A 71,332-nucleotide genomic window follows, 5' to 3' on the forward strand; every position below is an offset into this window, starting at 1 on the left:
GCAAGGAGAATAAACTGTGACTTTTGTAAAGAGTTTTCACAAGCTCAATACCATCTCACGATGTCAGACGCAACAATACGAAATTTCTGCTCCTACAAATGCGTGATGAACTTTCAAAGCCAGTACACGAAATCTCCGATCACCATTCCATCCAGCGACGATCCGGTACCAACTGGAAATCCTAAAAGATCAATCGCCCAGCAGCGATCGGTTGTACAACCTAGTCAAAAGCAGCCACCTGACCTTCAGACCAAAAGCTTGCCAATTATTTCCTCTGTTACAAGTCTTGCTTCAATTGCAAACGGGCAAACTTGCAGCCCGACTACACAGCAGAACCAGACCAACAATATAAACACAAATGTCTCTGTCCAGAGTCAGCCACCTCAAGTCCTTTACACGCAACAAATCATAAGTAGACCTGCTAGTCCAACAAAGGTCCACAACAAAGTAACCCAATGCAAGCCGCTGATGCACACAAAGGGCGTTTCTGTCCGACCTCACCCCTGCACAAAGTCAACGCAAACCGATGACACACCACAGATTTTGATACCAATCCCTGTTCCTATTTACGTTCCGTTTCCGATGCACATGTACAGCATGCCATTTCCCGTACCTTTTCCATTTCCTCTACCCATTCCAGTTCCAATATTTATTCCCACTACTAGAAATAGCGCCAAAGGCATATTCAAGGAGATAAAGAGAATACAGGAGAAGATACCCGCAGATCCGTTTGAGGCAGAGCTACTGATGATGGCGGAAATGGTTGCAACTGAGAAAAAACGCAACGAGAGTGATTCAGATTCCGAGGACGATAATAGGTGCGTTTTTCTGATGTGCGCATTGCATGATTGTTGAAGTTATGAAACAAAAAATTCTGCAACTTGGTTTCTACGTTCGTTTTATTTTAATATGAAAATCTTTATCCCCACAGAGACGACGTAGCCGATGTACCTGCCAACTCGACTAGCGATGGTTTCAGTCCTGACGGTGTAGATTCGAGCCATGCTTTTGGAGATGACATGCTTCAAATGGCATTAAAAATGGCTACTGGAGAGCTGGACGAGCCTGCAGTTGATCTTGAAGCTGCGTTGACCCCAAATACGATAACTGCTACACAGGCTCCTCCCCAGCAAGATTCTACAATAGACGGAGATGGTAAATAAGCAAAAATTATGCGCTAAATCAATACGAGAAATGTCTTATTCAACCTTTATTTCTCCGTCCTGTAACAGTTCAACCTGAGAGACTGATAACTTCAACTCGCGGCCGGAAACGCATGGTTCCCTATAAACCACGCTCTACGCCAAGTAAACGTGGTAGAAGAGTGTCTGGGACAAATGATATACCCCTAATGCCTCCTCCGGAGCCGCAGCTGCCCCCGCAACCGAGAATCATGGAACCCATAGAAAAACCAGATGCCAACATGGCTCTAAAATATACTTTTGGAGTCAATGCTTGGAGGCAATGGGTAAGAGAACGAAGAATAAACATATATCTGGCAAAGGAATAAGAATTTGAAAATTTTCGAGAAGATTGTATTAGTTTTTTTAGTGTGAATTAGGGACCTTTGAAGTGTCTCTGACAGTAATTCGACAGTAAATAAGATTCTAAACTTTTTAAAGAAGTTTTTGCCACGTTGTTCTTAGAGAACTTTAACTTTGGTATTTTGTCAGATATTACTGACCAAGTTCTGCTCTTGCCTGTGCTGACTAGTCGTTTAAATAGATATTTTTGGGATTTTCAGGTGGTAGGCAAGAACGCTGAATTAGAGAAGCAAAGTACGCCTGCAAGGAGAGTGAAATTATTTAAAACTGATCTATTACAATTGACAGCTGATGAGTTAAATTACTCGTTATGTTTGTTTGTAAAAGAAGTGAGAAAACCGAACGGCGCGGAATACGCACCTGATACTATATACTATTTATGCCTAGGTAAAAAATTTACTCATTTTAAACATAGCTTGCTTACAGTTCCCTTTCTTTACTTTTGATACCCTGTCTTTGTAGTTTTATTTACAATTTCCAATATGACTAAGGTTTGATGAATTTTCAGGTATACAACAATATCTATTTGAAAATAATCGAATAGACAACATATTTACCGATTCTTACTACGAAAAGTTCACAGAATGCTTGAACGACGTTGCTAAGAAATTCTCTGTGTTATACAATGACGCTCGTAAGTAATAATTTGGATTTGATGTATGAAATATTTGAAGAACTTATAAACCGAGTGGTCGATTAAATATTCCGAGAATAATCGACCTTTTATTTATAGGTAATTATCCCTTAGGTTTTTTCATTTTATTTACACTTCTTAATCTGTCTTATAGAATACATTGTAACTAGAGTCGAGGAGGAACATCTATGGGAAAGTAAACAGTTGGGAGCTCATTCCCCTCACGTACTACTTAGCACACTAATGTTCTTTAATACGAAGCACTTCAATCTGGTGGTAAGAAAGAGTTTTAAATTTATTCAGATCTCTTCGTTTAAACGGTTAACCGTTGAACGCGTTGCTGTAATGTGAGACTTTAAGAATTTGGTTTCCTCTCTTTTTCTCAAGTACGTCATATCTCTACTTCCAGACCGTAGATGAGCACATGCAGCTATCGTTTTCACACATAATGAAACACTGGAAGCGGAATCCTGCTGCTCAGCCTGCGGCAGTTGCCGGAAAAGCTCCCGGCTCGCGTAACGTCTTGTTACGTTTTTATCCCCCACAATCTGCCTTGGGTAAGATACATGTTTTGTCCCATCTAGAAAAATGCATTTATTTGTTTAGCACGTTGGTATTTATCATCCTTGTTTAAAAAATTTGTTTCACAGAAGCGAATTCAAGGAAGAAAAAGGTTTACGAGCAACAAGAAAACGAAGAAAATCCATTAAGATGTCCTGTCAAACTTTACGAGTTCTACTTATCAAAATGGTAAGATTTACTTTTTTTTCTACGATCGTTAGTTTTCGAATGTGGGAAGCAGAACAATCATATTGATATCACAAATTTAGTAGGATATTTGGAGACTATTGACATATAAGTAAAAGTCACACATTAATAGAAAATTCATAAACTTTTAGGGAGCAATTGTTCTATTAATTTTTTTTTTTCATTATTTGTTTTTCTGTTGTTTTTTTTTTTAGCCCAGAGAGCGTAAAAACCCGGAACGACGTGTTTTACTTGCTGCCAGAGAGAAGCTGCGTACCAGACAGTCCAGTGTGGTATTCAACGTCTGCTCTAGCAAAGGAGCACTTAATCAAGATGCTTTACCGGGTAAAGATGGTAAAAGAAATCAACGTGGCTTTGTTGACCAGTTAACTCTTCCAATTAAACATATTTTATTTTTATTAAAAAGCCAATAAAAAAATATTTGTTTTCCATCGATATTAGTTCGAACTAGCTGCTGAAGACTTTTTGCATGTAGGATTTGTGTTTGTCCTCATCCACATCTTAACAATTGATAAGAGCAGTACGCCTAGGGATGCCGATTGAAAGATGTTATTAAAGATTATTAGAACCCAAAAACGAGATTCTTAATGTGTAAATTGTCGGACGCTAAAATTTTTGAAAGACAACAAATAGATTTGGAAAAAATTACGTTGCATCAAATTTTACTCGATAAAAAAATGGTTTCACAGATATTACAAATTTCAAAAATTGTACAATGATCGTAGCGAAATTTTTTGACAAAATGACGCTAGATTCATAAAATTTTGTACAAAATAGAGTCATTAGTAAATAATTTGAAGTATATCAAATTTATCATCAGTTGGGTGCGATTAGATAGAAAAAAAGAAATGGAAATGAGAGGTCGTTTGTGACAAAACATAACGTGCAGATATGTATTTATTGTTATGAATTTTCACATCACTGTTGTTGTCCGCATTGTTCAGACCAGACATGCCAAGGATGACTTTGCATAATGCCTGTTGTAGTTTACTATTCGTACAACTTATTTACCCATTCACTATTATTCACCATCATTTTTTACCGTTTATGGTTTTAAGTCAAACTTAGTCTTTATAAAATAGAAGATATTATGTTACGAAATCTGCTATATTTTCACGACAGAATGCCATTCTGTTTTTGAAAGAAGTGAAACGAAGCAGAGTAGAGCGAAGTGAAAAAAAGAATATCGACCTTTGATCCATTGACTATTATTATTATTCGACATAAACAAAAATAAGAAAAAAAAAACGTATTGTTAGCTACTACTCCTCGGTGATGACGATAGTGATTACAGTAGTTCTAACAATAAACCTAATATACTGTAAGTCTACTTCACAGTATAATTTACTTGTAAAACTTAAATTTAAATATAGCATTATAACAATTTTGTATATAAAAAAAATGAGAGAGTCTTGGCTTTATTTTCATACGTAACGAACAGTAGTAATTTTACACTCTGTAAGGTAATCACGATTGTTCAAACGGAGCCGTCACTACAATTGTATCCGCATATAATTGGCTTGGGAATCTTTTTTTTTTTGGTTTTGTAAAAAAGAATAGCAAGTTTTTTCAAAAACTGTGAGAACAAAAAAATTTTCTGTGACGTTAAATCACCTCCGTGCGCGCGAAGGTTTATGAAACTTATATCATCCTCGAAAAAAACAGATATTTGACACATATTCAATCACGTTTTTATTTTTCATTTCTGTAATCATAGAAATGATAGTTTGTATTTATTTCATCTACATGTTAACATAATTGTGTATTTTAGTGAAATTATTCGTATTTTAGTGAAATTATTCTACGTCGGCTTATCGGGGCGATTGAATTTGCGCTTGCGGGCCATTTTGCGTCTTGTTATCTCAAGCTTGTGAAGATCTGAATATACTTCAGCGAATATGTCCTTCTGATCTTCCATTGGTATGGTTTGACTGAAATATTGATAATGAATTTTAATCAAGATTTTAATTAGCCAAAGTAGTCGCGTAGTTGATATTTCTTTGCTTTTGCAAAAAAAAAAAACCTTACCGGTAAATTTTCATTAGATCAAATTCCTCCCAAGGTGTCTTATGCTTCTCTGCTTTCCTCCTACGTTTTTCGTTAACTTCAAATTCTTGGACTCCTTTCAAATCCTGTCTCTCCCATCTCTCAAGCCATGGCGGTGGCTTTAAGGGTACCTTGAGTGTGTTAATACGGACAGGAGCTGTTTCGTCAATGAGCTCTGGTTCCATATCAAATGGAAAAGTGCTGTACTCAATAGGACAATCACGTAGGTAAAGTAATTTGTCATCGAGTCTTTTCTCCAACCTGTAAATGTGATATATAAACATTACCTTCGGTTTAGGCTTGAAATGATTTGGTGTTTTCCTTCTGTTAAACTTACCATGAGTTTCACTTTAAAGCAAAGAAAATTGATAAATCAACCAACAACATACCTGAGGCATTCTACTTTTTGAATTGTCGGATCGTACATGTTGTATACGACTTCCATTCCCTGTTTGTCAATGGCGTTCCTTAGTCTAAAACTAGCTCTCAAGCCACAGCCCTTTCTTTCTATACAAATGCCAACAAATCTGTTTGTCTTTCCAACGGCGTGTGAATCGGAAAGTGTAACAGCAAGGATAGAGCCAACGTAGAATGTTGGAATGTCTATGTGAGCCCTCCGTGCCATCATATCCATACGCTCCAATCTTTCTCTTGTTGAATTCCTATAGGCAGCATTTGGATCGGGGAGAAATTCGGGGTACTTGAATCTGAATTCAAGTGGGGCAGTGTTTTCTCTGTCATCAACCTTTCGTTTATCATCGGCATTTTCCTTTGAGGATTTTGCTTGGGTCTCGATAGCCTGGGACGACAACCAGCGACAATCTTTTCCAACTAAATAAAAAGCGATGTAACAGTTTAATGGTTTTCTCCGGTATTTTTTGGAGTGTAGACATTGAGGTTAGAAAACACAAGTCAATGAATCATAACTGCCAAGAAGTATTTTCGGAGAACGTCGTTACGATTGGTGACTAAGGGGGTTTATTAATGTGTGTCAAACTTACATAGCGATTTGAAATTTTGTATATTCTGTCTTATATCGTGGGACAAAATCCTGCCGACAGACGCCATGTTTTCAGGCGACCATCTACACACTCAAATCAGGTTTCTCTCTGCTCAAATCACTGATCGCTGTACTATAGAGATAAGAGATTGAAATATAATAATACTGGAACGCTCACTGCGGTTTTTTAACGTACCAGATGGAGTATAAATAATTTATGAATGATCAGGATACTGATATATCTGCAATTAATCGACAACAATTATACTCGAATCCATCTCCTTAGGAATAATATTTGTTTTTGTGGTGAGAGGCATGCAAATTATTCGCGAATATAACACGTGTCGAGTTACGTTCATAATTATACGGTGCGTGGTACTATATTTAGTCAGTATATTACCCAAATAACATCTCGCGGAGATGGGATTCACTTTTTACGGTATGAGACGGACCTAAATTTGAGTAAAAATTGAACTCGATATAATACGGTTTTTTCTGTTAAAAATTCATTTATGAACTGTATTCGCCGGGTCCTTAGAGCATCGGGTCGTACGAACGCCTGAGGCGATGTGTAACGGCAACCCGACGCACACGTTCAGGAAAATCAGTCTGAACTTGTCAGCGCATCGTGTCATTCGTGTTTGGTCGTCGAACGGAGAGCCACGCAGCCGAGCGTCGCGGCGTTTAAATCGGAATATTCGGAGTGTATCGTGAGTAGTATTATACAATACGATGAGTGCAGTTCCATCGAGTGAAAGAAGTTACATTCGTAAAGTGTAAAGTGATTCGTGAAGTGAGTTCGGTGTAGGAAGAAGTGGTTAAGGGGGTGCTGTACTCGATTTCAACATTGTTGATGAAATAAAGAAATAGCATAAATTCCACGAATTCACCATCATGATTTCGTAGAATCCGTGCTGTTTCTTTATTTCTGCGTCAAATGCAAATGCATTGGAGTGTTATTGTTTATTATGATCTTGATATCACGGAAGCGGGAGCTGCAGATGACAGTCGTACGTATTACTCGAGTACGGTGATCGTCGGCGAGGCTGTATTATGCGTAAGTTATTACTTGGCGTTTAAATTGCTATTTAGCCATTTCTTTGCCTTATTTGTCCACACACACACACACATTTATGCAACGAGGACTTCAGGATGTGTGATGGATGCACGGTTATGGGGATGGTGCTAAGAGGTCGACTGTCTGCCGACCTCACAATGAGGACGATCAAAGAATCGTTAACCTCCATATCACGAATATTACGATCTATCTGTTGTAAATGTATGTTGTGTCATTGCCGTGCCTTGTATGCATTTACAGGCTCGTATTTTTTCATCAGTACATCTCATATCGATTTTATATCGTTCGCCAACATATCTCCGCCCCTACAATTCTTCGCATATTATCGTTGGGTATTGTTTCTTTGAATCTGTTTACATTTGTGTCTTTCGACGATTTCTTGATGCCAGCTCATTTATCGTAAATCAAGTGATGTTTACAAATATGGGCAGCTCAAAGCGCCCGGATCGTTGGCTTTGTTATCGGATATTCACTGCCTTTTGTTTCGATTGTCAACATTTGTTTGGAAAGTGACTATCGAAAACATTTGAATGTCAATCGAAGTGCCATCTACGTTCACACAGCTCGATGTTTTCCACCGCGTTGTTCGCGTTCCATGCGAATCAGCCGTGCGGCGTTGCTCGTAGGCGTGACTATGGGATTGCTTGTTGCACGGGTCCCGCCGACAAAGAAGCTACCGGATTCATAAGACGATTTCTAATGGCCCCGGCCCACTTACCCGCCGAGTATCAGTTGCAACAATTTGCCCAGGGGTAACCGTCTCTAAATTCTTCCGTCAATGTCGTAATGACGTCAGCGTCGCGTCATCCCAATGCCACCTGTTATCGAGTGCGTTATTTGCGTACACACGTATGGATACCGTTGAACCTGTTTGTTAGTGTCAAGCGCCCGTAGTATTATTTTGATAATCTTAACGACAATAACAAAGCGGTACTCGCAACGTGATCGAATAGCCGGAAACAGCTGAAGTATACCAACTATATTGTCGGGGACAAATAATTTCGCGTGATTGTTGCGTCGATTTGAAGAATGAACAGATGACTAGTACCAGCGAATCGTCAGCCGGCTGCTTTAACTTTAGTGTAAATTTTTAAAATACCTGACCATAACGATAGTAACTATAATTATGGTAAAGAGCAATCGCGGTTGTAATATTCACTGTAACATTATGACAATCCTTGTAGATCAGCTGCAGTGACACGTGTTTTTTCTACTTTTTTTTTTTTATTTTATTGTAGTTACACAGTTTTATATCTGTCATTGGCTATACTTGTCAATAAATTATTAGTTACCTAGTGTAAACGTCTGCATTCTACATCTGCCAAAGTCTTTCATCAAATAGAAACAGTTCTGTCATTTTATTCTCGTCATGACTTTTTGTCAACGTTATCTCAACCCTTCTTGTCTGGCCTCGTTGACTCTTGCGGTTCTAGTCAATCTGTCTTCTCAAACTTCAGTGCTGCAAAATTCTCAGGTGAGGAAAAGCTTACGAGCATCCTGTAACAATATCGTGTGAGCTGCATCAGTTATGCTCGATAAAATTATCTTGGGAAATTTTACCGGTTTCGATTGATTTTGCAGATCCAGACGCCCTATTTGTCTGAAAATAAATTTCATTTTAACGATTATACCGATTATACTGACAACGACAATGGCAACAGAAACAGAGAAAAGGACAAGGAAAGAGGACCACAAGCACCGCCGTGGTCTCCGTTACTTAGTAGAGACGTTTCATCGAGTCAAATCTCACCTGGCTCAAATTCATTTTCGGAAAAATTGGATCCGAGTGCGTTTGTAACAGTATAATTCAAGCTTTATACAAATTTAGAGAACATTAATTTATCAGAATCTGCGAGGTCGTGAGTCTTTTGCAGTTGTGTCTAAGAATACTGTGAATTTATCCGAGCCACAAAACAGCTAAATTTAATTAGACGTATTGACGGGAAATTTTGTAAATGTAAAACGTACGTATTTCTTCTATACACAGGTATAGTTTGGGACGATAAATGGGCTTCAGATATAACATTTGGCCAGTTATCCGCAGTGTCTATTGACCCAGAGGGTAACGTCGCGGTGTTTCATAGAGGAAGTCGAGTGTGGAACATCGGTAGTTTTGGAAATGACAATAAGTTTGACAGAGAAGCAGGGCCGGTAAGGGAAAACACTATTGTGCTTATAAACAGCGACAGTGGACAAAAGATTTCGGAATGGGGTAACAGCATGTTTTACATGCCGCATGGACTTACCGTAGACCACTTGGGAAATTATTGGATTACGGACGTAGCCATGCACCAGGTTTTTAAGTTCGATGCCAATGATCTGGCTTTTGACAAATTGCAAAAAGTGAAAACCGGTAGAGAATTTGACGTCGAATTGAAACTCGCGGACAGTCATATGCTCGAGGAAAAGATTGGCCGATACGAAATCAAACCGTCTTTGATTTTGGGCGAAGCTTTCGAACCGGGCAACAGTAATACAAGGTTTTGCAAACCTACGGCAGTTGCCGTACAAAAAAATGGTGACTTTTATGTCAGCGATGGATACTGCAATTCAAGGATAATAAAATTCAATGGAAAGGGAGAGAGAATATTGACGTGGGGTCGTCATTGGGAAGGGACAGGTAAAACCTCTTTATGCTCTGATTTCTTGCAAAAGAAACTTTTTGATCCATTCGGAGATGTTCGGCTTCTCTCGCAGCTACATAGTTTTTACATGAACATCTGTGACAGTTTTTGCTCGTAATTTAAATCTGGCATAAGAATTTGTTGGGATGTAAATAAAACGAGCTTCTTACGCGTATCACTGTATATAATCAACAACGGGCGATAATAATTTTGTCTACAGAGAGCCGTTACTTCTTGCCCCCATCGAACGCATTTTTAGTACCTCACGCGTTGGCACTGGCGGAAGATTTGGATTACATATTTGTGGCAGACAGAGAAAACGGGAGAATATCGTGCTTTCATGCTAATAATGGAAGTTTCCACAAGGAATACAAACACCCTTCGATCGGTGACAAAATATACAGTGTCGCTTATGCTAACGAGAAAATTTACCTCGTTAATAACGGCGCACTAAAATTTCAAGAAAGTAGGGGCTTCGTCATTGACATAAACAATGGCAGCATTCTATCACAGTTTGGTCCCCATCCAAGCTTGCAAACTCCACACGACATAGCTGTTTCTAGTAACGAAGCACATATTTACGTTGTTGAGTTAAATCCGCACAAAATTTACAAATTTTCTCAAGGTAATTGCGGTTTACTCTTACAAATATTGAATGTAGAATTTTAAACGCTCTCTATCAAAATGCGCTAGTGTCAAATTCTGCAAAACACGAAATCCATCCATCGCTTGCAGTTTGTTTCATTCGTTAGTTTTGTGAACGCTTTCATTTTTTTCCATAATAATCCAGAAAGAGGTTAACAACTGAATTCACGTTCACTTTCGACAAACAGCAATTATTACTGTTTTGCTTTTTAGTAAATTTATTGGGGACGGTGATCGTTTAACAAGTTATTATCAGATTCCAAGCTATTTTCTGAAGATTTTGAGTTCGAAAGAAAGTCTCTGCTTCGTATGTTTAAATTTCACTTGGAGATCCGTTTCACCCATTTCTAGAAGCCTGATTAGGTAAATCTTCTGTACTGATTTATCGTTATTTCCAAACCTTTTCCACAGTGCCAAATTCACCAATTCATCAGCAGCAGCAACGTCGCAAAGGAGAATTGTCGTCTTCTGTTATTCGCTCAACTGTGACGCCTCCGCGTCTCGACAGTGTTCCTTTGACTGGCATCGACCGACCTGTTACTGTGAGTCACAGAGGAGTGACGGCGACGACAATCGTCTTATCTCTCGTCACCGCGGCTGTAGTACTCGTGGCACTCTGCTTTGCGATAGCGGCTATTATTGCCCGATGCAGGAAAAGAGGTAGAGTTGACAGATACGACGACACTGATGTCGAGTTCACTAAATTAGTTCAGGAAGATTGATGTCTAGAGAGACTGTATGTTCTCTGCTTCGTTATTATTGATTTTTCTGTATTTCGTACGACATTTAACTGACTGAAACTGAACCTCTCGATTATTTCATTCGCTTTTCTTTTAATTGTGGATTTGTTTATTAAGGAACATGTTATTAAGGCAGCTCAGATTCACTCCGTGTATTCACCGCTGTATTTCACCAGTATCGACAATTGATTTCACGAATTGCGATTAATTTCTACGCCTTACGGTTGTTTTATTTTATTCATCTAAATGCCTTTCTCAAGGTGGCACAGTCTTTTTTAATGTATTTTAAACTGACTGATGTTGAGTACTTACTAATTTTACATTGATTGTAGAATCACTGATATTCATTAGTCCGAGTAGCGTCTTGTCCAATATTATATGTTTATAAATTTTTCAGGACGTAATTTAGTATTAACCAGTACACACATGTACTTAATTAATTTTTCGCACAGGTATACTCTGTTCTTTTAACATTTAGTTTGTTTAATTATAATTCTTATACCGAATACGGTTGATGTTTTGTCGATCTGTTAAAATCTAGATTTATTTTTTGTATATAATAACTTGATGGGTTGTTTTTCTTCTTTTGTGCTACTCAAAGTTTCACAGACAAGTATTCGTCAGTGACCGTGATCAACTACACTGTTTTCAGTAATATCGTTTAATTTGCGTTGAAGATAAATTTGGTTCCTAATTTTAAAATCGATGCTGCTAAAAATGTGATGGACTATTTCAAACGTTTGTTCCGCTGTTTATTTATTTTTCATTTTTAATACAAGTATTCGAAAATTTTCACATCGTTTGAAGAAAATTCCTAAATCAAACAGTTGATTGTAACTGCTGGTGAGGAGCACATTATTTCATCCGTCCATAGTTTAAACTTTGCGATATTTAATTAGTTTACTGTACAGTATTTTAATTATGTTACATATATTATACATTCATGTTTATTATTTATCGTGGACAATTATCGTTTATGTATCCGCGTATTACGTAAATCAAGTAAAAATAAATTATACTATTTTTATTTCATTCGGTTTGGGTTCCTTTTTGTTGCATCATTTACATTCCGAATTCGCACTTTGATGACATATTTTTAGGCGGATTTTTTTTTCTTATACGTAATTATTGTTTTGTACTTTCTTACCGATCGAAATGATCGTCTCGCATCATACGGTAAAAATCTTGTCTCACCGTCTGTCGACGCTTTCTCTTCCGTACTTCTCTCAAATTCTTATCCTTTGCATGGTTCCAGGAGCGGCCAATTGCATTATCCGCTGGAAATCCGTTTTCTCTATACCCTTTACCATTTTTACAGGCTGCTTGCTGACCGTTCGCCGAGATATGCGTGGTTGGGAATCCGAGAGGAGAGAAAATTTCAAACTTTCGAATTTTTCGGAAAACCGGAAGAGCAAAGGCAGGAAGTTTTTTGACAAACGGCCAAATACTCGAGACTTTAGCAAATTAAATACCGAACCCGAAACATCCGACGATGAAAATAATCTCACTAAAGTAATATGAATATTTACCGAAAAAAATTTGCCCCGTTCTGTTATTCATTCCGGAACAAAGTTCCATATAAAATGATACGGTATCCTTGATAGTAGTTAAAGAAAAACAAAGTATGTCCCGGAAAAAACAGGTGAAGAGTTTGAAAGAAACGCGTAATGAAAATTTGTTTTGAGACTTCGTAATTTCCGCGTGTATATTTTTTTTTTTTTTAACTTTTTTTTTCTATCCCCCGATAATATACATATTCTTTCGCGTGCCTAACGTTACACATATATTAATCGGATGAGTAAAATTAAATGGCGACCAAAAGAAGTGCGTGTTTTATATTGTATAAGATTAGTATATAATGGATATATGAAATTAACTGTAACGTAAGCAAAAATTGCTAAAGTGCATATAGCAAGTACATTTCAGGTTTGTTTATCGATCGTGCGAATCATTTATTTAACACTGAAGATTGACTATAAAATACCATGCTGATTAATCATTGTTACAGTGATCGTGATCGTCAAAGCGCTTTCGGCTCATCGTTGCTTTTAATGTGACACCGAAGGGTTCGAGATCCCCGTGTTTGTTTTTTTTTTATTTTCATCGCATGAAATTTCGAGACATTGGTTTTTTGATATTATCCACTATTCGACTTATTGTGAGGTTTGATTCAGCGACACCAATTTTTCGATATGCATCGAGGTGTTTTCATACTTTACGAAGTAATAAATCGAATCGTCAAGTCATTAGGATTGTACTTCATTTGCCGAATGAGTCGAATATCTAATCGCAGGGATGAAATAATGATCGAGAAAAATCTTCACCGCACTTCTACGTGACACTTTGAATAGATATTCTCTCCGTGATTTATTTCGTCCGAACTCTCTCTGCACTTGATCCGAATTCTTCTACCGATTGCTGCTAACGGGAACTGATAGTATTATATACGACAAATACTTGTATCTTATACATATGTGTGTATTAGAGTGTTTAAAAAAAACCAATTATTTTTTTTTTTTCGAAGAACATTGAAATATCTTCCGAGTGTCCCTCAAAAATGACCTCGGTAAAATATGAGCTCTTAATATTGATATTTAGAGGTGGCGATTCTCAATTTTCTGTTTCCCGTTTAAATAACATGGGAAAATTTTTTTTTTAAATTTAGAATTTTATTGCTCGAAAACGAATCGGTGTGAAGATATAAACAAAACATATTCTTGTAGGAAATTTTACGCTCTACAAAAAAGATTTGAATAAAGATTTGCGCAAGGTAAGTCGTTTCGGAGTTATCAGGCCTCAAACATCGAACCGTTTGAAATAATGATGTTATTAATTTATAAATGCTACAAAACTGACTCATATCGTTGATTAATGAAATTTATTAATTAACATTTCATTGGAAGTCTATAGTTTTAATTTTAAAATCAATAATATCATGTATTTAAGTGATATGAGTCAGTTTTGTAGCATTTATAAATTAATAACATCATTATTTGAAACGGTTCGATGTTTGAGGCCTGATAACTCCGAAACGCCTCACCTTGCGCAAATCTTTATTCAGACCTTTTTTGTAGAGCGTAAAATTTCCTACAAGAATATTTTTTGTTTATATCTTCACACCGATTCGTTTTCGAGCAATAAAATTCTAAATTTAAAAAAAAAATTTTCCCATGTTATTTAAATGGGAAACAGAAAATTGAGAATCGCCACCTCTAAATATAAATATTAAGAGCTCATATTTTACCGAGGTCATTTTTGAGGGACACTCGGAAGATTTTTCAATGTTCTTCGAAAATAAAAAAAAATAGTCGGTTTTTTTGAAACCCTCTAGTGTGTATATATATCGGAAGATTTTCGCGTCCATTGAAACCCTTCAATTTTCTTCCACCACGTGATCCTCGTATTTTGTAAAGCCAAATAGCGAGGATTTGGGATTCATGTTGAATTCGAATCGTTCGTACCTAAGTAAGTTTCATGAAATGAAATATCTTCGACCGTGAGGTATGAGGAAGACCAGAACTAAAAGTTGGAAGAAAAAATGAAAATAAAAGACATTCACGTGAAAAATCTTTATACGCGTAACACATACCTATACGTACCTATAACAACAAACATGTCTTACTATGCAAATTGTATATTTTCAATAAAATTTGGGTGTTTGTATACCGTATTGGACGCAGTTACAATTTCGACGTATCCTTTCTTATTTCACTCAGAATTACATTTTGTAATCGCTGTTGATTACACCTACAGCTCGAAACGCGAAAAATTCGCGATGAATGCCACGATCGTTATTTAGAATTGTTGTAAAGATTTGAGAAATTAGTCGGGACGTAGTTAAAATGCGTCGGTAATCTAGAGCTCTATACTAGGTAGTTTTTCTGCGTCGGTAAGGCAAACCAGTGACCGTACCGACCATTTCATTACCGACAAACGGTAACGGGCTTGTAAACTCAGAATGACAATTGACTGCGGAGAATGTGTAACATTACGTGAATGAAACGTGAGGGAATGCGCGGGACAAGAGACGGGTCGGTTTAACGTAGTTTAAACGGCGCGAATTAACGCGTTAATTATTTTATTAACTGGAAATATACGATGCTAAAGAACCACAAATATGCTCTAATCATTTACCCCGTGCGGTATTTATAGTGCGAATACAGCGAGGTTCGTAACACGCGGATGAATCCCGTTATTACGTGCGTACAAATCCATCGAAACGTGTAAAATGAATCGCTCGCGAAGCTGTATGCGGATACGTATACCCTCGTACGTGTGAATTTCGTTTTCTTCGTATCTTTTTTTTTCCTCCTTTTCACGTACGACTTTTGACTCGACTAACGAGCTTATTTTACGACGTTGGACAACGCATAATATACAAGTGTACATTGGCTCGTTGCGCGCCAAGCCCAGTTTTGTAACGATGCCGTTTTTCTGGACTAAATACATAGCAACTACCGAATAACTCACCTGCACTGTTTGCCTCGGCAATTATCACCTCCCTCGACTAAACCGTTCGCGACTCAATTCTCGTAACGCGTTCGAAAGTTTCTCGATCAGATTTAAAAATAAATCAATCCCTCGGGGACGTGACGCGGCGCGGTACCAGAGAGGTGAGCAACTATTTGCCAATTTGTTCCACAATATGCGATGTATCTATCACTGCGTAGTTAGGATTTTGTCTATTGATGTATTCTCAAACTCTCGCCTACATCGTTTTCATTATCTTTTCGTCAAATTAACCGCTTTGTCGGTACGTTGAATGTGTTACCACGAAAATTGCTTGGTAAAATAAATATAGATGAATGAACTTGAGGAAGAATATATAATAATAACAATCAATAGACTCGGCGTATTTTGATAATCATTTATTTTATACACACTCAGTTGACTATACACAACTATACAACGATATAAACTTAAAATTTCTCTGTCTGCCCATTGCTGTTGATTTATTTTTTCCCCACGGTTCTTTTTTTTTTTTTTCTTTTTTCATTTCTTTCTTTCCTAACAGTTTTTAGTCGTTTCTCAGTTTTGTTTTTTCCTATTTCTTCTCTCGTTTCTTGTTATCTTACTCCTAATATTTTTTCACGTCCCCCTTTTTTTTTTTTTTTTACCTTTTCTTTACTTCTTCACATGTTTTTTGAAACGTTTCTTTCTTTTTTTTTTTTTCTTCCCTGTACAGCATAGACGTGGTATCGAAGTTACTTCACAGCAGTAAACCCACGTCTTGATATGCGTACAACGCAAAGCTAACGAACGATTAACAATCTTGTTTATTATTATTATTCATGTTTTTTTTAATCCTGCAGCAGGCTGAGATATGCCATCTTTTCCAAGTAATATTTGAAAAAAATCAGGCTTACCTCCAACTTTACGCATTCAATACAACGTATCGCGACAAATCAAACACGCGAGAATTAATTTAAAAAGAGCGACGAATAATAAATTCGAGTGATGAAAAAAAATAGAATCCTTCTCTTTTCTGTATGGAATAAGATATTTCCGTTTAGTGATTGGTATACGTGATATGGTTTCGTGTTTTTATTTTTAAATTCGGTAATCGAAGGGTGCCTAATTTTTAGAATTTGTATTCATTTGACGAAAATCCTTTGCCTTTTACCCTTCTCTCGATCTTTCTCTCCTCCGTATCTTTTTCTTTCGCACACGTGCGTTGTATACATAGGTACGTTTTTTTTTTTTTTTTCGAATCGCGGAATACTAGCGATTACAGCCATTTCCTTTTTAGCGCCGTGACATTTCCTCCCTTGAGTTATTCGACGTTTCATTCATAGGTGCAGGGCGAGCAACGGTGTCTAAATTTCGCCTCGATTTATGGCCAGAAATTTTTCATATTTTTGCAAAGAATTTTTTCGCAAAAAAAAAAACAAAAAAAAAAAAATCAGAAAAATATTTGAACACGGTTTTGCTATTTACGACTATCGCTTTCTTCTAACTGAGAAATTGTACATAACCCAATTTCGAATGAAACGGAAGTTTCAATCCTGCACCTACAGGAACGTAATTACGCGTCTGTGTGTATAATGTATTTAATATACTTATAATATATATGTAACATATGGTTGTAAGTATAATATATAATATTTTGTACATTAAAAATCGTATACGTTGTAGCTTATTACATCGACATAACTAATACCTGTGGCCTAATATTAATTAATGCTATATCATTATTCAACTTTATCTATGATAGTTTCTTTCTTGTCTGCGCGTACGCGTGTTTGTTTGTGTGTGAGTGTGACTGTGTGTGTGTGTGTGTGTGTGTGTGGGAGACGTATGTGTGTCAGTGTTTGTCTTTCTCGTTTTAATCATATTTTTCAAATTTTTATTACAACTTTTATTAATATTATTATTGTTATTTTTAATATCTATGATAAATTCGTAACTAGAATAATAATAATTATTATTATTATATTGAATTCACATCCCCGTTACAAACGTGCGATTTCGTTGCCCGCGGGTTTTTTTCCTACATGTGGAGTATGTTTGTTTTTTTTTTTTTTTTTTTGTTTTTGTTTTTGCTGTCATCGTTTTTAATACCATTACGCATGGATTTTTATTGAAGGGTGGGGAGGGAAAGGAGAAAATGTGAGGAGAAACAAGGAAAAAAAAAAAAAATCAACGACAAACCGAATACATTAGATGTGCCCGCGAAAATATCACAATTTAAAAGCATACTCTTGTCTTTTACTCTGCTTGCACTTCGTCATACGTTATACATACATACCTATTTTCCGTGCTTATATACGCACGTATTTACGTACAATAACAATAATAATAATAATAGTAATAACAATAATAACGATAATAACAGTTCGTCGATACGCTGCTCTTTATTTGACGATTTTATTATGTTAACGACTCCGCCATGGTTTTTACGTATGTTTATGATGTGACAATAATACGGTAGAGATAATTATCCTTGATCTTATCCCTGTGATAATTAATTGCTAGATGAAATTTTACATACCATACAATAATAATAGTAATAACGATTATTATTATTGTTATTATTATTATTATCGTCATTTTTGCTGTCCGTATCGATTACCAATTTAACATGAGTGGATACAACTTACCCCTGGAATTATCGTGACGTGATTGACGTAGGTTATAGGTACATAATTTATTTACAAAAGTTCCATCTCATATATATATGTGTGTGTGTATTTTAATATATCGAGACAACGATAAAACATTTTATTATTCGTCAATTCATAACGCGCTATAACATAATATAATCGTATATAATTACAGTTAACCAATTTCTCAGACATTTCTCCTTTCTCGTCTGTTGAAGTGATAATAAGTAGGGTATCGAATAATGAAAATTGAATGTGTTATCGGTAAAATTATTACGAATTGAAATTCTTATGCCAATTGAACAATGAGATCCGTTTACGAGAAAAATCGTGCAACAATTATGGACCTCATGTCTGAAAATTTGCTTAAACATTTTTTCGTCTCGATTCGGGATTTTTTTACTATTTTTTTTTTTTCTGACTTGAAAATTATACCCACAAGTTGTATGCAATTACCAGCTGATACAATATGATTGATATTGTGTGTTTTATAACGTCATATTTCTTGACTCTATTTACAATGCCTCGTTTCTTGCACTAGGTATCATACATCTACATATCACTACATATTGTTATACTATAGATAAAATATCGTACCCGCAGTGATGATTTTCTTTTATCGTTATCGTTATTGTTATTATTATTATTATTATTATTATTATATCGTATACCTCAACTTCGGAAAATTGCAGTTCATTTAAATATGCTGTATAATTAAATTACATTATTCACGTCCATTTCGTTTCTATTCTCTTTTAATTCTTCTTGTTTTATTTTCTTTCCTTTGTTTGTTTTCCAAGTTCGATTTAGCGAAATAAAAAAAAAATACAACCAACTCAACGGCACCTCGTTGAACATAATTGTAAAATAAAAAAAACATACGAGAACAACGTATCCTCGCGAAACGACAAAGAAGCTTGAGAGTGAGAGAAGAGAAGAATATCGTTAAAAGTATGTATACGCATTAACGCATACATGCATTGGTGATAAAAGTACCGTATCATTCATAATCAGACAAGGTACAAATCACACAACGATATTATTCAATTTTCATTACAAACTCGTGTTACTCTGTTTCTTTATTTTTCCGACATATGTGCCTCAGCCAAAACACGATCGTCAGGGCTGTCGCGCGGTAGGTAAAAAAAAAAATTCACGAGAATCGAGGGAATAGAAGAAAATGAAGAGAGAAAAAGGAAAAACAAACAAAAAACAGAGTAACAATAAAATAGAAAAAAATCCTATGAAACAAAGTCAAAAACGAAACTGAAGAGGGTAAAAACAATCTGAGGAAGTAAACGAGAGCAGCAAGCGAGTAAAAAATGTTGGGCGATATGGGGGCGGATAATTCGCCCTAGTATACCGAACTGTACTCGAGATCGTGGCCGGTGTACTGAGGGGGTCCCGGGGGTGGAGGCTGGGGGCTGTACTGCTGCTGGGAGGCGTCCGACGCCCGGCGTCGCAACGCCGCGATGCTATGGGCGCCCCGCCAGTCGGTTGCCTCGCCGCTTCCGTCCGTACCGACGCAGGATACTCCACCGCCGGAAGCTGCCCCCGGGGAACCCTGACCGCAGTTTAAACCGGGACCCAAGCTGCCCGGTTGACCACCGCCGACCGACGAACTCCCGGGTGGGGAACCTCGAGACGCCGAGACGTGAACACCCCCTGTAATCAATGCGAGTGATCCGAGGGTTAGTGGATGGGTGCCGGTTCCGTTTGAGAGGATTCCTGTAACGGGGAAATCTCTTGACAGTTGAAAATCAACCACGCATGCGCCGAATAATTCGATCTCATTGGTCGGCGAAATCTTATTCTTGTATGCGACGCAGGCCGGCCAATCTACGCAAAATTTCTACGTTTGAAGTTTCAAAGAGCGTAAGCGTTGAGTTACGATCGCTCTTTGAGGAATCAACTTTCCGACCCGATAACAAATGCTTTCCAAACATCTCCGAGTCGCTGCCTAAATTATTTGAGATTCTAACCTCGAAAATTCGTATCGAAACGGAATTTGACAGCTGAAAACTCGAGATGGCCAGCCTGCACGAACAGCCGATAAAAGACGCGCATGCGCGGTTGATTTTCAAGTTTCGAGTGATTGTCCAGGTATGTAAAGTACAGTCAGTCTTTACAGGCAGAGTAAGATATCACTTATTTTGACTGTTACCTACGCTTGCGCATCGCTTACGCGAGGAAGCTAACCGGTAGCGCCGTTCTACGTAAAGTAATATTCATTAATGCCTTCCCTTTCCGGTTAACTTTTTCTCGGTCCGAAACAAAATGCGAATTAGATTCTATACGAATTATGTGAAAATGACTAACGATGAAGACGACGTGAGATAATGGGAGTCATTGTCACGTAATTCGTAGAGAATTATGGAGGGGAGAGGTTAGAAAATAGGAGGACTATCGCCGTGTATAGAAAGTGTCCGTAAAGTAGAGGAAAATTAAGATGGCGTTGCTTCAGCAAAAGTTCTTTGATTCCTGAGCGCCAATCGGATTGTTTCCCTTATTGCTATGAGCGACATTGCGACGACCTGTTGAACCACTATTTCCTACTTTTGGCGGACACTTTTCCAGTTCCAAATTTGTTCTCCGTATACAAAATCGAAGTTGCATTTTGTTGACTAGCCGGAACGGGAAGGTATTAATGAATATTACTGTACAACGCAGGATGCGAATATCTAAGAGAAAGTTTTATTTATGCGACAATAATGCCAGGAAATGTATTACCGTAATTCAATTACTACTTATCGTAGGAATACATTTTCTGGCGTTATTGTAGCTTGAAACAAAAAAGTTTTCGGACGTCTTTGACCGGCATTGCACACAGAATAATGCTATAAGTAGGGTTTTTGCGTTAGTGATGCGTGATCGTAGGCAATTGTCAAAGTAAGTGAAATTTCACTCAGTCGGTAAAGACTGACTGTAGCATCCTCTTAAGACAACCGAATTCGGGCCGTGCGTTGCTTCGCCCTAAATCGATCGGAACATTTTCATTCGGTTTGTTACGATACGGTGGAAAATTCGGTATTCGCCAAATTGTTATGCACACACCGAGAGAATAGAAAAATAGATTTTACGCAAAATTAAAGAAAAATATAAAAACATACTTAATATTAACGTATCCGAGAATATCTGAAATAATCGTATGCCCAAAAAAAGGTTTTTAAATCGCTCTTGGTTCGACTTCGATACATTTTCGCAACCCAACGGAAAATTGGACATTGAATTACTACTTTACAACTTGCGAATTACTTTGAAGATTTTGAGTTTACAAAATACGAATAATACCATGGTTCTGTTTTACTATGCTCACCGAATTTTAGATAAATTTAAATTTGCGGTAGAATCAGTTGTCCTATGAAATTGCATCGTTACCCCAACACTACGAACTTCATCCTCATAAAATCTCGGGTTTTAGGTTTACAGACTGATTCTTGCCAGAAAAACAAAAAATTCGCTTTCCATACGATCTCCTCACTTTCATATGAAATGTGTCCGAGGAATAAAAACTTAATTTTCATCACCGCTGCAGTGATGGAATTGAAGCGGACAAAATAACCATTATACCCGGTAGTATAAAACAGCAAAGCAGAAGGAACTGAAGAAAATCGTACAAAACCGACTCGCTACCTGGGTCAGCTTTTAGAGCTTCTCTTAAAAAGTAAAAAGAAGACACGAGCTAAGATAGAGAAAGAAAAAAAGAAACCAAGAAAAGAAAAAGAAAAGAAAACCGATTCATCCGCACGCCGCATGCAGGACGATCTCCGCGAAGTCGTATCCTGTATAAACAACGTGTAAAAACGACGCGTATATCCAGGAACACACCACTTCGCGTGTTCAAGAAGCCTAGGTTAGCTTTTGATGTTGCACATCTACTCCACACTCGCAGCGTCTCTAGCGACGGTTGCGCTTATGGGGTTTGGGAAGGGTTGATTATGCGGCTCTGCGCCACGGCAGCAACAGCAGCAGTCGTAAACACCTTGTGGGGGCGATCGGGCCCACCGACGTTGAACGGGCCCGTGAAAATGATTTTATGATGCTCGCGGTAGCCGGCGGCAAACCGGTGGCCATGATACAGCAAGCGGGCCCGATAGCCCAGCTGCTACGTACGAAAAAGAACACTTGAAACTGCAATTTTCAGATACCACAATTTTCTTTTTCCATTCGTTGTGGGGTTCGTTAGTAATCCTGAGGTCATTTACTACTCCCACCCTTACCGACCGAGCAAACTCACCTTTTTTTCACCCTATATTAAATAATACAACGAACGGGAAGGGTTCACATCCCAAAAATCGTCAAAATAATTTGTGGTTTTTAGACACGCGTCACTATTGCCAAGTTTCCCGCATTTCAGGGATCAAAAAATGCACAACTGAGATACTTTCTATCATTCCGGAAAAAAATTAAGAGTAAAATGAGCCATCGTGAGACTATTTTCATGTAATATTGACGTCGCTAGATGATAACTAGGAATTACTATAATTTCGTAAATAAAAAATGCACTCACGGCTAACCAAGGAACGCTCGGCCTTCCTGAAGAGAGAGACTTTTGATATACCACAATTGCAATGTCAAATTTACATTCCGACCGAACTACCACGGTTATACCCAACCAGAACCACGTGAAGACATCTTCCCCGGTTTTTATTAGTCATTCATTGACTTCCGTGACTCAACATATCGCGATTTCAACGAATAGGAATACCGAAAGAGCTGCAGGCGGGATTCTGGCGAGATTCTATAAATGAATAGTCCGCGCTTTTAATAGTTTCAACGAATTCCGAAATTCTATTGGGACCCGTACAATAGAAGTTTCTTCTTGCAATACGTATGGATTCATACACAATCTCTGTTTACTCTTGACCAACCTTTTTCAATTTGGCTTTTGAAAGGACGTAGAAGATTTCTTTTACGTTAAGAGAAAGACAATCAATCGTGTAGCTAACTTCGTATACCACGGATATTGTACAGTTTTTGTCTCTGACATGTTCATAAGACGCGTTAGAAATTGACAAGTCAGAGTCTTCATGGGTACTGTATTTTTTGTACTGTAGGAAATCTTGAATTTCAACGTTGACAATTTTTTTTCACCCCTATATCTGCCTATTAAACATTCTCCAACGTTTGAAATTCAGCTCACCTTTCAGCTTTCGTGCACTAAATACTGACGCACCAAAATTGTATCTCTATCATAGGGAAAAATGTACATTTCTCTTTATAAATTGTTTTCAAACTTCAACTATACTTCATAAATTCAGCTAAGCTATCATTCGTCAATGGTATTGTTCAATTTATAATTATTTGTGTGAAACGAAGCAATACTACGTGTTTTTGAATTGAAATTTATATATCGTTAGTCACGAAAGCCATCCAACATTACTTAAGTCTTGTGGAAACATATCAGGGAATTCTGAATTTCTTCTCGGGAAAAATCAGGGAATTTTACTTGAGCAAAATTGTCACCACCCTGTTTCAGTCACGTTGATACCAGTTGTGGACACATTCATTGGGTACTTATAATCGGAGATCGTGTCCAGAGGCGCGTCGATGATCTACGTAGATCCCAATTTTCAAACAATGAAGTATGCCATCAAGTGCCAAAACTTGTTCGAAGTCGGATTTTAGTAATTTTGAATTAGATAATCGAAGAGATTGAAAGTCAAATTAAAAGATGCCCATAAATGGTATACTTGGGGACATGAATTCCGATACGACTAACTTTTTCGACAAGTCAGTTACGTTGACAATGCAGATTCAGCCTTCAGCGTCGCTGTCGGCCGGCCGCTATGCGTTGAATCTGCATTGCCAGCGTAAAGCCAAAGTTTGCTATCTCAGAATCCATTTCCTCGAGTGTACGGTAACATTCATTAATGCCTTAACCTTCCGGCTAACTTGTTTTCGGTCCGAAACAAAATGCGAGTTCGTTTCCATACGAATTATGTGAAAATGTCTGGCGATGCAACCATTGTCACGTAAATCGTATAGAATCGAACTCGCATTTTGTCTCGTACCGATAACAAGTTAGCCGACAGATCAAGGCAATTGATGGATATGCAAAAAAATGGTGCATCTAGTTACATCACACATTGCAGAATCCCGTGAAGTGCAGAAGTGGAATGACTTACCGGGGCGAGTAGGATGAAAGATTTCATAGGTATGGGATCAGAGATGCAGGTAGACCGACATGCGTTATGCTTATTTACGTACGAACGTCGGTTCGTATGTATAATAACTCGAAGTGCCGACTACCGTGGTGCCCGCCTGCCTATACTCGGCACTTTGAAATGTCTTAATTCACACCTCATAGAGTCTTGTTTGCATCGGTAGAGAGTCGATACAATCGGCGCAAGGAACCGGGAACGAGCGCTCGGAATATTTCCCCGCGTCTCGTCGCGTTGCCTCGGTTTGCTCGGTCGTCTCATCGTCCAGGGAGTGCTAATCATCGTTGAAAAACGAAAAATAAGACCCGCTCTAAAAACTGTTTGCTCACCGAGTTACCGAGCGCTGCGTAAAGGCGGGTGCCACGTCTCGCACCGATCCTCTCGCCTCTCACCCTCCCACTTTCCACCATCTTCTTCTTACACGTACTTCCTCACCTTGTGTGCACATATCTATAAGCCTCGACTATACTTTCCTAACCTCTTCATCACGCGCTTATGTATAATGCTTGTGCCTATTTGCTTATATCTGCACCGCTTTTGCTTTCGCTTCTGTGCGACATGGTGTATTAAACGATTTAAGACTCGGTAGCGCGACGGTCCCGTTTCGTTACTTAGCTCCGGTTAGATACGATCCTTCGAATCCAAGGAGAACCCCCGATCATCTTTACAGGAACGCGATCGCGGATCTCTGACGGAGTTTCGTTCCGGACAATCCGTAATTGGTCAAAGTTGAAGCGACAGGAACATTGACAATTATGTAGCCTGATTTGTTTGAGGGGAGATCATTTCACGGGTCCAATTATGACAGACATTCACCCTCTGAAATCCGTCTCGATCGTTTTTTATAAAATATACCAATTGTAAGTAGCAGGCATGCGCGCAGGTTGGAAAAATTCGAGAGGCAGTAAGCGATCGAGTTCATCATAATTCATTCAATACCATTGGAATGGATTTTTAATTGTCACGGTCAAATTGTTCGTGCATCATTCAAACACTTATACATACGGTATATGTATACTCGTAGGCATCTGTGCACTCTCTAGGCGGTAACGAGTGGTAATTGGTACGAACCTCTGTCTCATGAACATGTGATGTACGTGTACTATATACCGTATCTATTACAGGTTATATATATATATATATATATATATATGTATATAACAATATGTAAGGTACACGAATGTCAGCATGTTTTACAGGCCATTTTACATTCCGCAACTTTTGTTGGAAATTTGAAATATTTGCTGAATATAGATTCTGTTTGATTTCTGAAAGTAATGATAATTATACTGACAATTAATTTGTATGACACGCACATGCAGTAATTGATATATACGTGTACATTACCAAAGAAAGAAAAGTATTTTTGAAAAGTCACTCGTCACATGTAATTGATCAACAAATTTTGATATATTATTCCAACGGAGTCGAGGATTTTTGGGAAATGCATGTTGATTTCACCAGGGCCAGAGAAGGTAGTTTTTTTTTTTTTTTGTTTTTTTTGTTTGGTTTTGGCTGTATATAGAGGTGTAAAATCGAACGATAAGTAAAGATTTACAGTCGATATTTGCATTACGACATAATATCGAAGAATGACAACGTTGCAATTGCGCGGTAAATATGTATACCAACCATGTCTAGATGAACGTGTACATTTTTTTTAGATCCTTTCAAGGAACATTCTCTCATGCAAGTCGTCATCCTTGAATCCATCGTTACGTTGTATCGATTTTTTTTTTTTTTTTCATCAGTGAACGATTGAAACGAGTCCCGGGATCAATTGCCCAACTCATTTTGAATTTCGGATTTCTGTTAGAGGCGTTGGTTGCATACGGCGTATATGCAAATGCGTGCATACGCCGAATATGTATACACATATGTATACACCTATATGCGGCGTTTATGTAAAATTTTTGAAAAAAAAAAAAAAAAAGAAACAATGTATGTATCTATACATGTATCTATATGTATGGATATACGATGTGTACATATGGTGGAGTATATGAAGCGTGCGAGAGAATCTTTGAGTGGTGATTTGAGAATTCGAGAGTTCAAGAATTTGAGACAGAAACGTAAAGTTGGGTCCGTATGTTTGCACAGTCAGACCTCAAGGCGATCGCACCTAGGTGCGAGGTCTCTCCGGCTGTGTGCTTACCATTACGCCGCGGTGCAGCCATCTCTCTCCCTCCCTCCCTCCCTCTCTTTCTCTCTCTCTCTCCCCCTCTCTCTCTCTCTCTCACACACTCTCTTCCTCCTTGCCCCCTTGACTCGGCAGTTAGTATTTTCACGTTTTGCTTCGCTGTACGACTTTAGCTCGGGTCGAGATGGAGAGATTTGGGCCTTATAGATGTACCGAGGCAAAGCATCAACGACGGTAGAAAGTTTGATGAATAATGCAGAAAATAGAATTGAAAGAAAGAGTTGACGATTAACAGGAAAAACGATGAAACTGGGAAATGGATGGATTTTTTTTTTCCAGAAAATACGTCGTTGCAGATAAATTTTTCACCGCAAAACGTTGTTGGACAATTATAGTTTCAATTTTATTCAATTGAGATGACGAACGTTGTTAGACAGAGATATGAGCGTAAAGTTATCGGTTTTCGGTACTTAAAATTGATCGAGAATGAAACGAATGATTTAATTTTATTCATCCCAATGAGGTATTAGCTTCCTTTGCAACAATTAGGTGTGCCACTGATTATAAACGCTTGCAATTTATAATTCGTTGGTTATCCAACGCTAATTCAAAACCTGTGATTCCGTATTAGAATTTTCGAAACACCTTCACCTGACTTGTAAGATGAAAAAAAGTGATTGACGGCAAAAAAAAAAAAAAAAAACTTGACAAAAATTGAACTTTGCTCAAAGAAGCGAGGAAATGGTGCAGAAAGATTCAGGGTTGTACAAAATTTCTGCGAACATGGCGTAAGTTTCTTACGCAAATACCTGATACGTGTGATTAAAATTAAGGTGGGTATACCTACCGAGGGAGTTTAGACCGTAGCTAGCCTGGTATACCGTTTGCGACGGACTGCTTATTGGGAGACCAGAGTTACCCAGGCCAAGCGACGTGCCCAGACCTCCGCCGCCTTGCTGCCCTAGCTGACCCAGACTTTGGCCGAAACCGCCCATCCCCATCCCGCTTTGACCCAGCTGCCCGAGTCCTGCGGGAAATCAGTGATCGTTGTAGTTATTGCCATTGGCCTTATAGGCGGGGCGATTCCCCTTCTTCCTTTAATTATTACTAGTATTTATTACGCTTTTGATTTATTTGCAGCCTGTTTTTTTTTTTGTCAATATCTTTGATTTCTCACAAATTTTTATACACACAGTTGTCCGCAGTGACGTCTGATACGGCCAGGTTTTTTGGACAATCGGTTACGTTGGCCGTGAAAAATTAACCCGGATCGGATGCGAAGCAGGCTCAATCTTTGTCAACACAACGTGACCAATGACCGGGGAATTTAATCCAATAATAAAAAAACTCGATCGTCACGGGTTATGTTTACAAAGATTGAGCTAGTTTCGCGGTCCGCCGGCGGTGGCGCTGCGGGCTGATTATGCATTGCCAACGTAACCGACTTGTCTGACATATTAACTGTCTCAAAATCGGAGATGCGGCCATCGGTTAGTGATTTTGATCTTGTGAGTTGGTATTTTGTGTTTTTACTGACCCGGGCCCATTCCCCATCGATCCGTAGGTGCGTGGAACATCCCAGCGGCCCCGCAGAGCTCGGCAGCAGAGCTCATCGCTCCGAATGGCGGCAGTCCGTGGGATGGCAGCAACGATCCCGGTGACCTGAAGACGTTCGTTGTTTTCTTTCGCTTCTTCCATTTCGCCCGACGGTTTTGAAACCATACCTGAAAACACCGTTAAATAGTAGGTTTTCACTTTTTTTATTATCATTGTCAGTCGGTGTTCGGTATCAATTCGAAAGTTTTGATTTACATTTTGCTCATATCTGAGACTTTGATCTATCAAGCTTGATAGTAGATTCAAGTTTTAGCTGATACTCAATTATAACAACAAGTTATTGCGGGTTAATGAAACTTGGTAGCCTGTATTTTGGGAGAAGGAAATGGCGAACTTGAGGTTACACATCGACTGACCTGTTCGGTCACTGTATAACCAAAACTCGGTAATACCGGCTATTCAAGTTCGATCACAACTTCAGGTAGATAATTATTCGAAGATCGCAATGAAGGTGGAATGAGTGGGTAATTCATAAACTGTTGTTCAAAAGTAGTTTGAGACCTGATGAACATGCGTTGTACCGGGAAACCGCCCAATAGTTGAGAGTCCTTATGTACAAGCGTTTTAGATTAAGCGATTCTCTGATCAGTAGTTGCAATAATTGCATAAGAGAATAATTGCGGAAGAGAACGAAGAAAACGGGAATTGCGACGCGTGGTTCAGTATCGTGCGTTTGCGTTCAGAACTTTTTCTCTCGAAATCGAAACGAAGATACAAGAAACTTTGCATAAAATGACGTCTCTTCCCCCGTACGGTGGCATTGCACCGTAATAATCCTTTTCACGTTATATAGGTACAAGTACCGATATGTAGGTATACACTAGCGGATGTAATATGCGGTTGTAAATAATAGATGATGTATCGGGTGTGCGGCGGTGGCGAGGACGCGGTTGATTTCAGCCACCCCCGAACCACCCTCGACCCCTAAAAGCCGGCGGACTTGATTTATTGATATCGCATGCAAAGCCGGTCTGCGTTCTCCGAGAACCCCATCCCCATATCGGCGGCACCATTGGTCTGAACGAGACCGTGGCTGACCGGGTATGGACCTGGCGTACCAGACGTCAACTTACCGCGAGTGGTGCGATCAGACATGAGAAGAGCGAAAAGGGTGGATTCCGCAGGGCGGCGAGTTACTTCGGAGGCAGTTCCGCTACTGCAGGAATGGACAGTTTCGCTCGTATGTAAAGTCGTAAATTAGTACCGCAGCACGGCATTACCACCGGCTAAGGTTGGTATATGTTTGCGGGGGTTGCGATAGGATTACCCACGGCTAATTGGATATATGGGAACCGACGGTGTATCCCGTTGAACCGTTCACTTCCGCCGTCTACATCCCTGGCTCGTATATACCTACGCTGTTCTTTACACCATCCGTTGCGTGAACGACCATCTTCGCGGAAGTTGACGCTGTACTTACTGAAATTTTACCGAGGGTGTTACTCATTCTCATTCAATTTGTGAAATTTAGCCTTCTTGGTGAGTCGGCAACTTTTGTTGTAATGCTCGATACAGCCTCTGATGTTTGTTCGTGACATCAGAAATACTGTGCCGTTCGGAACTGACTCTGTAATGGGGTTCGAAACAGGCTAGGGATGGATTCTGTACTCAATATTGACATTCGTAGTCGGAATCTTGAATAATGGTCGGTATTAAATAACTTTACGAGTATATTAGGTAAGTTGTACTAACAAGTGAAGTCACTCTGATCGAGGAAGAGCTTATTACGTTCATTCTACACTTGTATCTTTATCCTAGAGATATGTCTAAAAGTGTGCTGGATCGAATACATCTAATGAAAAAAAAAAAATAACTATTCCGAAACTTTTGTTTGGTAGTAGAAAAGCTAGAGAGTACAAATTCCTCCAACTCTAACCATCACCGCGAGTTAGTGGGATAAAATTTTTGGAGCAAGCTCGATGCCGAGCGATTTCGTTCAGCCAGTCTCACTAACCGCGTTCGAGAGTTGTCCAATTCAACCAATTTCAATCGAATTCAACCTTTCCAGTCCAGCGTACGCAGAGATTCATTACGAGTTGTTTTTTCTTCTTTCTCTTTTTCTCACCCCTTCATGCGAACCTGCTGACTTTTAGGAAGTGATATTGCGGCGGGCGGGGGTCAGGGGTCGACTGGGAACGACCGAGCGGTTAGCCTTGCGTATTAGGATGCGTGAGGCGCGATCCCGCACCCCAGCAGCTAGGCGCCCTGGGGTTCCTTCTTTCTCTCACTCGCCCGATCCGCCTCCCGTCTCTCTCTCTCTCTCTGGCCGCCACCTCTACCGCAGAGCAGGGTGGGTGCGGTTGCACTGATTTCACGCGCGAACACCGACTAAAAGCCAACGCGTTTTGTGTGCCTACAACCCCGAGGTTATCCGCCTCGTGAACAACCTAATGGAAAAGAGCGGAAGGCGGTGGCGTGGCTCAATTGATCGAGAAGCTTCTTGCCGGTTTTTACTCCCAGCTCATCTTTACCCTATATACTCGAATGCGGAGTCACCTGATCGCGTTCCACTCTTCGAATCCAAACATCGGCTGCGTGGAACGAAAGCAACCGGGTATTTGTTGCCATTCCAGCGGCGTGTACCCGAAGGACGGTTCTTTTTCATCACGGCTAATCAATGGCCGTCAATGATATTGACCATCGGTTAGTCGAGGTTGACCGTGATCGACAACTTTGGGGCGACCCAGGTGAGCTTTCCGAGGACTCCAGTAACACTGTCTATAGGTATAACCGGGTGTGTATCGATTCGGGCGTAGATAGAGGCGCGCACCTTTCGATGACTAACAATATGCCCGAGAAGGGTAGAACCCAGCGGATCCCGGTCTTCCCTCGGGTCCGAATCGAGTCTGTGATACGCGTATATTGAGTCAATTAGGAATATTGCTTTTTAAAAATTGATCAATCATCCACCGATTAGGCCGACGCACGCGTCGGTCGGACAGCTGCGTCCGCCAGCCGCACTTGGAAAGGTGAATTGGCCTCCGCAAGCGGTACACCTGGACAAAAAATCACGGCCCCATAGTTTTCGGGACCTCGGACGAAACTGTTTAATCTCTCGTTTTTTTTTTTTTTATCTTCCAAGTCATTTTTCGATCGGTCGCGGAGGACACGCGAGCTTTCCAAGCAATCGCTTAACGGATTCGAGTAGGATAAGTTTAGACGGTTACCTCGAACGTTGGGGAGGATCGAGGCTGGCGGCCCATGCCGAGAAGGGAGAAACGGGAGAGAGGCAAATGGGGGGGAGGGACTCGTAAAGGAGGTTCAGCGGGCGTTGATATAAATTGATCGAGCCATCAACGCAAGCGGGAGGATCTGGAGCTCGGCACCCTCGGGAGATATACGACCCTATAATATACTTGTGTTGGTGCGGGATACGGAAAGTCCGCTGTACGGGATCGAAATCTGGTTTTGGAATGGGACCTTTTGCCGGACCAGATCCGCGGGAGGGACCATGACGAAAAATTATCACAGGCACAGCACGATTAGGTATTATCATGGATTATTGTTTTTAGTCAAATTGGAAACGAGGCAAAGAGGCCACATCGAGTGTTTCACCCAGGAAACTCCGATTTCGTGGTATCTTGATCTTTGAATTATTCACCGAGTTTGAAATTGATTACTTAGGAATCCCACTGCGAAACAATGGATCGTCATAGTAGGCAATTCAATCGTGAGCTGATTGTGAAGCGACTCTTCAATTTTGCAGAATCCACATGTTATACCACATTCGAGGGTTGGAGTGTATCGGTACTTTACAGCGCACGAATGAAGGCACTCTCGACCCCATTGATTCTGACAATATCTGTTGAAATAGTTGACAAAAGTCCTTTGATTTCTTTCGAAAAGATTATCTAATCTCTGTCCAACGAATGTGAATTTGCGTCCAGTCTTTGAAATCTTATGACTTTATTGTCGGAAAGCACGGTTTTCAATTCTTTTTTTTTTTGTTTCCCATATACGATTATTGCTGCTTTTCGATGCACGTTCAGAGGGTATGCGGCAAAGTGAACAAAGCAAAGGGTGCGAATCAGGCGACGCGAACCGACTCTCGCGGTCTGATTGATGATGGCAGACGGGAGATCTTCGAAGAGGGGGGGAGAAGAGGAGGTGGTGAGGTACCGGCCGAGGCGCATTACCCAGACCACCCTCGGGGACTCTCGGGGTTTCGCGAAACTCTCTCTAGAACCATCCTATACCCTCCAGGACCTCCTAAGATAAGGGAGGATAAATAGCTGTCCAAATTAAATTTATCCTAGAACCGTAGAACAGCTACTGTCTTCTTTCTATTTTCAGACACCGCTATTTTCGTGCCAAATTTTTTCATCCCTATCATCACGTTACGTTTTTTCACGGATTTCACAACGAAAATGAACAAGAACAATAATAAGCACGAAAAAAGAAAGAAGACGGGAATATACGAGTAGATCCGTCAACTTTCGGACAGATTTTTAGTGCATACTTTTCGATATGGCTGTCATTTGGATATGTTATAGTGGTAGTGTAGACAAAAATACGAAAATCCGCCAATTTTCAGATCTCAGCGTTTACAAGAAACACGTTAATCATTGAATTTTCGGGACTTTATCTCGTCCAAAAAAGTCTGACATTTGTTTCAGCGTGAAAAAGACCGATCTTTACGAATATGAGATACATTTGAAGATAGAACCAGAAGAAGTGTAAAAATAGAAAATACACATTCTATTCGACATTTTCGGTCCTGTATATGCGAAGGAGTAAAAACTACATTGATCAAATTTTTTCTTACGAAATGGTAGACATTTTGGACTGCGATAACACGAGATTACAATTTAATCAGTACGGATGTAGAATGTATTTAGAAAATTCCGGTTCAGTGATGATTTCATTTTTATCACAGTATACAAATTTCAAGATATACCTCTTTCCATATCTCGGAGCAGCCGAAAATCGTTGGTATCACTGCGATGATTATAAAACGATAGAGAAATTATTGTCTCGTTGTCGGTACGCATGCAGTGAGCGTTTTAAGGACGCGCCAGCTGTAACATGTATATATACACGCGTTCCCGCATTACTCGCCTGCCGGTTAAACTTGATCCCTTTACGTTTTATCATTATTTTACGTTGGCAATATCTCCGACTTAGTGCTCACACTCCGCGCGTCGTGAAATTAGTCGTAACTACCGGTTAAACCGAAATTTCACGCTGCATGGAATTAACCTCACCGCGGATATGTATAAACAGCGGAAAACGATGCTTGCAATAGCCATGCACAACGGGATATATAACGGATGTAGCGTCTCTTGGGAATAAGGAGGTGAACTATCCCTTGATCATGGGAATTGGTTGAATGGTTTCTGGACCGTTTGCAAGTGTGTCCTTTCATGGGACATTCGGAACGTCGAAACCAGGTCTGAATTAACACTGTCGCGGTAACGCAATTGTAACGATGCGTGCTTACAAGATTCCCTATTATTTAGCAACTGTACAATTGTTCGAAATTGAGTTAACCGTATCGTGATCATATTTTGAAAACACAACACTTTGTGAGTTTCTTTTAAATTCCAAGATACTAATTGTTTTCATCAGCGTTTCGTTACGTTAATGGAAACGTTATTAAACCTCATCCACATCGGATCTTTGAAAACCTCGGTTTCCATTCATTGTGTACAAATTAAACGATCAATGGTGTATTAAGCGTTGCATTCGGTATGCAATTTTTTTTTTTTTTTTTTTCAGTTTCGTTACACTTCTACGATCCAATGAAATATTTTCTGGGCAAAAATTGTTGCAATTTCTCTACTGTGAAAAAAAAAAACAGAAAAAGTCGTATCGGAGAATCCCGGTAACGAATATAAAATATCTATGTAGAAAAAATTGTTCCATCCTCGTTCGTCGATAGTTTTCTCAATCCTTTATCTCCTTTCGTCTTCTTCTTGTACCGTGTTGACGTTCAGAGGTCTAAAAAGAGTGCCTTCGTTTTCGAATTCCGGTGTTTATCGCCGGTCCCGTCGCCTTATTTCCAAACCTCGAGCCCATTAATACGTCGGGATTTATAAAATGACGAGGCTCCGCGAAAGAATCGAGGGTTGAGGGGAGGGGGGGGTTTGATATGATACGGTGGAATGGGCTCCGGATGATCCAATTCTCCCGGGATGCTGTGGCAACACAGTTTGTCCATTGAGCCAACATCCCTGTGCCCCCGGACCCCCTTTCATCCCCCCACCCCTCAGGAATCCTCGCGACGTAGGTGGCGCGTATAGTTTCGGCCGACGACATGTAAGGGCCAATATCGTGCCCTATGTATATTTATACCGCATTAAAATTCACCCTCTCTCAAAACTGCGAGCCTCCGCAATCTCATACGCCTTATGTATGTGCGTATATATAAAACAAGTCGAAAACGAACATGGGAAAAACAATGCCCGATTTTTTTCACGAAAGGGTATTTAATTGGAAATAGATGGAAGAAAGAAAAATAATTTTAAAAAACAAAGAAGGATTGCTGGAATCATTGTCCACGTTTACGTTCTCTTGTTCTGATTTTTTTTTTTATTCTAGAACAGGTGTCGCGTAATGATTTTCCCTTGTATACAGTAATGTTGATTATTGCCTTAGGATTTTCGTCTAACTCGTTCGCGGTCAGAAAGAAAATGCGAGTTGGATTCTATACATATACGAATTATGTGACAATGATTCCCAATCTTTCGCGTCGGCTGCGTCGCCGGTCGTTGTTACATGATTCGTATATAGAATCTAACTCGCATTTTTGCTTCGGATCGAAAACAAGTTAGACGAAAGCCCAAGGCATTAACGAACATTACTTTACGTATCTATGTACATATGTACAACACTCGCGTCTCGCGGTGGACGAACGAAAGTAATCACGGTGTATAAATTTTCTCAGAGAGGGAAGATCGAGTGGGCATGTATACGGATCACGAGGAGAGTCGCATATGCGCTGGGAATTCGGCCCAGAAGTCACCACGAGTCTGACTGACTCCATCTACAAAGTATTGCTTTCAAAAGAATCCCAAGGGATACGGGTGAATGGTGTCATTGCCGAATCCCGGGGGAATGGACAAGTGACGTATATGACTCGGTGAGAGATCGAGTCTCCTTCTCTTTACCTATATACTCTAAATCATTCCTGATCATACGTATTGCTGCGTTTATAATGTTGAAATTTCGCAGAACCGAGCCGAGATTTTGTGAATCTTTTTTTTTTTTTTTTCATTTTTTATTTTTTTTTTTTAATCTTGTAAGTGGAAAATTCTGCCGAAAACACTTGTCAGAATTTCTAACTTCTTTCGTCTTTAGAGAGAGAGAGAGAGTGAATTCAAGTTTCGAAGTTTTGGCAAAGTGGAGGAAAGATTCGATTTTTTAATTTTTTTAGGTTTTTTTTTTTTTGGTAATCAATTATTTATCCCTTGTTAGGTATTAGTATTTTCAATTGACTTTCGGCTGTTAGACGTGGAAAATCAACTCGCTTTTAGATTTTTTTATTTCCCGAACGGTGTTTCAAATTTATTTTAAATCATTAGAAAAACAAAAGGCTCAAATTTAACATACAAAGGTACGAAAAAATTTGAACATTCTTTTACCCTCCGTCAACACGTTTTTTTTTAATTTCGTCCGTAAACTGATCAGGCTTTCAGGGTCATCGGTCCACGTTTTCAGTTTTCACAGTTTCTCCGGAATCAAAAAAAAAAAAAAAAAAAAACTGGCGAAGACAAGAGTTTGAATTTATTTTTTCGCTTATGGGCTGAGATTGATATAACTCGAGGATAAATTCGAAAGGTATAATTTCCATTTTAAAAATTCATTTACACTCGAGCACAATGTCTACAGTACAGAAGTTTGAAATTTAGTTTCTCTCGACTTTAAGATCGGTTCAATACTTTCCTAATCCGATCCTAATGAAATTGGCGTAGAGTGGTGCTCGGGTGTAATCGAAGGGACGTAGACCGGTATCCTCGGCGTGCCAACCCCCGTCTACGAAAGAGACCCGTCCAACGGTTACCTGGCGCAGTTAACTTAACCGGTAGTTAACTTAACCAAATGTTAACTGGCGTCGTTCCGCCGAGCTTATTGTACAGGGCTAGAAACGCGAATGGCTATCCAACGGCTCGCTGCCGACACAAAATTTTATTCGCGTATACTTGTAAGGTACTTGTGCGTATAACGTAACGTCACGTGCAGTTTAAAACGGCGTTGCACAGCCGCGAAAATTGAGGGCAGGGTTTAATCGACCCTTACTTAGCAATTAAAGTTGGAATTAAATCGGTTATCGTCGCTTCGGCAAAAAGACCGCACCGCGGTTGATTAGCACTCGGTTCCTGAAAGCGCGTTTCTCCAATCGCAATTAAAATATCGCGAAATCTAGACTCGATATTCGCCATCGAATTCCATCGGTGCGTTGATATTTTACACGTATTCAAACGCAATTATATCTCAGCGATTCAAATTTCCCGCGTATTATATATATATATGTATGTATAATACACGTATGATATATTTTCAGGGCAGTGCGATCGGTTATATGTACTATATATGTATGTAGGTATACCTTTTTATTTCTATTTTTTTTTTTTTTTTTTTTTTCAAATCGTCACCTCCGTGTTTTTACCCCCGTTGTTTTGTACATCCACCAGGCTCCTCATTTTTATTTAATCATTCGTTATTTCCTCTTCTCGGATTTCAAGCCGGACGGTTATTTCTAGTCTGTGAATTATTGATCACGCGCAAGTTAGCCGATAATGCATTTTCTGTGTACAGAGCCGGAGCTTTTGTATACTCGTACACATTGCTGACGCGATCGAAGTCGTGAAATTTTCTGTTGAATTTTTCAAGTCTCGTTGGTTTTTTTTTTTTTCTTATATTTTACTCGGAACCAGTGACCGCGAGCGACGAGTAAATATACTGACAATACGATGAAGAATCTTCTACCGTGAATTCAGCCATTCGCGTGAAAACTCTGCAATTGAACTCGATTTTCACAATCGGGCAAATTTCCGACGAGTCAATACGCGAATCCCGTACAACGAGATGTATCCGGAGGAAGAGAATATTTTTTTAGTCTAATATGCCAATACATTGTTTTACACTTGTCTCGATTTTTTTTTTTTTTAAATGGAACAGTTTCCTCCATTTCTTTTTTTATTTTTTCAATGTTTTTTGTCCCTATATTTTCCAAACGCGTTTGCTTCGGTTTCCTGTCTCCGTTTTACCGTCTGGCAAAAATTTTTCGACAAAATGTCACATCTCCAGCCCACGTTGGACCGATTGAAATTTGTAAAAAAGGGGAATAATGTTGTTGCCTGTGTTTTTGTTTAAAAAAAAAAAAGAAAAACAAAATATAACAAAAAAAAAAACAAAAAAAAAAAAATAAAATAAAAAAATGAGAAATAAAAAAAAAAATATAAGCTTACGCCCCCTCGGCGGAGGATATTTACGACCTGGCCATGGAGAGCGAAGAAGTAGCCTTTGATAGCGGCGCTCGATATCGTCGCGACGCCCGGCGCCGGCGCCTTTCGCGTCTACCGATTGGCCGCTCAACCCTCGGCGTGCTTCAGGTACACGTTCCCTTGGAAACTGTGGAAAACGACGGCCTGCCTACCCTACCCTGCCTTCCCACGTACATGTATACCTATACAAGTACCTTCAGAGAGAGAGAGAGATACCATGGCCACGCTTACGTCTGCGAACATGGTTAGTCTGTATGGGTGTAGGTGTATATAGGGGGTGAATTCCGCATGTATATATATGCGCGTAGAACTCGATGGAAATTCTCTTTCAATTACATTTCGACGATTTGAATTCACCGAACTGCCGCCGCGTTACTCCGAGGACGACTTTCATTTTGTTCCTTGCTCTGTCTGCCTATAAGTTGAGTGCCAGAAGACGGAGGGAATGAGATGATAATACATGGTTTATATATATATATATATATATTTAGGAGGGCTTGTTGAAACGTCTTGACGTATTTTCATTCCTGCCATTTCGGAGATTATGATTTTCTTTCTTTTCTTCTTCGGAATATCGCAGGCTGTGTGTATTTTTTTATTATTAAACTATGTTTAAGTGATCAAGGAAAAAAATAAAAAATAATCCTACTCTAGCAACGTATTTCAGTGGCGATACAGAGACGGATACGATATTTGTTGCAACAGATAGAATTTTGCAAGTTTGAGTAGCCCGTGAAAAATCTTTGCTATCGGAGCGATAATCTCTGCTGTCTTTATATCGATACTAAACTTTAGCTGGATCAGCGAATTATTCATTTTCACGTTGATAAAAAAATGTTTAAAAATGTTTTAGCGTGCTAATATTAATCGTTGATTATTGTTTTCTTTAATGAAAGTGTTGAGCAATTTGGATAAATGAAGAAACGAGCTGATATTTAATCACGAAGGGTAAAGAAATTAATGACTTTCCTTTTTAACTTTACAATACATTGTCGTTTTCTACAAGGGACAATCTGAATTAATGTTCTTAAAAAAATGAACGGCTAGATATTTCCTCTAATTACTCGTCATATATAGTTAATACCAGTGAGGAATTCTGGAATAACGATTGAAATATCTCAAGATCTGCAGCGGTTGAGTAGAGAAATGAAAATTGTTCTGTCTTCTGAATGAAACTTCAAAATTTTTCGTTACAGCGACCAAGAATCAATCGCGAACGCTTTTCTTCATCGATATAGGATCTCGAACAAGTTATTTTAGGACTGTTACTATATTTTTCAATTTTATTAACCATGTATAATTATCGATCGGATTTTATTTTATTTTTTTTTCCTGCCTTCGAAAAGTTTTAGTCTTTGGATTGACTCTCACGAGCCTTTTCCTACCAACCGAGATACCGCAAACTCATAAAACGCCTTACACGGCAAGTCCTACCAGCCAATTCAGGAATACAATAAAATTTTCACGATATTCTCTCGCAAGCATTAAAACTTTATCAGAATTAATATCATCAGAAACCATTTAGCGTTATTTATAACAAAAATGACTACAGAAACATCTTGAAACCACCGGTTGAAAATGTGTTCAATTTATGGAGTCTTTATAATTGCGGGTAATATTAAATTTTCCGATTACAACTGCAATTCTAATTTGTTCGTTACGTTTTCGAGTGTGTATCTTAATTTGTTAATTAGTTAGACGAACAGACGTTAAACACGTGTTATTAATTCAAAACGGTGAAAAGCATTATCAACGTACCCACCTAATTTACGATATTAGTAGTAAGAAGAAAAATTTGTGTAATAATTGAGGAAGTCTTGCCGATTAAGGGTTTCGTATAAAAATATCACCTCACACTTTCGCACGAGTCTGTCAGTTTCCGTGCTATATAAGTGAGTGAATTTCGCGCAGCGCGCGCTTCCACCCTCATTTTATATGCAGACGGCACACGTTGGTTGACTGACGGTTCGAGCAGGAGATAAAATTTTCATGATATTCTATTAGTCCGGCGTTTTTCCCGACGTGCCGGGCGGCTCAAAAAACGGAGGTCCACTTTTTACGTACCCCCCGCGATTTTCCGCCCTTTCACTGAACGGTTCCTTTCGATGAAAAAACGACGCCTCGAACAAAAAAAAAAAAAGGAAAAAGAGTAAAAAAAAGCAGTCTCGGGTTGGTCATTAAATTGTCTCCGTAAATGAAATGCCCGCACAAGTTAATCGTTTGCAACTCGATCAATCGTCAGGATCGTAATCAAACTGAACGGATAATCGCGTTTAACGCGTTCTGGATAAATTTTCCGAACATCCTGAAGCACGGATATTAAACGTGAAATTGTCATTGATGCGTGGAACAGGTTTACCCAGACGGGGATGAATAGAATGGGAGAAAGATGAATGGTTGTGTTTAGATTTGCGTCTGCTAATTCTCTTCGCACACGAATATACGACACCATCAACTTGTTTTTGCGCATGCTTTTCCCTTTTTGAAGATGATGTAATGCTTGGGTGGACGAAATCGCGACGCAGCGTGCAGTATGGCGGTCGGGAAAATTCAACCCCCGTAGAGCATTCGTCGGAGGGCTTAGCAACTCGCAAGTTTCGCCGCATCAGTTTAATCCAAAAAGCCGCATTAGGCCTCACAATTGATTCTCAAACAACTCCCGTAAACTCCTTATACACATAGCTGCACGCCGGCCTGCAGGAATTTAACCGACTGAGCAGCATTTACCGGCTGATTAGCTGATTATAACGTTAGCGTTTAGGGTAGTGGAATTGTAAATGAAGTTGAAGCTAGCAGAAAGAGTTGGCAGCCAAACGAGTTAAACTCTTTGAGAATAGAAGAAATGCAATTCAATTTTACCCTCATGATTCTATAAAAGTATTGGGGGTTCAAGGTGTTTCACAAAATTTTTATTTTCGCACTTCACCACCTTGTTCAAATGATTATTGGAACGTTTGGCTGCTAGTTCTGGCTGCTAGCTTCAGCCTCGGGTAATTGTAACGGTGATGGGATGGAACAACCTACATTGTAGAAGAAGAAAAAAAAGAAGACGACGAGGAAGTAGCAATATTAGTACTTTTAATGGGACTTACTTGAACGCGACTTTCCGTCAGTCCGATTCTCATTGCGATTTCTTCCCGCATGAATATGTCGGGGTAATGCGTTTTGCTGAAACACCTCTCCAGCTCGTTGAGCTGCGCCGGTGTGAACCTCGTCCGATGCCGTTTCTGCTTCGCCGGTTTGTCGTCACCTTGACCGATCGACCCCGAGTTTCCTGAAATCATGAAGCACCGGGTCGGGGTCGTTCAGTGTATCGTCCACTGGACGTCTCCGTTAGAACGAAGTGAGAGAAAAAGACAACGGACACTCGCGCATGGAAAGTATACTGGTAGGTGTGATTAGGAACATTGAGACACTTATAGGAGAGCGAGACCATTGCTGCACACACCGTCAATGGTGAACGCGTCTGATCCGAGCATAGTTGATCGCAACCCGTCGAAGCTGAAGTCACTTAAATTCACCCCCAAAATTGGTTCGATTCTTGCTTGCTAAGGTGCGGGAGATCTCTTATTCCTACGGAGGGTGAAAAGAAGGACTCCAGGTCACAAAGTTGCCATAATGGCGCACCGGCTCCTTTTCTCCTTATCCAGCGTTACATTCACCGGTGATTTTACACTCCGTTCCGTATTTTCTCCTCCTCCTCCTCCTCCTCCTCCACCTCTTCCTCTACTCCACCTCACTGCAATGCATGTTTGGTTTTACGCGCAGTTTTTGCTTATCCTTTTCATCCACCGTTCCTCCGTCGCACGGTTTGTTCTCGATGTTTTCCTCCTCCTTTTTGCTCTTCTCATTCTCCTTACCGTTGCTGCCGCCACCCGTTCGTTCGGTCCTGGTGCAGTTTAAATTTGTATAGGAGCAGTAGCTCCTACGTGCAGTCCAAGCGGCTAAGGAGCGAGTCGTTCGCGCACCCAGAGGTACACCCGACGACGGGGAGGAGACGCACGAACGCCGGTTGGTCACTTAGCATCGAGGTGTTAGAATCGTCACCGGCCTCTGCTTCTAGGCGAACAAATACCACCACACATTTGTCCATCCCCACGTACCCCCGACACTCGACTAGTCGTCTCGGAGTGTGTGGCTCGCTCACAGGCACGACCACCACAACCGCGACTCTTGAACCTGCCTACCGTCGCACCATAAGTATGCTTATTACGCAATGAACTAGTTAGTACAGCAAGAGCATATGGGGTACGTTTGCAAACCAGCAGAAATAGATTCTTACATGCCTACGTAATACTCGGACACGAAAACGATCATGTAAGTATCTGCGGCACTCCGTCTTCACCACGTGAGTCGTTTCCATTTCAGCTTATGATTTTCTAACGTACTCCACGCCCGGCTACCGGTGTTACGCTAAAAGCGCGGCCGGTCTCTAAAGTTTGTGATATATCGTAGATAGGGACACGGACCACCTCGGAGGGTGTATCGACTCACTAAACCACGGGTGTATAGGGACGGTATCAATGAGAACCGAGTTTACAACTCGCCTCTTTATTCCTGTTTTATTTTTACGGTCATCTCTGATGGTTTTATACCAATTTTATTGGCGGGCAAACCTTCTTTATTATACCGCCGGATGTTCGGCGCGCCTTTTAAACCCGTAGGTCATTACCGCAGCGGTACCTTAATCCGAAACCGTCTTGCAGAACGATGCACACTGACGTGCCAAAAGGGGTGAAAACATCACCGTGAAATCTCGCAGCGTACAATTGTTATATGGTGGAAGTGTCGAGTTGGCACTTGAACCTACAACCTCATCGTCTGCACCGCGTTACGCCGGGCACATAATTCTTCCACTTCGAGGTAAAGGAGTGTCGCATGGTAGCAGCAAGTAGCCGAGGTGGTGTAGGCAATGGGCATAAATGCACATAGGAGTGCAGCACCCTCAGCAGCGGGGCAACGACGGCTAAGTGTCGTCTGGTGTGTGATCTTGAGCGTATGGTATACGATACGTGTGTATACGGGGTATACATAATACCCGAAGTGAAGAAGTTTTAAATCAAATAAAAGGACTCTAACCAAACTTTAACTCACAGTAGACTTGTTTAAGTAGCGTCTAAGAATACTAATTAGACACCGACACGCCGATGCCTTTCATCGACGCGCTTCCTCTCGTGTACCTCCGTGTTTTACGAACACATGACTCGCTACTACTTTTCAGTTTTTACACCATTTCTATACTATCGCGGCAAGAACTGTTCCTCCCGGGTCAAATGTCGCGCGGTGTTTCCGCTGGATCGAACATTCGACGCACCATTGATTCGTCGTCGCACCTCCGTCGATGATGATATGTTTTAATAACGTTGCAGTCAATTCCCGGATTTATTGTCACACGCGGTTTAGTACGTTTCTCGCAAAAAGTAAACCGTGCGAAAAGGTTGAGAAGATCGATGGTTGGGTTAAAAGTGAGAAAAAGTAACGTCGAAACCGCGAGTAGTTCGGGCGAAGTTAACTGTCGGCCACATCCGACGGAGACCGAACCGACGGCTGATTGTGAGGTGTGTCTGGCTCGAGGTCGAGCAACTCTACTGGTTCCTTAACTTCTCGGCTAATTTAATCTGAGTGAGTTAAGTTAATTACGCTTATCAGACCCGCGAGCTCGTGGCCCCGTGGAGGGAATTAGAAGGAACCGTGCAAAAACACGCCACGTGCGTTCGCTACCGCATTGCTGAAATCTGTCGCATTTGAATTTTTCTTGTATTTTCTGTTTCTCGATACTCTTGCTGAGTATGGAATTTGAGCATCGGATAAGTAGAGCAAAAACGTGATGCCAATATTAAAGTCACCCCAAAGATTGTTTCAAAACTGTTCTTATCTTTATCGCTGATCAATCAAAACCGTAGCGCCGTTTTCACTGATCAGTTTGACGGACCTTTATTCTTTTGACGGTTCAAATTGTTCTTCTTTCCCTACAACCAAGGTAGGGACTCACGAGTGAACTTCGCTTTGGCATTGAACCGATAATGATACATACTTGTACGATATTCGTCGGTGATTTGAACGCACGGAATATTTTTCATGTCGCGCAAGGTGCGAGTGTGTACATAATAAACGACGACACACTTTATCCTACATCTTAATTTCAAGATCATCGAAGATTTGACGACAGTATTCAGTATACAGTAGATACTATACTCTCCATGTTCTAATACGTTTCTCTTATTTCATCAACGAAATTGATTCGGCGAAACTTTTACCGGAATACACTTTTCTTCAACGGTGGTTTGCCATATCAAACATGTATATACATAGGTAAAACCATATCGGGTTTGATCGGCATGGTGCGAAATCTCGATACTCCAGACACATGTGAATACATTAGTCTTTTAATCGTGCACCCAAGCCTTTCCGGCTTGCGGAATCAAATGTCACAACGTTTCGAGGTTCCTCCGTCTGTACTTCATTCCTCTTTCGCTCGGTGGATTTGTGTTTTTATATCCTCTTCGTGTCCTTGAGAATTTCCAACACTAAGGAGCGTCGAGGTGACTCGAGGTATCGCAAGTGAAACGGTCCCGGGTGTAGTGAAACCGTTGCAGATTTTTTTCTCTTGGGGTGGAATAAGAAGAAGTAGAAGTAGAAGAAAGAGACAAAGATGAATTTATAGAACGACGATTGGGGGGAAGGTGAAACTGTGTTACAAGGGGATGATGAGAAGAGGTTGAACAGTGAGTAAAATTGTAGAGAATTGATCTGGTGGTGAATTTACCGGGGATTCCGTGTATGGAGCCGCCGGTGGAGATGTTGTTGAGCATGCCTTCCCAGGAACGAAACTCAATCCTGGTAGAGGTATCTTCGATTGTAACACTGTTTCCTTTAACGAACGTCAGAATGATATTTGATCCCCGGTAAGGGACACCGCGCGACTTTTATCGGTGGTATTTTACGGGCTCGGCACGACGGCGGCGGTCCAACTTTTGACGCAATAATTTACCCAGTGAAACTCTCGTCGTCGATTTATTGCGCCCTGACGATACACTCTCATCGATAACCGGCCCGAGCCTTTGAAAGGCAGACAGCGGACTGCCCGCCGACTGCCATATCGGCCCTCCGACTCCCACCAAGACGACCATTCGCCCCCGCCTCTTATCCCCCACGTAGACGATCCCCAGGTTGTGGGCGGGATATTAAATCGCGAGTTTCCGACCTCGCCGTGACTACCTCGACGACGATGCTTTGCGTTCCCCACCGCACGGATACACCTTCACCTTATACCTACCTATTATACCTACCTATCTACCACCTATCTGCGCTTCCACGACTGTGATACAACGAAAACATATTCTTTATATACACCCTTCTACGCCCGAGAAGCACGCCCGTGTAGGTACTCTATGCACTCAATATCCACCCTTGATTCACATCCTCTACTCTACAAACTGGGGGTCGACATTTTTATCATGCAAATGCAACACTCTTTGTTCATGATTGTGATGAAACAGTACAAGCTGTTCGGTAAAATTTTTATACTAAATCGATCAAATTCTCATGATTCTAAGGATTGATCAGAAGTTAGGCTCTTATTTTGCCTGCGTTCATCAATAGTTGGATGAAAATTCGATTCGAAATCCAACAATATTGGAATCATTTGAGACCGACCAGTACCTTCTTAAATAGTTCGATACCAGGTGGTGTGCGTGATCAGAAATTTACATCATCGAATAGCGTTGCTTCTGTATGATTCATGCCAGGCTTCTTGTAGGCATTGATTGACTTAGCGTTCGAAGTAACTGCGCAGAAATGGATCAGCGGATATTTCTTAAAACACAGATAGACAATCGACTACCGAGTTTCGATATTCTTTCATCTTTCAGTTGCTCGATTAATTTTCACAAGCACTCGTTCATCCTATTGACCACGAAGGAAGTCTGACCAATTGTACGTCAGTGAATTGACCCTCAATCGAATCGATTGAGTACGACTGGGTCTTCATTGCTATTATAGAAGAAAAAATTGTATATCGCAAGCACAAAATGTTATAAATTGCATGAAAAAAAAAAAAAAGAAAAAGAAACAGACACAGAAATATAAGAGGAGAGAAAGATTCTTTCAGGTCTGCTGCTGGCATCCTGCAGAACGAAGAAGAAACTTGCAATTTTTGTCTTCGTCTCTTATATTTCAGGGTAAGAAGAACGTCGCGTCGGGAGTGCAGGAGCTACATCGCGGAGATCAGGTATAGCCGGGCGCGGGAGGAAAGAAGAGAGAAGGAGAAGGCGAGGGTGAGGGTGAGGGTGAGAAGGACGCGTTCATCTAGGGGATGAGGGTATCTCTGTTTTCTGTGTAGGCGTAGCCTCCGGGCGTGGATATCCAATGGGCAGGCAGCCCGCCTCTCGCTTTCCCCACTAGATTCTCCCGCGAAGATTTATTGAAATTTTATTTTTATGGCTCCGTGAGCTGCTGCCGCCGCTGGTGCGCTGCTTCTGCTTCTGGTTCTGCTTCTGCTGCTGATGCCGGAATGGATTCTACTGTCTTTTATTTTCAACGTCGTTTTAATTCAATACCATTTTTACTCGACGCCTCGCGTGAATTTTCTCTTCCTCTTCCTATTCCTCTTCCTCTTTCTCTTCATCTTCTCCCGCACCATCTCATCATCGAAACTTTCGTCGTCTGCAACCTCACTGCACATATGGTACAAATCCATCCATCCATAGAGGTGCACACACGTCGTGTGCGGTCGCCGCTGTTTAAACATTTGTAATACAGTAATGCAGGGCATAAATAATTTGTCTCACTGTGAAATTTATATCAGCCGCGTTTAATCGATTTGCGAGGAAGGAACAGAAACGGGGAGATGAATAGAGAATAGCCTGTTTATGGGGCCATTCGTTAATTACGTAAGGACGATTTTGGCAATTTTTGAACCCCCCCCCCCCCAAGATAAGGGCACGTAGAGATTTTTTTAACCTCCCTCCCCTCCCTCTCAGGACCCTTACGCAATTAATGAATGGCCCCTATATGGGGAATTTCATGCGAATCCGACCAGCGTCTGACCCTCGCCATTTCTGATTGTGTTTAAAAAATTATCGGCAATTGTCCCAACTCTGCAACGATATCGTGAATTTTTTAGATTTTTTATTCAACCGTTCAATTATTTATAAATATTTAAAGTGATTTTGAAAAGGATCTTTTTTTTTTAATTCACAGAAACTGTATTTTATGACCGGGCCCACGATGGCCTGATTTTTTACACTTTTTTTCAACACTTTCAATTATTGTCAGCTAAAACATTGTTTGAACGTTATGGAAATTCCTCGAAACTTCCCAAAACATTTCATTAGAACATTTCTGAACCGATTCCATTGCGGAGCGATTTATGTCTATTTTTTTGTCATGTTCAACTTTTTTTTTTTTTTATCAACTTCATAATGAAACCGGTCTCGAAATCTCCTAAGTGAAAAATGTAATTTTCAAGAATTTTTTCGAAATTTCCAGACCGTTCAAACAATGTTTTAATTGACGAAAAATATTAAAAGCGCTAACAAAAAAAAAATAAATAAACAAAAATTAGCCCATCACAGACTCGGTCTTGAAATGTTTGAAAAAGAAAATACAGTTTTTGAGAATTATTCTGAAAATTTAAAAACGGATACTTTTCAAAATGAATTATTTACTATAGTCAAATTTTTTCGTTTCGACGTGTATTTTCACTTTCCTAGCGAGTATTGTTATTATTATTCTTGAACGCTATTATTTTTCCCTAAAAAAGAGGCAATTCCTAAGCTTGTTGTAAATGTACGTACAATTGTCATGGTGAAAAAACGGAAAGAGAACATGAGAGAAAAAGAGCGAGAGAGAGAGAGAGAGAGAGAGAAAGAGAGAGAGGGTGAGAGAGGAAGCGAGCAGGGGCAATATAGAATTTTCAGCGAAATGCTTGGCAAAGAAATTTAATAAACATGGAAAATATGCTTCACTAGAGAGGAAACTTTCCCCCGTCTCTCAGCCAATCCCCCGTTTTCCCATACCATACCTACCTGTATCATCCTCATCGCGAAATTCCTCAGTTAATTTTTGAATTATTTTCGCCCAAAGGATCGCCATCCTTACGGCAGAAATTTCAGTCCCTGTTTTACCTCGCGTTTCACCTCTGTATGAAACAAAGTTGCGGAGCTTCTTGAATTACGCTTTTCAAAAGCGGGGGGGGGGTGGAAAAAAAAAATCGTAGAATAAAATGAAAATAATTCAAGCCAACAGAGAACTGTAGACTGCAATTTTATGGGCACCTGATACGCGAGTACGATTAGTCTCGTTGTCAGCTCTCGATGAACGTTGACAAACATGTTTGAAAAATTCATGGCATTGAATTCAGGGATAAATAATGCTGCCGATGGGGTCGGCTCCTCTTTCATAATATATTCGCACACTAAACCTGGACGCCCATTGCACGTGTCGGTATGTGTGGAAAAGTGAAAAGTATTCTGGCCAACGATATAATATATCCTACATGCATACAGCCGGCTCGCTGATTGATCAAACTGTAATTATTCAGGGTTGTTGACGAAATCGATGCAAACTCCGGGACGTCGAGGATTCAAAAATATATACCGAATTTGTAACGGGTACGATAATTGTGACGCAAAAGCCGTTGACTTTTGGGTGATACGGATTTCACTTGCGAAGCACGTATAATTTATGCAACGATTATTCGCAGCCAAATAACGCGGAAAGTGTATCTACTTTCATTGTTTTATAGTTTTTTTTTTTTATCATTCAGAGTTGCTCATGTACGGTTGAAATAGAATTTCAGACCGTTTACTCATTTCGAAGTTCGTCAATTTTGTTATTCGCATGTAAAAACGACGAACGTCAAACTTGTCGGTTAGTCAAAATACCACGAAAAATCGATCAGGGGTTGAAAAAATGCATTCTTCGGTTTTCCGAACTCAGTGAGCCTGATATTAATTCTAACTACGAGTTGCGACAAAAGTTTTTCTCGACCAGGATGTTTTTTCATATTTTTGACCCTTGATGTTAAATTATAGCAATTCAAAATCGAATTTCTGGCAAAGCAATTGCTACTCTATTAATTCAATTTGCGTGATAAACATTTCTCTTTCGCGTCCAGTGTTGAACATAGAAAAATAGAGAAAATAAATTAATCGAATCAGATAGATAATTTCTTTCCTTTTTTCGAAGTATACAGAAACTACTCTAAAATTGTTTCGTCGGTAAGTATGCGTGAAAAACAAGAAAACAAAGTAACTAATAAACGAGGGAAGTAAAATTGGGAAAAACAAACCCGATGGTAAATAAACAAGTCGAAAATGAGAGTAATTAAAAAGGTTGAAAATAGGGAGGCGTTTTAAAATTATAATTATCGTTCAAAAGACGGTTGCGCATGTATGTGAATCGTTTCATCCCTCCCGCATATTCTGCGATAGTAGTCGACCATTTTCCCTACTCGTAGCTCAGCGGCGAATCGGCCGCAGGTCTGCATTGCACATCGGCTGTCTCTCTCCGTCTCGATATTGCATTCTGCAAAACCGCGGAATCTGCTATGGCAGCTCGCTAGTGGATACAGAGACACTACTTTGTGCCCCTTGCCAATCCCCGCGTACCTGCAACACTTCCCGTCTCTTCTCCCCCTTCTTCACCTCTCGTTCATCCGTTTGAAATATAAGCGCTGTCATTCCTGAAACGCGTCACGGATACCTCAAGCACTCAACTCTCCCCGTTGTTAACCCGCAGGAGCACCGAGAACGATGACTTCTTTCCATGGAAAAATTAATTTTGCTTTCGGTTTTTATTCTACATGCACTGGCCAAAAAAAATATTGATCTTACAACCACACCGTTCACCTTCACCACCTCGAGTAGAAATTTAATCAGGTTAGCCTAATGTCCTGGCAGGCTCTCATCGCGTTGTCATCAGGCATATCTGACAATGAGTAGGGCATGCTCAGGTCAGACAAATTCTACTACCGCGCACCTGGTCTGACCCTGAATATTATAAATCTGATACGTTGCAGTTGAGCAGTCACCAGGCGTCGTGGAAGTCCTTGGCGTTCTCACGATGAAATTATCAAATAACTTGTAATAAACCGTGGCCATGTATCAGCGAAACAGTACAATATATCAATTGGTAGTTTATTATTTTTGTAGACATCAGTCCGCAAATATCAGATATTCAATTTTGGTAGCCTTAGCTTGGGGAATTATATAAATTTGACAACTTGTCGTGTGATGTCAGAAATCAAAAAATCTGAATTACAATCGTTGCCAGAGTCTAATCAGCACCTTTGACCTGCCTGATGGGGCCCTGATCCAACCCTGATCAACGTCTGATCAGCGTATGACCATCGTTCCTGAACTCAGTCTGATCAGGGCATTTTGGAACGGCACGTTACATTTATGGTCAGAACCTGACAGCTGTGAAAGCTATTTGAGACTGTTTAGAGATCACTTTCTTGCTTGAAAATAAGATCATATAGAAATGGAGGAAGCCTGTGGTGTACGCTCCTTCGTGTAAGTAGAAAACGGCATAGAAAGGGAAGTAGTAAGACTGGTTCCTTTCTTCGTCCAACGTACCCGTAGAAACATAGTGGAAATAGAGGGCATCTAGTCTTATTACTGCGTCTCTCTCTTTCTCTATCTCTCTCCGGCTAGAACACTTTTTCGGCATCGATGTTTGCTCCTGGAACGATATATTTTGCTGATTCAACTAATACATTTTTCCAGTTTAGTTTTCCGCACCATTAACTCCTCCGCAACGATGACCCAGTTCCTTATTCCAGAGAGCATCATCATTATCAGATACGAGCCCCCGGGGCCAGGGTGACAATGACGCCCGCAAGGGTGTCGCGGAGGCGTCAATCCACGTCGCTTGGTGCCTGCGTGGGACGTATTGTGAATTCGTTTGGTGCACAAAATCGATTAACATCCTTTCCCTCCGGGGAAAAGCCTCGGGTTCGCAGATTCGGTAACGGCGCGAGTCCAAAAGCCTCGTCGATAAAGGCTCAAGGATCCTCGCAAGGTTCGATTCGTTCTCATCATCCTCTGATCATACGGTTACCACATTCACGTAAACAGCTTCGCAGCAATTCTTTTATAATGTTTCGCGATGCTTAATGTTCATGTACAACATCTACAATCGTCGGTTTGGATATGGATGAACAAATGTTTTTGACTCGTCGATTTTACCGATGGAACGGTTATGGTCGTTGGTGAAATTGATGGAGGTTTATGGAAAAGTAAAAAGCTCGATGAAAATTTTTAAGTCGACGAAGCGACAGTTGAAAGGCTCCGAGGTATCAACCTTCGCACAGCATTGGCATGTTTTATTTCTGTTTTCACACGTGTTGTTCATATTTTTCCGGTACGATAAAGGAGACGGGTAGAAAGAAGGATACGCGCGCCTTTGAGTTGCTTCGAAATATCATCACTCTTGATGGTATATTGTGAAAAATAAAGAAAAAGGTAAAAAATTCTTCGCAAATTCATTCCAACAAAACGCTCAACGTATACGTATGCGAGGAAAATATACATATACTCACTTTTATACGGGGCAAAAGGATGGAGGAGGAACAACAACAATTGCATTCCAAAGCCAATATAACGTGAATGGTGATCATTCTTCATTTTTTATTATAGAAACGAACGAAAAATTACTCATAGGAGAATTATCATTAAAAATCCAAGGTTACGAGGCCTACAAATCGTCAAGTGACTGAGAAACGTGGTGAATTAATGTAGATAAGCATCAGAATGATTTGAACAATTACGTGTTTGTGATTTTAAAGACTACAATGCCTGACTGAAACAAGAGATACTCTCCAAAAGTCAAGTGGCTCGGGTCATCTGGCGATTGGTAGGCAAAGCAGTCTGGACGAAACAAAACGTATACATGTATTATTAATATATATTGAGAATATCGCGGGGAAGTGGGACCTTGTTGGAAACTAACTATCGTTGTACCTTAACGAAATTCATGGTGCAATTGGTACGCGGTGAGTGTAATTAGTAACCACTATTTTCAAAGTTGGACAAAGTCACTTGCGAGGCGTACGTACACCTCTGAAATTCGGTAGTGTTGTGTATGGGTACCGTTACGGGGACCGTTAAAGTTAAAACCTGGCAATACATCAGACAAATTACTTCTACCTGAAGAAATGCACGGTTCGAGAGCCCGAGAAGCCAATATAAAACGTATTTGTCTCGATATTCAGTAAAGCGTATGATATTGCCTGTCGTTGGTTACGTAGCTGGTATAACTGCGCGGAGCAGGGAGAGGAGAAGAGTAAAAGAGAATATTATGAAAAAAGTACCCTTTGCCATTCCACTCTCTTTCTTCCTCGTTTAACCGTCCGCCAGGTATGCCTGACTTTGGCCATACTCGCATTATCACCTGGCCTACTTACCGCCTAGCAGCCTCCGATACTTCGGCCACTTCAAACGTCCTCGAAATCCATGGCGCACTGACCGCTGTCGGATCGGGATTTTAATTCGAATGATGACCCGTGCAGCTAGGTCTGTACATCCATCGCTGCAATTCTGAAATTAGTAGGTATATCCACGTTCTAGTGCCCTGGTGGATATTAGTACTTGGGGTGCGCGCATTTCATTAGACGCTGTTTCGATGGCTCGCTGGGCCCGATGCCCTCCTGCAACAACAGCACCACCACCACCACAACACCACCACCACCACTATCACCGTTTCAATTTGACTGAACCCACTTCGCTACTACTCCACCATCCATCCCACCGTCGAGTCGGCAGGTAGACATGAACCCACACCTTCCTTCGCGAATGGTGGATACCTATCCCTTCCAATCAGGCACGTGCACGGTACGCTGCTGATCGCCGGGCAATAACACGAGGTATCTTTATTATTTCATAGATTAGAGAACGATCGTACGCAAGGTTTATCACTTGCATCATCAGCCTCTTTGTCTTTGATCCAAGGGTCCAAGTTGTGCGTCGGTCCTTTTGTTCCTTGAAATTGATCAAGAACAGTTAGCTAGGGTTCTCAATTTACGGGGAAAACCCGTCTTGGCCTCTTGGTGATTTTCGTGATCAGCGGATGCGATCAGCGCTGATAAATGGTCGTTGATAAAACATATTTTTCGAGAATATTGGGGGATATTTTCTTTGGTCTTATAAAAAAACGAGAATTTCGAAATCAGGGCTGAAATATTGCTACCCTGGGTGAGGCACACCGCACACGCATTATATATGCAGGAGTATCCATGCGTGTTTGTAAGGAGTGTAATATATCTGGCTATATCTAGTGAGTTTATACCTGCTTCCCTGAAGCGTGTAGCAGCGCCCTTCTCGTAATTCACGATTTAATAAAAACACAAAGCAGAGAAAAGATGAAAAACCAAAAAAAAAAAAAATTGGCTGAGCAAAAACAAAAAAGATAAAAAAAAAAATTAACCTCAGTTCTTCCTATGCATACGATATAAGCGAGAAGGGTATAATGGGGCACATATAAGGTGAGATAGGGAATATACTGTAACTTACACGTTGATGTAACGCGGAGGGGTGGAAAGGGTAAAAGAAAAGAAAAAAAAAAATTGCCACTTGAGATGCACGATGAAGAAATGAACGAAAAAAAAAAAAAAAAAACGTTCCGAGAGAATGTTTCCTGGAGGCGTTGTGCGAATACGCAGTCGAACGAAGCGACGTCTCACTTTTAAGATTCTTTTCAAGAATCGTGTTAATCCAGCGTTGTTTATATACTTATACAAGTACCCGAGTCGCCGATGCTAGGCGAGCTTCGTCGTTGAACATACGTAGTGTACAAAGTTTAATTAGTTTTTAGACGCCGAAGCGAACGAGGAAAGTTAAGTTTAGTGTGCAAGTAAGTGTACATATACATACATACACGCATAGATATAGATGTATACAAGTGTAGTGCGGCGGGAGACAATTTCAGTTGGAAGTTTTTCAATTTCCTCAGCTTATGGGGGCTTACGGTGAAACTTACGCGGGGTAGAGATATCCCAGTTTCTACCGACCGGCATTGTTACGTCCGCCGCACTTTGTTTGTCAACAACAAATCTCCTCGTCCCTTATTATGTGTAGGACTTCGCACCGCTCTACAGAGTATTTCTTATCGCTTTCAAATCGGTCCAGGAACAGCAGAGATTCGTCTCTTTTTCACTTAACGGTTAAAACTAGAATACCTGTCCCATGTAGATGTATCATTCAATGCATCCTCTGTTTCCAAACTCCCCTGGCTTGCTTGTTGATGCTCAAGTAATTTCCAAATTTACCACTTGAGACACTGGCGGCCCGTCTTTTGAGTCTTACATCAAGAAATAGCAAGATTTAGCCGACGTTGAAAGTTGACAAGGAATCGATTTCGACATCCGTTACACATGGACCGTGAACTTTAAGCCAATCAGCAGTAGATTCAGCTCCTCGTTTAAAAAAAAAAATTACTTCTGCCCTTTTCCAGTACACATAAATTATACTCTACTGTGAATGCAATTGCTGACCAGTAAAGTCTGATAATTCGTAGACTAATGCGATATACAGAAATATGCAAGTATACATTGATTCGTGAAATATCACGTCGCACGTTGCTGCGCATGAATTCAGAGTCAGTGAAATAACTCCTATATTGCTGACGGGATAGGGGAACGTCGGTGTTTCACTCGGTCCGGTTAGCGAATGATCAGAACTTCATTATTGGTGCAGCGGAAAACTCCCTTGGAAAGTATCCGGCGCAGAGACGCGGACTTTATCTCTGGCTCGAGTTTTGCGTTGGAAGTGGGGAGGGGGAGGGGGGGGGGGGGGTGGTCGCTCCTTCTCTCTTTCTCTGTCTCTCCGTCTCACCCTATGCCCGGTTCTTCTAATGAAAATTGATTACCAGGTAGAGGTGATATCTAAATCATGTTGGAACCTTGGGTCTCTTTCTCTTGTTCTTTCGCTTCTTTTCTCTTCTCCCTGTCCCCGCAGCTGGGCGGGTTCAATGAAAAACATTATACCAACACATAAATACGAAATCCCTCTCGACAGTGCAATCTTGGCAAGGGCGCTACGTCTCTTCGACCTCCTGCGGAAAATCCCAAACATCGGAGCCGTCCGCGGTTCGTTTCGTTCTCCACGAGACGTAAAACTTACCGAGATGTCGACGGTCTTAGGGGGGCGGAAAAATTCCCGAGCGTATTGCTAGTCCGCTCCTTGAGGCAAATACCGCGACTGGTACGTATGTCGGGATAGGAGACGGGGGAGGGAAAAATAAATAAAGAAAGAAAGAAAGTAAAGAAGACATTCAAAGTGGGTAGGAAACTGTACTACGGTGGCATACAACGTATAGTTACATAGACTTTACTGATCTAGTATAGGAATTAGGGTGAGCCTAAAGGACTTACCGTTAAAACGTGTCGAGATTTATTGCCCAAGTTAAGACCGCGGTTTCAGATTTATCGCCGTTTTTGAATCTCAGGAGCCCTTGGATCTGCCCCCGAGTTCGTCGTCTAGTCTGAATTTTTATAAGGACGAGCATAAGGAGGACCTAACTTCGGTTTCTGCAAACTCTGGCCGTCCAGACAAGTGCGGAAAGCTCGTGTGATCAGCGTCTATCACCCGCCGTTTAACTCTGCCCTGAAGACAGAACGTTCTGATCAAACGGCCATCAGTTACGGAAGACACATTACCGCGTGTACAGTACGAAATCTAAAATATACATACTCCGGATCAACTACCGATGAACGTTCTCGTTTGCGACTAGGCGTACGCCTGGATTTCATCGAGAAATCAATGAATTGAAAGTGGAACACTAGCTCGTGACCAAGGCTTGAATCATTACGCAGGGTGCGGTGATGGAAGAAAATCCTTCACACGTTCTTATTTCGCGCATATGTATATTTTCCTCTGACGTGAACAGTTCTCACGTTGGGGTGTTTTTTTTTGTTTGTTTCTTTCTTTCTTTCCTTATCGTCGGGAGAGTGTAAAGAGGAAGGAGATGGATGGATGGATGGGTGGATGGATGGACGTTATGGGAGACCAGTCACGAAAGTACGAACGTCGCGGCGTCTGCAGGAGATGATGATTCCGTGTGTAGCTCGGCACGGTTGCGTGCAACCTTACAACAGTGCAAACAATGGCCTTCCCCGCCTGCAGGCGCACCCCGCAAACACCGATGGCCGGTTTAACGTTGTCCCAATTTTTGTACCGCACCCTTCGTCCACCGACGGTCAATTTCTCCGCCGCGCCGAACGAGCGTTTGGTCATTCGACTTAATTGGGGCTTCTGGTGTGAAAAGTTCACAAGTCAAAAGGCCTACGTTCCGTGCAAACGTACCCGCATAGTCCACCATGCATAGGTGCCTCATATACACGATGTTATAAGTTTGGAACTTTAACGTGCGACAGAATAAACGGTATCTTTGAACGTTTGTCGCATCATCGAAGATACGATAGTTTTGGAAATTTGAACGCTGTTCCGACGTTCTATCCTCCGTTAATTTTGAGGGTAGTTCGCTTTGTCAGAAGTGCATGCTCTGCTCCGCTGGCCGCGTGGTGGAAGGTATTGGCTTCCTTTAGTCCCGTGTTGTTGCGGCGTGCGCCACGAAGTCTACGAGGTCTCGACGGTCTCTGCTCTGCACTGCCTCCGCCCCTCAGCATTGGATTAGGAGACCCCATAGAGGGAAAAATGTAATATAAAGGGCTTAACGGCTAAGCCGTTAATATGTTATACCACGGTGCTCCCTAGAAACTATGTATATATTACCGGCGTTCAAACATATGTCTATACTGCACCCTGCAATCCACCCTGCGATCACGACACGCTGACTCTTTGTCCCCCTCCAACTCTCCTCCACCTCTAACCTCTACCCCATATCATCACGCCAGCCACATATAATCTTCCGACAACATGCGTTACTGCCATTTTGCGGCCGGTAATGTGCCCGGACTAACAAAATTTCGATACCTTCTATTTTTCCCCGCTACGTATCCGACCTTTTAATTAACCGCACATCGACCAACGTGTTTTAAACGAATTTTTCAGTATTCTTTGCACAACGTAGACGATTTTACGTAATATTGAAAATGTACATATTTGTGTTTCAGGTGGATAGATTTTTCTTTGTTCTTTATAAATTTTTATATCGATTTCAAATAAAGTTTCTCTACAAGTCGTACAATCGCTAAAGGACTTTTTTTTTCTTCTTCCATTGCAGTTAATCAAATAATTGTAACTTTTTTATCGTTCTATTGTTAGATCGATTATGGCTGAAGTACCGATTTCCTTTTACCTTTTTCGAAAAACTTATTTACTATTCGGGAAAAGGAGCAGGATTTGTCAAAGTTTTGTTTAAAACTCATTGAAAACCTGCGCAGTTTGTGTATTTCTTTAATAATCTACAGAAACCTCGGCTAACCCGAGACAATTTTGGAGGTTCTTATGTAACTCCAAAAAATATGGAAACCCTGTAAAGTAAAGACGGTAGATAGAAGAAAAAAGAGTTTTTGAATATATTTCTTCGGGATGGGATGTAGGTACTTTGAAAAAAATAAATAAACAAAACAAGCATATGCATACGAATATCGAATGTTCCGTTGCGTGATCTCATCTGTAGATTATTGAATTTGAATGACTAGTGTGAAATTTTTCTTCCCGCGAACTTTCACCCTCGCTAAAAAGTGTGTTCAATGCTTTTGATACCTGTCTCTAACGCTCTTCCCGCATCCTTAGCGGCATACGCGAGTCATTCGTTTAAATAAAACGAGGCGAATGCGCCCAAACTATCCGGCGCTATCTCCTCCACCCTCCGTCCAACGTCCCGTTTCCCCGCACGGATCCACGCCTGGCGTTTAATATATTTGCTTTATGAATTACGCCCGAAAGGAGAATGCTCGGTACCTACCAGGGAAACGGGGGAGCCACGAAGCGTGTGCGGAGGGAATGACGGCCGCGTGTCGACACGTGACCGAAAACTAATTGAGATGTGAAATTTATTTGGTGCCAACTTGTCAGCGCCAATATTCGTATTTCGACAGTATCTACGCTGCCGTTGCAAGCTTCGAGCGCCGGCTCGTTCTGCCCTAGTTTGGAATTGACCTGGAATTTCATCGGTACGAATATTACTATAGAGAGAATTTTTAAACGTGTAACAAGTTGATTCGTTCATAACTGTAAGAATGATGCTGCATAGCTATTGTGTCGGTTTAAAAGTACATCCGACGTCAATCTACAAACACTTTTCGACGTTTAAGTTTCCAAACGACCACGAAAATTGTTTTGCGCGTTTTTTCATCCGTGTTTTCCGTACGCAAAGTACCCGTTTCTGTGACGGTCGAGTGAATTTGCAAATACGCATGCGCGGAGTATCGAACAAACCTCTTTTAAGTCCTAGGAGTTAATGCGCATGCGCCGTCACGAACAACTCCGATATTACGCGATCCTATAACCTCAATTTCGTGCTTCTAGTGAAAAAACGCGTAACATACTCTTGTTATATAAAGAATCGCGTAGAACAAGGAGGTGACGGTCTTTTCACCTATCGTATTTGCAATATTCGTCTTCGGTTCATCTATTACTGATACTGCAAACTTACGCTCCCCCCGAAAGACCGAGCTTGCCTCCTCGTTACACAATGTACCGTTTTTAGTACACCAGCATTTTTTTTTTTTTGTAATTCTCAAACTCTTGTCTCTGAAATTAGCACAGAACACTATGAAATTTCGCATTTCGCAACCTGTGGCACATTTTTCTACGCTCAGCCTTCATTCTACGTGTCGAGTTTGCAACTACTTATCGCAAAACAACGGATTGCAGAATCGCCGTCGAGCAGACTTGATCAATTTCTCCTACAGCCCATCGCGCCACCCCTTCACGTATCCCACGCACAATGTGCCGATATATTCGCCTCTGAATCCCGCAATTAATTAATCTCCGAGTACCGTACACGGCTGTCGAATTCTACCAACGATTTCGAGACCCACAATGCACACGACGCAAACATTCTATAATGTTTAATCAAGCGTAGCGCATTCGGACGTTTTGGATAGGAAAAAATTCCCCCGGAACTTCAATGAGGCACGAAAATGCTTGTTTTTAAAAATTAATATACTGTAAATTGTAAGAATCTATAGTGCGTGTTAGGGTGGTACGAAAAAGTTTTTTTTTTCGCCCTTATACCCTGAAATGTTAATGTTTGATAGAAAAAAGGTTCGAAAAAGAATGAATCGGTAGGTTTAAGACGATTTTAATGTGTGTTTCAATGATGATAACTATGCTTTGTTACAAAGGTTTGGAAAGCCTGAAGAATCAGATTCAATAATCTAAGCATGAATTTAAAAAATATCGAACATCTTACGAGTATTTTAACATTTAACGAAAATTGAAATTTTCGCATGTTAAGCGAATGGGAAATAAAAGTCAAATAAGGGACCTGTAAGACTTGAACTAGGGAGCTCATCTTTTCAAAAGATCTTTCTTCTATCAAACGCTAACATTTGAGGAGGTAAGAGCGAAGAAAAAAAACTTTGCATTACAAAGAGGAAATTTTTCAATGATACGCAATTCAGCATTGCGATGAACAATTAATGAATCACTTCGATTCAGTCGATAATTTCACAAATTTCATGTCACATGGAATTAATCTGAAAATTGGGCAATTTTTTTTTTTTTTTTTTTATTTTTTGTTACACAGAAGCACGTTCGTTTACATGTGTAAGGGACGACTGAATCGATGTAAATTTTTTCTCCTTATTTTTCTCGAAAAGACTATTTCCTTTCACAGTAGTGTACCGATCACACAGAACTAGATTTTCTCTACTCTCACAGTATCTCGTCCTTTCTTTCAAATATTCCACCAAGTGCATCATCACGTTATACGGATTGCTTCCACGACGAGTTCCAACGCATCGGTATCTAGTAGTTTGCTGATAATTGGACGATCACCTTTATCGGGTGATTCTCATCCAGCTGGAATGATCATACGCGTGTGGTATGGTACGTAGGAGTATGAGGCGTAATGGCGTTATTTTTTTTTTTTTGATGTATAAATATACAGTCGCAAGGATACGCGGGAGGGAGGCGAGGACGAGGTACTGCAGGGGCGGCGGTGGTGAATGGTATAGTTGTCGGTAGTCTGCAGTTAATTTAGAGGCTATTTCCTCTCTAAATAGCCAATAAAAGCGCGGGTCCCGGCTCGAGGGATGGGGGAGGGGACGAGAAGGTGGAAGTGGAGGCGGTGACCCGACCCCGGTGCAATATTATAAAATTTAATGTCTTGGTTTACGGGGTGCAGAGCCGTATACGTCGTTGCTGGGTTTTCACCTCGCTCCGATATTTACTATGTAATCGCGGCAATATCGCCAGCTTTTTCCCTTTCTCCGCTTATACTCATACATATATAGCTTTCCACCTACGGGCTCAGATTCTCTGCCTCTGCAGCTCAGTCTTGCAAAGATCAAACATTTTTATGCAGCCTTTCTCACGTCGCAGCACGCGATAACACGCCGTGGAAAAATTAAACTACCGCCATTTTGTCATTTTATTATATATACTATTATATACGGTTAGAAAAGAAATATATTAATATATTTGGGTTGACTTGACGATTTTCTAATCTGCTAATCGCTTATGGAAAAAACAACACAAATTGCAAATTAAATTTTGACATCACAATTTGTATGTTGAAATTAGAAATATTTCTGTCATATTTTCTAACCGAAATATTACAATTAACATAAATGTAGGGCGGAGCTTTTTGGATGTTATGTTTGGTTAAATTTTTGTAACATTGATACAAGAGCGGGGAATTAGGAATGGGGAAAAAATCGTGCTTGAGGGAAAAAACCGGTCATGTTTCGAACTCGAGACTTATTATACTTTTCTATTTTTCTTTGTCAATTTGAAAATACTGCGTTCGTTACGGTTTTGAAATACTTTGATCGACGATCGACTCAAAGCAAAAATACTGCGAAGAACAGCCATGGACTTTTGTGTTTATAATTCATTCGGCTAGTTGATCGCTTGCACTTATGAATAATTAGAATTAGTTTAGCTTAGCGATGTCAGAAAATAAAAGAATCTGAAAATTGGATAGTTAATATTTGCTTTTCCGAATCTGAACATCGATGTATCGGATGAAAATAGCAGCATCGGTTCTGAATAATCGACAAAATGTTACTAAAACAAATGAGCTAATTTAAAATAAAGAATAGAACGTACTATAACAAGAATTTGTCTAGGCCGCTTAGCAAAAGTGAACTAATTAGTGACAGCGTTCGATTTATTATTCAGTGTGCTACTGTTGACAGCAAATAAGTGGTATTTTGAAGTTTTCTGTTAGCTTTTTGACGTAATCAGATAGTGCGGAGTCGTTATTTATTAGAATATTTCAACTCAATATAAAATACAAACTAGATATAACGTTAAATTTTTGTAGGAACTTGTTCTTAATGACTCAATTAGGTAACAATCAATCGATTTGTACAGAAAAAGAAGCTCTTCGATAATAATCAATAATATTTGAAAAATGGATTAATCCAACGCCCGAAAGATCAATTCTTCAAGAATCGTCAAAGAATTTCGCATCACTAGTTTAGGTTCGAATTGCCACGAAAGAAACGATCTCCGGTTTTGCGTTGGTGCTCCACCTCCCAAAGAGTGTCATACATAACGGTTCGTTACAGCTTGATTATTTTCTCTAAATTTTCATGAGTTTTGTTTGTAAATGTGTTCCATCGGTGACACAATCCAGTTCTATATCCATGCCTCTCGGTATACTGGGAATAATATTCCAGGGCGTTTTTATGTCCTGCGTAATGGCTGAGCGCGCCCTTTTCTCGAAAAGCCGTACGCGCGCGGTGCCGGAGGATGATTGCGGAAGAACTCTGTGCGCGTGTCTGTGCTATTCAAGTTTCGTCCTGCGAATATCCCGGGATTCGCGCTGCGCTCGACACGCACAGGCACACGCACGCCAGGATCCATATTAGTGTGCGCGAGCGGAGCAGCGCGCACTCACACAACGGCCACTGCGGCGTTGGCTCTCACGGACACTGGGTACGGCAGAAGGTGGTGGTTCCCCGCTCGCTCGGTACTGTAGCGCAAGACACACGGGGCGGCCGAAAGCTGGATGCCGGCGACGTCACCACGGAAATCAAGAGTAATGCCAACACGAAACTGCACTACCCCGCAGCTCCCGGCGTCCCGACACCCCGCCCACCTCCGCAACAGCCACCCACGGGAATAACACCTTCGCCCTCCTCCTCGCCCTTCTCCTATCCAGCTACCGACGCTGCTTTCATCCCGATCCCCGATTCGTCTCTCCTCTCTTTTACTCCTCTTGACTCGTCCGCAGTTTTCTGCAAATCTCGCGGCAGCCGCAGCGGAGGTAGGGCACCTTGTGCTTATCGGCCCCGAGGATATAAGGGCGCGTTTACCGCCCACTCAGATTTTCACGGAGTCGTAACGATTCTGGTGATGTCTTTGTCGTATGTACCTGACTACTCGAGCGATTCGCGAAACACTCGCGGGTCCCTTCTCTGACTGCTTCTTGACTCGAGTCATCGAGGATCATCGGGGTGCCGGCACCGCGTCGTCAAATTGATACCGTCGCTCCATCTTCTAACGATACCTTCTAAGGATAACTGCGACTATACGAAACTCTATGCAAAGGCTATCGCATCATTGGAGAAGTTCTGTTATATGGTTTATGATCATGCTCAGAGAATGTGCCGATCAAAGTAAACAATTGCTGTGGATATAAGTTGATTGACCTCCGATGAGGTGTTGTCTCGACTTCGTTAAAACGTGAACTCATGAAGACATCGTAACAAAGTGTCGATCAACTTTGGTTTCGAAAACTTTTTAACCGCGACTTTGTAATCAATGACCATCCTGACAGTGTGGCATGAATGGGTTCAAGTGATGGAAGAATTCCATCGCCGGATGCTTCGGAACGGAACAACGGAAAGAATCTTGTGGTGATACAAGTTCGGCAGCACTCGGGGCGCGTGGTGGTCGACGAATTGCGCGGATCAGATCCACCGCCCTGCCCCCAACGGACTCGGAAATCACGCCATTTGTATGATCGGCTGTGATCCCCTGCGGGTGATACCAGCACTACAGCGGAACGTCTTTTAATATACACTATATCTCTCGGGGTGATGTTGCCGGGATAAAGAGATACGTCGGTATGTATACCGGGGAAATATTATGTATACGCGTCGTGGTGGAAGGAGGAGAACCTATTCGAACCAAAGCTGGAAATCCATCGCTGGCGGATGTTGGGGAAGGACAGTGACAAATTGTTCCGATAACGGATTGTCGATTTTCGAAACAGGCGATACTGTCTGCGTACTACTCGTATACTGTGAATCAATTTTTTAATTATTCATCGGGATAGGGATTTTGAACTGAAGTTAAACTGGATTTAATCTGTTCAAGTTTGAACGGAGGTGGCTGCTGTATGGTACAGCTGAACAACAGACTGTCTTGTTCATTAGCTGCCTTCGGCATTTGATTAGAGTATCCGAGAATGCTACAACTACCCCTTTATAATAGTGGAACCTACCTTGATTGCTAACCGAATTGTAGTGAAAACTGCAATGTTTAACGAAACTAACGTCACTCTGACTTCCGACTCTTTCGTCGTTTAATTTGGTCTGTTCTCTGATGGATCCAATCGGTTGTGTACTGTTCACCGATATCACGAGGCTTAAGTTCGTAGAGTTGATGTAACGAAACATTCAGGGAAAATTACTATTCGCAATTATGGAATATGAATTTGTAGGAGTCAAGTTTTCAAAATATGGTGTATGCACTGCTTATTTACGGTTTACTGAATTTCCGAGAATGATAAAGTTGCAAAATAAGCACGTTTCCTTAATATACATCGTCGCAATAACGTTACTCACGATAATTTCAACTTACAACGACTCTTTCATTCGATATCGATAGATGACTCGATTCTATTCGACAGGGAATTTGAAAAGATGTTTCAAATCATCGACAGCTTGCCTCGGAATCGCGTAGAGCTTTGAATCAAGAGACCGAAGTTAATAACGTTAACGTAACGAAACAGAGAGGAGCAAAATGACTATTTTGCATTTCATAGCGACTTTGAAGTAGTCAAGTTTTCCAAACATGTGTGTATTTTTTCTCATTGTAATTTACTGTATCTCAGATATTCCTGAAACTGCTAAATAACGATTTTACCGGAAACGTGAATCATTACAATAAGTAATAACCACCTTACCAACTTCAGCTTCGTTTGACTCTGCATGTACCGTTGTTGGTAATTGCACTCTCAAGTAATATGGTCACCGGTGACTTGGAATAGTCGTATTTAAAGCCAATTTGCAACTGACCAGTTAACTGAATCCCCGTCGCATTGTCAGCAGCTGTTTATATTGGTACAGATTAAATTAATCCCCGGTAAATTGTCCGGCTGTTAGGATATTTAGCGGTAAGCGTCTTAGAGTGTAAGGGAGAGAGAGAGAGAGAGAGGGAGAGAGAAAGACTTCCGCCCGCCACTTTTCAAGCGCACGAGATGCAGTCCAGAATTACAATTCTCGTATTTTCGATCACCGCTGATCCTAGTGTTGAACTATTCAAAGTTTGAATTCACGCAAGTGTGCCTCTACCTTTCTTCATCGCTCTCTCTCTTTATTTTTGTTGATTTTTTTTTTATACACATGACGCGCGAATCGGGATTGGAAAATCTGATCGGTGGTTCATCAGTCGAAATTCGTGCACTACACCTCACGCGGATTGTTAAAACATCGTTAATTGATGTGCCTTGACGTCGCTGGTGCAATGGCATTCAGAAATAAAATCTGGATCCATCTGCTCGTCACATCTGACATTTGTGTACCTACAGTGACGGTACGTAATGCAAATTGCAAATGTTTCTCATCGCTTATTCGTGAATATCCGAACTGTTTTACACGCGAGGTTTTTTTCAGGAAACGCACCAGCCGAGCTACTGGCTCGCAACCGCAATCCGTAAATGATTGCATAACGAGATATAAACTTAATATGAATTTTACTCCACGTCAGGATGTGTAATCAATTTATTTTTATTTACATGGCCTTGTGTATACACAGCGACGTATGAAACATCGATCATGTAACAATATAATACAATAAATTAAGTAATAGCTAAACGGGTAAAAAAAAAAAAATATTTTGGAAAGACTAATCTACGGGGTTCAATATTACAATAGTTCGATATCGCAAGTGAACGTTTATTCATTTTTTATTTTATCTTACGTGTCATGCGTAACGCGAGTTACAGGCATTGGTTATCTTTTCTTTTCATTCACGGTAGCTTTCCGTACGTCCCATTAGCCTACTTGTCGCAAAGTACAAATCCACCCGAACGTATAATTCATACTTATTGCTGCCATCTGTCAAATTCATCCTAGAATTGTACACGTAGTTCTCTTCCGTTCCGAACCAAGATTATGGAACAGGGTGAATGAGCTTTTGCCATCCCTTTCAACAAGTCTGACTGTCGGTACCGTTTGAAAGCTCGAAACTCCGCCGAGACTCTCGATACGAAACGTCGTTAGCTTGGGGCTTTGTTTCTGTCGGTAAAGCAGCAACCTTCAAGCTACCCTAATACCTGCTACTTGCGTGTCGAATCTAGGTTGACCGTTTTCTTTTTTTGTGAAACTCGTTTAAGTACTACAAAATATAATCTAATATTGTTTAACGCTTGAAATGATTACTCATGGTGGTGATGAACATGCACCTCGCTTCTACCGCGCGGTCATCACTCGATGATAACAGTGTTTGTCCAACCGCGCGTTTCAACAACCGTTTACGGACATCGCACTGACGGTTGTAAGGGTATATTGGTACCGTACCGACGCTAGAACCAATCTTTTTACCACCAATTGCCGACATTCACATTTTCAGGCATGGGAGTGATCGTCTACACTTCGCCATTCTCGATGTTGTTGTTACTGATCGTCGATAACTCCGCTCTTATCATCTTGGCGAACCTTTCCAGTGCCTGAAATTACGGAAAGCTCACGTTATTGGGATTATTGGGTAAAATTTGCAACCTTTTCTCGGTCTCCTCGCAATTTCGATCGGTAATACGCACCGAATTCATATCCTCGTACGAAGCCTTCGCGAAGCTGGCTCTTATTGCATTGCAGGGCTGACTTGGGTCCGCCATAAACGCTGCGCCTGGCACCAGTAATACTCCGTGGGTAACCCCGCGCTGCATTACCATCCTCCAGGTATCCTTTACCCCTCGGACTTTTATCCAGAGGAAAAAACCCCCGCTCGGTATCGTGAAGTCTGCCAGACCTGTTTAGTCGATTAAACAAAAGACGCTCGTGACACGCTCTTGTGGAATATTTTCAGAACACATTTTGAACGACGATTCCGAGTAACTGCTTAAATCTTGGAAGAATATTCTATTCCGATCGTTTACGTGTGTCAAAATAATCTACGACTTACCGTGAAGGTGTTTCTTTGCCAGAGCTGAAATAACGTCTCTCCGTTTTTTGTAGAATACTCTAATCCTGCGAAAGTGTTCCATAAGCCTGTCGTGTCCCCAGATTTTTAGCAGGTTGTAAACTATAACCTGCGTATAATATGAAAGATTTTTAAGAGTTGTCAATGATCGCGTGTGCGCAAATATTTCGTTATGAACTCTGCACGACATCGACGCAAAGACGTGTCGTGTTGTTGCTCTTTTTCTTTTATATTCTCGAAATAATCTTTATTTCACCGAGAACGGTAAGAACTTCAACTGATTTATCACGTAAAATTATAGAGCATCGAACACGCGTCTGAGGTCGCAGAGTTCGTAAAATAACCCGTGATGCGAACTTTTATCAAACTTGTTTCGTCTTTCTTGGACGTTTCTTTTCTCTCTTTTCTCTTCATTATTTATCATACACGTCTTAGAAATCATCATTTCTTCCTTATCTCTTACAGCCGTACGATTACTGCAATCGGCGTCTTTTCGTGACGCATAAATAAATTGAAGTTTCAATTATACGTTTGACCTTAATATTTGCGATACGGAAAGGCTCGACATCTAACGAGATAATTTCAAAACGAGAGAAAGTGCAATGAGCAAAATTGATGGCTACGATTCGATTAAAAAAATGTAAAAAAAAATAAAAATAAGAGTAAATCAATGCGATCGATTCAAGCATCTCGACGAACCTGTGATATTGTAGGTGCGTGAAGGTGGCTGCTCTGCATGTGAACTTCGATACTGGCTACGAGAGGTGCTGCCGCGGTGATAAAGCCAAGTCTGAGTCCACTGCTCAAAATTTTCGAAAATGAATCTAACCGTATGACTCGTCCCTCCGTGTCCAGGGACAAAAATGACTTTGGAGCTTCCTGAAATTATAATTTGAGGAATATGATTAAAATTAATTCGATGTGCGATCATCAACGGATGAAATTCTTTGATTAAATTTCTCGTATGATGTTACAATTATTATTACGTAATTATCATGTATGTTGCAATTATTTCTTAATCGCTATTCCGCCTAATCTTAATTCTCAACTCATTGCGCCACGGTATAATAACGATAAAAATATCATCTCTGAAATTGCACACACACACAGAAGTGTTCAAATTTTGCAAGATTTACGTGAAACGTGCGATAAAATATTTCCTCAAATAATCTCATCGCCGCTGCTTATCAACTCTCAACTCCAACCTCGCCGTGATAGGTATACAAAAATTTCATCACTTTTTTTCAAGTTTCTCGTGTCGTTAAGTCATTCTTATTTATCGAAATCGTTCGTAATACGTGAATTTAATCAAATCATTCGTTCGATTTTCGAAGCGTATGACTATGAAAGCAAGCTTAATTTCTTTACGAATTCTTTATCAATACCTAAGGAAAAAATACAACAATTTTACGTCGTAAAATTTCAGAGTTTTGAATAGAATTTTCGGTGTCAAAGTAAATTCGTTTTCGCAGCTATTTCGCCAATTCCCAAGATCCAAAGTTCTAAACATCTCGCTAAGAATAGAAGAGTATAAAAAAAATTTGTTAATTTATCAAAAATTCGAGTCCAGATGACGTTCACTTACATCTGTGAAGTACATGTAGTGGTAGGGATCGTCGTCGAGGATGAGGAAATTGTATTCGCAGGCGAGTCTGTAGATATCCTTGCGTCTCTCGAGGGGCAGAACCGACCCTGTGGGATTTGCTCCGGTCGGGTTGATGTACATTATCTTTGGCATCTTTTTTCCCGCGGCTCTACGGCCCTTCAGGATTTCCCTCAGAAGCGCGGTGTCGACGCCAAACGCGTCCTGGGCGACGGGTATCAGCTCCGCCTTGTGCGGTGATAGCTGGTGAAAACGAAACAAAAACAAAAAAAAAAAATTAAACAGCGCAAGGATGATTATTCAAGTGAGGGAAAATTTGTCAGGATTTGTTTTACCGATCCGACAATTTCTTTGTGCAAAAATTATACCACATGGCTTATATTGCAGTTTACGTTTAGTCAATAGAATAATAAACATGTAAGGTACTAATTTTGTTGTTTTGCTGTCGGGTCTTTTTTATTCTCTCGTACATCTCATTCCAGAATATCTGATCTTATGCAAAGATTTACGACGATGATTTTTAGGGGCGGGGTTGAAATTTCGAATTTGAAAAGTTACGAAAACGCCAAATTCTGAACGTTTTTGTGACGAAACTTGGAGTAAAGAAACAAAACTCGGATGAAATATTCATGTTTCGAATGATCCGAAAATCGACGCTCAAAGTTCCGAAAGGACAAAACTGAGAAAATTACATAATCCAAAGTATCGAAATTTCGAATGATCGAAGATTTTCAGTTCTGCGAATTTCTGACTGAGTGAAATTTCGCCACTTTGATCCTTCTCTGTTTCGGATTTTGGATATTTTTATGTTCGGAATCCAGGTGATTCTGATTTTCGGTTTTTCTGAATTTTTACACCCGCTCGTTGAGTAAACTATTACTCTGTGAGTATATGTAAATTTTCGGAATTTTTCTCTTTGGTGACTCGAATTTTCGGAACTTTAATCCGTCGGGTTTCCGACCATTCGAAACTTTGTTGTTTTGTGAAAGTTCGATTTCTTTAATTCAAGTTTCACCATCGAATAATTAGGATTTCGGCGCTTTCGGAACTTTTCAAATTCGGAATTTCAACCCTGCCCCGTTTTCAACGAAGATATCGAACTCTGCAGAAACGCATGTTTTCATTCTATTTGTCGTTTCTTTTTTTTCAGGATCACTTACCACAACTTCTGTACCCGTGTAAAAGGGGTCCTGGACCAGGACGGGATCTCCTGGTCCGACGATCGCTTCGAGAGCCTTGCTGAGTCCATCTTGGCCGCCGGAAACCACGACGATATCCCGGCTTTCCCACAAAGGAGGTGCGTGATTTTTTCTTTGCAGTTCCCTGAGCGCCTGAAATTTCGAATACGCTTACATTTTATAATGTCGAGATTTCTTTTAAAAGCTGATATATAACAGCGATTCATCGATATATATATATATATATAATATATATATTCAAATGGATGTTAATTTTTGCGTATCACCGAAACTCGACGAATTTGACAAGATTTTTTTCACTCTTACGCCACTCGATTTTTCTCTGTCAAAAAAAAAAAACAACAAAAAAAAAAAAAAAAAAATGCCGGAAATATTGGAAAGAAATCGTTCAACTTCTACATTCATGGAAAATCATCATTTTTACTTTTTTATCATCTGTCCGATGAATCAACGATTTTCCATTACGATGTATTCTCTAGCGCTGATTGGGTGAGAAATCAACGTTTCGAAAAGACGTTCAACAATTATTCAGATTTCAATTTCGGGATATCGGAATCGAGTGAAACTGATGACATGAAAAAAAAAAAAAAAAAAAAACCAATCAAACAAACGAGAATATAAATGATCAAAAAATTATCCTCTTTATATTATTGCGAACGTGACGAAATAGCAATAATCGCGTAACACGCAGATGGATTTCGTAATGTTATAGCAGCACAGTTAATACACGCGATACGGTTGACTTCATGCAGATGAAGATAAGAATATTCCAAATACATTCACAAACGCGAATAAAGACGACCGGCAGTCTGCCTTGGATGACGTATTCGCGGGAGAAAAAAAAAATATATTTATAGACATATATGTATCATCCCAACACATGCAGATTATACTGTTGTATGAAAATTTCATTCTTTGGGAGAAAGGAGAAAAAATGGAATTTATTTCTCAGTTTTTTTTTTTTTTTTTTTTTGTAATTCTGGACGCATTTCGACGTCGAAACTCGTAGCTTTTTCACACTGCTAAATGATTTTCCCATTACCTGAAGCAACGGGGGGTATCCTTGACTCGGAATATACTGCAGTGCTGCACCGAGTTCCTCACCTTCGAGGGTAAAACTCGAACCGTCTATAAGTTTGAGGCTTATTTCCGTGAACGGGAATGTCTCTTCGTTCGGCATTCCCTCCGCCAATGAAATCAGCTCCATCGGCGCCGAGTATGCGATTTTTGCTGAAGGGTGGAGGCGAAAAGTTTTAACGAACCGTAGTTCGAAATTAAAAATGAAAAATGAACATTTCTTTTTTAATCCTGTCAGGATGAAAAATCGTATCCAAATCAACGAAAAAAATAATTATCGGCACAATTTTCGGCGGATTATTTTCCTTATTCGAACCGTACAAATGTTTGTTGGTGTAAAAATAATCTTATTTAGAATCGGTTTCTATTATGTTTTTTTTGTTTTTTCGATTATCAATTTAAACAAATCTGTATTCCACTGTTGAAAGTTTCCGTATCTAACTTTCTACACTGTATTGGAAGTTTTATTGGAAACGGAACAGTGAATTTAACCATACGCTTACTGTTTATTCAATCTACAAATAGAATAAATTCACTGTACGATTTAGTAAAGTAGGAAAAAATTCCATGCAAATTTAAGACAGATTTACATCGTATTTTACATCGCTGCACCGAATTTTGTAAATTTGCAACCTGATTTCGTAAATTGACAATTCTTTTGCACAGCAAATGTGTAGTAAATTTACAATAATGTTTGACAGTGTCTGTTGAAAAATATGTTGAAATGATTTGTTTCCTTTTGCTTTTGTATCAAGTCACCGAAATATTGCAAAATGAAGGAGATTCAACCTCTGTAAGGAATCTTGGTTACAATCGAGAGAGAGAGAGAGAGAGAAAGAGAGCTTGATAATGAAAAATTGGATGATTTTGACTAATTTAGGTATAAAATACTCACTCAATTCTCTGGTCGGTGCCGTTCGCCTCCTCTTCGAAACCTCAGTTTTGAACTGTGAATAGTCCATTGTTGGTTAATGATTAGTTTGTCTTCCGCCCTCTTCGATCACTGTATCTTTATCTCATTTCCCCTTTTTCTTATTTTCCCTCAGTTTTCTATCCGTTCATTTTTTGTCAATTCAATTATACGCGGATAACCGTTTTTAATTTCTTACAGTTTTACTCGAATAAAACTCGATCCTTGTTGATGAAAGCTTTGAAATTTGACGCTAGGTGAAGAATCGCTTCGGCTACTTGCTACACTTTATATCGAGTGACTGCCGGTCAAGAATTGACGAGCGCTTTTATATTTCGCGATAGCATGAATATTGCGTCAGATAATCTCGCGTTTATGCTTTGCAAAAAATAAATACAAAATTCATTCAGTTCAATCAAAATTGCACAAGTATGCAAAATTAGCTTTCTGCGGTAAGTGACTTGTTTTTATTCTCTTTTTTTTCCCAGTTTTGTATCCCTTCTTTTTTTTTTCTTTCTTTTCCAATCAAATCTTTTACCA

General features: G+C 40.4%; 5 protein-coding genes across 9 annotated transcripts in view; 2 read left to right on the forward strand and 3 right to left on the reverse strand.

The window, feature by feature from the left end:
- The window catches only part of LOC124304457 (zinc finger MYM-type protein 4), an 8,454-nt gene extending 4,294 nt beyond the window's left edge, over positions 1-4,160 (forward strand). For all 4 annotated transcript variants that reach the window (XM_046762715.1, XM_046762718.1, XM_046762716.1 and 1 more), the window contains 9 exons: positions 1-818; positions 932-1,155; positions 1,233-1,468; positions 1,745-1,931; positions 2,053-2,178; positions 2,333-2,454; positions 2,588-2,735; positions 2,829-2,928; positions 3,141-4,160. The exon at positions 1-818 is cut by the window's left edge and continues 21 nt beyond it. In XM_046762715.1, coding sequence (XP_046618671.1) covers positions 1-818; positions 932-1,155; positions 1,233-1,468; positions 1,745-1,931; positions 2,053-2,178; positions 2,333-2,454; positions 2,588-2,735; positions 2,829-2,928; positions 3,141-3,315 — 2,136 coding nt within the window. In that variant the 3' untranslated portion in view covers positions 3,316-4,160. The remainder of the gene's footprint in view (positions 819-931; positions 1,156-1,232; positions 1,469-1,744; positions 1,932-2,052; positions 2,179-2,332; positions 2,455-2,587; positions 2,736-2,828; positions 2,929-3,140) is intronic.
- A 454-nt stretch (positions 4,161-4,614) lies between these two features.
- Positions 4,615-6,239, reverse strand: LOC124304459 (39S ribosomal protein L19, mitochondrial). Its single transcript, XM_046762721.1, has 4 exons — positions 5,994-6,239; positions 5,382-5,823; positions 4,975-5,253; positions 4,615-4,877 (listed from the first exon to the last, which is right to left on the reverse strand). The coding sequence occupies exons 1-4, from the start codon at positions 6,058-6,060 to the stop codon at positions 4,748-4,750; spliced, it is 918 nt and encodes a 305-aa protein (XP_046618677.1). The 5' UTR covers positions 6,061-6,239; the 3' UTR covers positions 4,615-4,747.
- A 2,166-nt stretch (positions 6,240-8,405) lies between these two features.
- Positions 8,406-13,656, forward strand: LOC124304458 (peptidyl-alpha-hydroxyglycine alpha-amidating lyase 1-like). The gene is made up of 6 exons (XM_046762720.1): positions 8,406-8,544; positions 8,652-8,856; positions 9,058-9,690; positions 9,915-10,319; positions 10,751-10,999; positions 12,398-13,656. Exons 1-6 carry the CDS (start codon positions 8,440-8,442, stop codon positions 12,598-12,600), a joined length of 1,800 nt encoding a protein of 599 aa, XP_046618676.1. The 5' UTR covers positions 8,406-8,439; the 3' UTR covers positions 12,601-13,656.
- Positions 13,657-17,540: 3,884 nt separating this feature from the next.
- LOC124304460 (homeobox protein orthopedia-like) lies at positions 17,541-44,755 on the reverse strand. Of its 2 annotated transcripts, XM_046762723.1 has the most exons (6): positions 41,410-41,489; positions 40,998-41,288; positions 40,642-40,823; positions 28,024-28,210; positions 27,334-27,513; positions 17,541-19,847 (listed from the first exon to the last, which is right to left on the reverse strand). In XM_046762723.1, the coding sequence occupies exons 2-6, from the start codon at positions 41,026-41,028 to the stop codon at positions 19,537-19,539; spliced, it is 891 nt and encodes a 296-aa protein (XP_046618679.1). In that variant the 5' UTR covers positions 41,029-41,288; positions 41,410-41,489; the 3' UTR covers positions 17,541-19,536. The 2 variants fall into 2 exon arrangements, with proteins under 2 accessions (XP_046618679.1, XP_046618678.1); XM_046762722.1 differs by lacking the exons at positions 40,998-41,288; positions 41,410-41,489 and adding an exon at positions 44,316-44,755.
- A 19,810-nt stretch (positions 44,756-64,565) lies between these two features.
- LOC124304949 (kynurenine/alpha-aminoadipate aminotransferase, mitochondrial-like) lies at positions 64,566-71,098 on the reverse strand. Its single transcript, XM_046763764.1, has 8 exons — positions 70,778-71,098; positions 69,848-70,035; positions 68,767-68,937; positions 67,589-67,849; positions 66,703-66,882; positions 65,986-66,112; positions 65,624-65,832; positions 64,566-65,530 (listed from the first exon to the last, which is right to left on the reverse strand). The coding sequence occupies exons 1-8, from the start codon at positions 70,842-70,844 to the stop codon at positions 65,450-65,452; spliced, it is 1,284 nt and encodes a 427-aa protein (XP_046619720.1). The 5' UTR covers positions 70,845-71,098; the 3' UTR covers positions 64,566-65,449.
- Between the last annotated feature and the right edge of the window lie 234 nt (positions 71,099-71,332).

The sequence above is a fragment of the Neodiprion virginianus genome, chromosome 5 (assembly GCF_021901495.1).
Source record: "Neodiprion virginianus isolate iyNeoVirg1 chromosome 5, iyNeoVirg1.1, whole genome shotgun sequence".
Classification (NCBI taxonomy): domain Eukaryota; kingdom Metazoa; phylum Arthropoda; class Insecta; order Hymenoptera; family Diprionidae; genus Neodiprion; species Neodiprion virginianus.

Bases quoted from the DNA above. Each gene is read 5' to 3' on its own strand.
- LOC124304459 (XM_046762721.1), bottom strand. From the start codon at position 6,060: ATGGCGTCTGTCGGCAGGATTTTGTCCCACGATATAAGACAGAATATA. The intron at 5,824-5,993 runs GTAAGTTTGACA...CTTTTTATTTAG, and splicing joins ACAAAATTTCAAATCGCTAT to TTGGAAAAGATTGTCGCTGG. The intron at 4,878-4,974 runs GTAAGGTTTTTT...TCAATATTTCAG, and splicing joins GATCTAATGAAAATTTACCG to TCAAACCATACCAATGGAAG.
- LOC124304949 (XM_046763764.1), bottom strand. From the start codon at position 70,844: ATGGACTATTCACAGTTCAAAACTGAGGTTTCGAAGAGGAGGCGAACG. The intron at 68,938-69,847 runs GTAATGGGAAAA...TCGAAATTTCAG, and splicing joins GATACCCCCCGTTGCTTCAG to GCGCTCAGGGAACTGCAAAG. The intron at 67,850-68,766 runs GTAAGTGATCCT...CGTTTTCACCAG, and splicing joins ACACGGGTACAGAAGTTGTG to CTATCACCGCACAAGGCGGA.
- LOC124304458 (XM_046762720.1), top strand. From the start codon at position 8,440: ATGACTTTTTGTCAACGTTATCTCAACCCTTCTTGTCTGGCCTCGTTG. The intron at 8,545-8,651 runs GTGAGGAAAAGC...TTGATTTTGCAG, and splicing joins CAGTGCTGCAAAATTCTCAG to ATCCAGACGCCCTATTTGTC. The intron at 9,691-9,914 runs GTAAAACCTCTT...TTTTGTCTACAG, and splicing joins TCGTCATTGGGAAGGGACAG to AGAGCCGTTACTTCTTGCCC.
- LOC124304460 (XM_046762722.1), bottom strand. From the start codon at position 44,361: ATGCTCAACAACATCTCCACCGGCGGCTCCATACACGGAATCCCCG. The intron at 40,824-44,315 runs GTAAATTCACCA...TCATGATTTCAG, and splicing joins CTCCATACACGGAATCCCCG to GAAACTCGGGGTCGATCGGT. The intron at 28,211-40,641 runs GTAAGTCCCATT...CGGTGTTTTCAG, and splicing joins TGACGGAAAGTCGCGTTCAA to GTATGGTTTCAAAACCGTCG.